The sequence below is a fragment of the Hevea brasiliensis genome, chromosome 15, assembly GCF_030052815.1.
Source record: "Hevea brasiliensis isolate MT/VB/25A 57/8 chromosome 15, ASM3005281v1, whole genome shotgun sequence".
Taxonomy (NCBI): Eukaryota; Viridiplantae; Streptophyta; class Magnoliopsida; order Malpighiales; family Euphorbiaceae; genus Hevea; species Hevea brasiliensis.
Window position 1 is genome coordinate 53,596,439 of NC_079507.1, and position 72,089 is coordinate 53,668,527.

The 72,089-nt window shown below is 35.7% G+C and overlaps 4 protein-coding genes and 1 pseudogene across 10 annotated transcripts; 2 read left to right on the plus strand and 3 right to left on the minus strand.

The window, feature by feature from the left end:
* Positions 1-17,938: 17,938 nt before the first annotated feature.
* LOC110646913 (30S ribosomal protein S21, chloroplastic) lies at positions 17,939-19,882 on the plus strand. Its single transcript, XM_021800531.2, has 2 exons — positions 17,939-18,408; positions 19,661-19,882. Exons 1-2 carry the CDS (start codon positions 17,987-17,989, stop codon positions 19,770-19,772), a joined length of 534 nt encoding a protein of 177 aa, XP_021656223.2. The 5' UTR covers positions 17,939-17,986; the 3' UTR covers positions 19,773-19,882.
* A 3,930-nt stretch (positions 19,883-23,812) lies between these two features.
* LOC110646917 (chloride channel protein CLC-b) lies at positions 23,813-27,577 on the plus strand. Its single transcript, XM_058136170.1, has 7 exons — positions 23,813-24,072; positions 24,160-24,358; positions 24,485-24,685; positions 24,792-24,969; positions 25,417-25,949; positions 26,144-27,293; positions 27,438-27,577. The coding sequence occupies exons 2-7, from the start codon at positions 24,168-24,170 to the stop codon at positions 27,543-27,545; spliced, it is 2,361 nt and encodes a 786-aa protein (XP_057992153.1). The 5' UTR covers positions 23,813-24,072; positions 24,160-24,167; the 3' UTR covers positions 27,546-27,577.
* LOC110646919 (uncharacterized) lies at positions 27,577-43,986 on the minus strand. Of its 6 annotated transcripts, XR_009144133.1 has the most exons (17): positions 43,668-43,986; positions 43,450-43,564; positions 43,236-43,347; positions 43,073-43,117; positions 42,891-42,958; positions 42,743-42,797; positions 42,551-42,630; positions 42,385-42,468; positions 41,812-41,925; positions 41,116-41,234; positions 40,902-41,019; positions 40,577-40,710; positions 40,281-40,434; positions 40,097-40,176; positions 38,685-38,997; positions 38,328-38,557; positions 27,577-27,996 (listed from the first exon to the last, which is right to left on the minus strand). XR_009144133.1 is itself a non-coding variant. In XM_058136172.1 (15 exons), exons 1-15 carry the CDS (start codon positions 43,967-43,969, stop codon positions 27,912-27,914), a joined length of 1,662 nt encoding a protein of 553 aa, XP_057992155.1. In that variant the 5' UTR covers positions 43,970-43,984; the 3' UTR covers positions 27,577-27,911. The 6 variants fall into 6 exon arrangements, 4 of the variants coding, with proteins under 4 accessions (XP_057992155.1, XP_057992154.1, XP_057992156.1 ...); XR_009144132.1 differs by having other exon boundaries at positions 38,328-38,997; XM_058136172.1 differs by lacking the exons at positions 38,328-38,557; positions 38,685-38,997 and having other exon boundaries at positions 40,281-40,431; positions 43,668-43,984.
* A 2,155-nt stretch (positions 43,987-46,141) lies between these two features.
* LOC110646910 (uridine/cytidine kinase UKL1, chloroplastic) lies at positions 46,142-53,116 on the minus strand. Of its 2 annotated transcripts, XM_021800526.2 has the most exons (14): positions 52,810-53,115; positions 52,387-52,478; positions 52,203-52,272; positions 51,927-52,045; positions 51,293-51,389; positions 50,581-50,660; positions 49,277-49,471; positions 48,597-48,680; positions 48,442-48,502; positions 48,094-48,154; positions 47,773-47,866; positions 47,586-47,658; positions 46,630-46,712; positions 46,142-46,546 (listed from the first exon to the last, which is right to left on the minus strand). In XM_021800526.2, exons 1-14 carry the CDS (start codon positions 52,994-52,996, stop codon positions 46,400-46,402), a joined length of 1,443 nt encoding a protein of 480 aa, XP_021656218.1. In that variant the 5' UTR covers positions 52,997-53,115; the 3' UTR covers positions 46,142-46,399. The 2 variants fall into 2 exon arrangements, with proteins under 2 accessions (XP_021656218.1, XP_021656221.1); XM_021800529.2 differs by lacking the exon at positions 48,597-48,680 and having other exon boundaries at positions 52,810-53,116.
* Positions 53,117-66,966: 13,850 nt separating this feature from the next.
* Positions 66,967-70,748, minus strand: LOC110646923 (triacylglycerol lipase 2-like; annotated as a pseudogene).
* Positions 70,749-72,089: the final 1,341 nt, after the last annotated feature.

Here is a 72,089-nt window from a genome sequence, read left to right on the forward strand (position 1 = left end):
CTAGGGCTCAACTTACCTTTTCTTCCAAGTCTCAATACCTTCTTCCACGGTGACACCTTGAGGAACACTTTGTCACCAACCACATATTCTATTTCTTTTCTCTTCAGGTCGGCATAAGATTTCTGTCTGTCTGAGGCAACTTTCAGATTGGCTTTGATTAGTCTCACTTTCTCCTTAGTCTGTTTCACCAGGTCTGGCCCCACCAGTTTGTCTTCGCCCAATTCAGTCCAGCACACAGGAGTTCTACATTTTCTCCTATACAGTGCTTCATACGGGGCCATTTGGATGCTAGCTTGGTAGCTATTGTTGTATGCAAATTCTACCAGTGGGAGGTATCTATCCCAACTTCCCTCAAATTCAATGACACAACTCCTCAGCATATCCTCAAGGACCTGATATATATTTCATGTTATTATTACCATTTTAATTTAATATTTGTATCAATTCCATTGGTTTCAATTGTTTACCTGGATTACTCTTTCTGATTGCCCATCCGTCTGAGGATGGAAAGCTGTGCTGAAATGGAGTTGTGTACCCAAGGATTCATGCAACTTCTTCCAAAATCTCGATGTAAACCTTGGGTCTCGATCAGATATGATGGAAAGTGGAATTCCATGCAGTCTAACTATCTCAGCGATATACATTACGCTAACTTCTCCAGTGAGTAGTCAGTCCTAACTGGCAGAAAGTGTGCTGACTTCGTCAATCTATCTACTATCACCCATACTGCATCATATTTCTTCTGGGTGAGAGGTAGACCACTTACAAAATCCATGGTGACCCGATCCCATTTCCATTCAGGTATGCGTATAGGCTGTAGCAAACCTGATGGAACTTGATGTTCTGCCTTGACTTGCTGACATGTCAAGCATTTAGTCACATAGTCAGCTATGTCCTTCTTCATACTGTGCCACCACAATCAAGCTTGGATCATGATACATTTTTGTACTTCCTGGGTGCATAGCATATACACTGGTGTGTGCCTCTTTTAGAATACTAGCCTTCAATTCCCCATCATCTGGTACACACAGTCTTCCTTTGTAATATAGACACCCATCTGCTTTCACCCCATAGTCCGTTGCTTTTCCCTCTGAGATCTTGCTCATAATAGCCATTAACTTTTCATCTACCTTTTGCCCATCTAAAATCTGCTGTAGTAGGTTTGGCCTCACTTGCAACTCAGCCAAAATAGTTCCATCTCGAACCAAAGATAGACGGGCGTTCAATGATCTCAAAGCTGTGATGGATTTTCTGCTCAAAGCATCAGCAACTACATTTGCCTTCCCAGGATGGTAGTCAATTACACAATCATAGTCCTTCAGGAACTCAATCAATCGCCTCTGTCTAAGGTTGAGCTCCTTCTGGGTTGGCAAGTATTTCAGGCTTTTGTGGTCCGTGTAAATGTAACACTTTTCACCATACAAGTAATGCCTCTATATCTTCAGTGCGAAGATAATTGCTGCAAGCTCTAGATCATGGGTAGGGTAATTCTGTTCATGTGGCCTTAGCTGCCTGGAAGCATAGGCGACCACCTTCCCCTCTTGCATCAATACACACCCTAACCCATTATGAGAGGCATCACTGTAGACCACAAAGTCCTTTCCTGACACTGGCTGTGTTAACACTGGTGCCTCTGTCAACATAGCCTTCAACTTCTCAAAACTGGTCTGACACTTGTCATTCCAGTCAAATCTGACATTCTTGTGTAACAACTTGGTCATTGGAGCAGCTATTAAGGAAAATCCCTTCACAAATCTTCTGTAATACCCAGCTAGCCCCAAGAAGCTTCTGACCTCAGTTGTATTCCTGGGAGGCTTCCATTCCATCACTGCTTCTATTTTCTTGGGATCCACCCTAATCCCATCAGCTGACACTATGTGTCCAAGGAATGCAATCTCATTCAACCAAAAGTCACACTTGGACAACTTAGCATACAGCTTCTTTTCTCTCAGGGTTTGCAGAACAATCCTCAAATGCTCATCATGTTCTTCCCTGGTCTTGGAATACACCAAAATATCATCAATAAAGACCACTACGAACCGATCTAAGTGTGGATGGAAGATACGGTTCATAAGGTCCATGAATGCCGCTGGTGCATTTGTTAGGCCAAAGGGCATCACTAGAAACTCATAATGCCCATATCGGGTCCTGAATGCAGTCTTTGGCACATCTGCATCCTTCACCCTCAACTGATGATACCCTGATCTGATATCAATCTTAGAAAATACTCGCTTCCCTTCAATCGATCAAGCAGATCATCAATTCTAGGCAACGGATATTTGTTCTTCAGTCACTTTATTCAACCGCCAAGAATCAATGCAAAGCCTCAAAGTCCCATCCTTCTTTTTCACAAACAAAGACTGAGCTCCCCATGGTGACACATCAGGGCATATGAACCCCTTATCCAAAGAACTCTTGCAATCGAGTTTTCAACTCCTCAATTCGATGGGTGCCATCCTATAAGGGGCAATGGAAATGGGTGCTGTACCCGGCAGTGTCTCAATAGCAAATTCAACTTCCCTTTCTGGTGGCAAACCAGGTAATTCTTCAGGAAATACCTCTGGGAAGTCCTTTACTGTGGGTAATCCACCACATGTGCTAGGTAGGCTTCACAGCCTTTTCTCATCATTCTTCTTGCAACTGTGGCTGAGATAACATTGGACATAAAATCTGTCCTTTCACCCACAACAATGATCTCATTATCCTCAGAAGTTTTCAGAGAAATTCTCTTCAATTTACAATCAACTATTGCCTGATGACGTGACAACCAGTCCATTCCCAAAATCACGTCAAACTCATGAAAAGGTAACTCAATTAAGTCTGCCAAGAATTCATACCCCTGAATCCTTAATGGGCAACCCTTGTATACTTTGTTCACCACTACACTGTGGCCCAATGGATTAGTGACCAGAATGTCTTGGTCACTCTCCCCTACTAGTATCCCCCTTTCTACGGGTAGGTTGATGCAGATGTATGAATGAGTGGATCCTGGATCCACCAATGCATGCACAAGTGTATTGTAGAGGGAGAACGTACCCCTGATGACATCCGGGGCATCTTGCTCCTCCTGAGCTCTAATAGCATAAGCTCTGGCAGGTGGTCCGTCGAGCCTCTCTGGGCTCGACGCAGATCCACGCCTTCAGATTTACTGCATTTCCTACCCCTTTGTGGTGCAGGAGCAGTGCATCGCTTGTGTTGGAGCAACAGTAGTGGTTCTGCGTGGGGCGGTTCTTCAACCGATGCTCTGTTGACCCACACCTTAGCGAGCACCCACTCTCCAACACTCCCCCTTGTGCCATTTCGCATGGTGGACATGCGAGAGATTGCTGGGCTGGTCCTCGAACCCCATCCACGGAGAGTTGCCCACCGATGGTGTGGGTGGCCTCTCCTAGAGGTAAGCGTGGCTGGGCCCTGAGATTGACCACGACCTTGTGGTCGACCAACTCTGTGCGGTGGACCCTTGAACTTCTTCCCAAATGCAGAGCCGAACTAGACCGACTGGGCCCTCTTATCTTGTCTCTCTCTTCTAGTCCGCTCCACCGATTCTAACCTTTTCAACCTTTATTGCAGCTTCCACTAACTTGGTGAAGTCAGTGATTCCCAAGGCAGTGATCATGATCTTTATATTGTCATTCAATCCCTCTTCAAATCTCTTGCACCTTTCAGCTTCATTAGGGACTATCTCCCTTCCATAGCGGCTCAATCTTACGAATTCCTTCTCATACTCAGCCACTGACAACTGTCTCTGCCTCAGATTAATGAATTCCCTTCTTCTCTCTTCTAGGTATACAATACCCACATATTTCTTCTTAAATTCGGAGAGGAAGAAGTCCCAAGTTATAACTTCTGGCTGCACTTCACTGGATACCGTGTCCCACCATTCATATGCATCGTCTTGCAATAGAGATATGGCAGCTTCTAGGTTTTGCTCTGGAGTGCAGTGGAGTTGTTTTAGAACTCGCTGCTCATTCAACCAATTTTCGCCGCAATGTAATCATCTTCTCTCTTGCCAAAGAAGTCCACTGCTCAAAACTTTCTTAGTCTTTCCAGGTGTGATTTCTGCTGTGGAGCTGGTGGTGGTGGTGGTGCTGCTGGCATTACCCCAGCCATTTGTCTAAAGAAATCGGCCATTTGCTGAAACATGGCCTATGGAGGCTGAGCAGGCTCTGCTTGAGCTGGCGGAGCAGGTTCTCCCATACCCCCAGTCTCAGCTGCTGCAGGTGGAGCATGACTCTCCACTTCTTCCTCAACTGCTCTCTATGATGTAGGGTCCATATCCTATTCAAAATAAGAAAGACAAACAGATCTGCATTAGTGTCACCTCGACTCTTACAAATGCAATGCATGGTATGGACTCAATCTAGGCCCAGAAACGCCTAAACCGTGCTCTGATACCACTAAATGTGACACCCCTTACCCGTGTACAGTATATCCGAGTAAGCAATGTCACACGGTGTATCGGCACACTCTATTTTTCCTTAATCAATTTTTGTCATAGTTTTGAATATAATTTATAAAATATAATTTATTTAAGCCATTTATCGAAATTATTGTTTATTTGAGGTTCCAAAAATTTTAAAGAAAATCCGGCAGAGTATCGGCTAAAAATGGAGAAAACAGTTCTTCGGAACCTGTGAAAAACACTTCCAATATTCATATCCCATCACTCTTAAACTCCAATATCAAAATCTCAACATTTTTCAATTCCATTTCTCAATCATTCATCTCATGTGATATCATGTATAAATCACAGATAAACATTCACTTTTCCATTTATAACCACAATTTTCATTATTTACATGAATATCAAAATACATTACATAAGTTCAAATACATATGAGAAAATAGAAATTAGTTACAAAATATCAAAATGAAACCTAGTGTCCTACCAATACACTGTGGATGGTGAGGTGACACGGACACTATGCAGAGCTGCAGGATGGACTCACCCAGTCTGCGGTCTACTGGGCCCATGATCAGTATCTCCAGAACCTACGCGTGGCAAAAGCAACGCGCTAAGCAATGATGCTTAGTGGTGCAATAATAAAATAAAAGAAAATAGCAGAAAATAGATATGCATTGAATGTATATGTCTTATTTGTTTTGTATTTGTATATCTATTTATTTCGTTAACTTTGTCCACTTTCATTCATTTGGTTGCCCAAGTAACCTATCTTTGAATGTTGTGGATAACGGGTAAACTGGCACTGGGTATCTAGTACCTCGGGCCGTCACACCATCGGTTACATGTGCATCTCCCGGTGTGCAACAGAACAGCTAATAAGATGTAATGACAATAGGCACAAGGCCAAATATCAACACAAAGTCAGAATGGCTAAAAGCCATAAAATCACAGAATGGCATAATGCCATGTGCAGTACTGCTAACTGGACCCTATTGGCATGCCAAACTATCCAAACCAATCTAGTTAGGTATACTAGGGCATTTGATACTTTAAAATTCTTCAATTTTTGAATTTCAAGTTTTGGTGTCACTATTCACCTCATTGGTCAACAAAAATGTTGACTTTTGGATAGAAAATAGGTATATTAGTTTTGACACTCCCAACATACCACATTTTGTATTGAAAACTTGTTGGCATTAAGCATTAATACCATTTCTAAGCTTAAACCAAGGGAAGCAGAATTTTCAATTTTTGTAACTCAACTTTACTGTTCCATTGGGCACTGTTGCAGTAGGAATTTGAGGAAATGGTAAACATGAAAGTTGTTCCTTATTTTGTCTAGTTGAATTTCCTTTTTTGAATCACTCCATTTGGAGTTTTGTAGCTCCAGATATGGTCCAAAAACCACAGCTGGCGGATTGGAAAAACTGCAGAATTACCAAATCTATAGTACAATGAACAGTGACTATGACTGCCATTTGGGTTAGGTTCTGGTCATAATTTGGGGTAGGTTTCTTCATGAAAGTTGTTTTTCTAGGTCTTAACTTGTTGTTGTAAAAATTTCAGGTCAATTGACCATTTCTACAGTGAGTTATGGCCAAATGAACAGTTACTATTCATTTGGTCATTCTGCAGAATTGGCTTGCAGGGTACCCGGATTGGGGCCAACTTTTGGTCTACTTGCTTTGGTCTTTTGGGCATAGTTTCTTCAGCAAAAATGTGCCATTATAAGTCTAGTTTCATGTCCAATTGGCCAAACACCAATTGGACCTACACAGCCAAAGTTATGGCTGTCTAAGTGGGCTGGAATCACAGTCTCATTGCTGCTGTCACTAGGCAGCCTACACATTTCACTTTGCCATGCATTAGTTCACTTCAAATTATGATTAACTTGCCTCAAATGGTCACTAATTGACCATTAGAATGTCCATTAATCATTTCATAAGCCAAGTCCAATTTTTCACTCCCAAACCCTAGTTTCCCATTATGATTCACACATACACCTTAATTTACTAATTCATTCACTAACCACATACATACATGCTTTAAACATGATCTCTAGTCCACTTTAAATCCATCAAAAACACTCCATCATTGTTCCTTCCTTAGGGTTGCCAAAATCCATGGTGGACATACACATAAATTTGGTTCATTTAATTCACAATTTCTTACCTATTTCAAGTCTCTAACATAGAAATAAAGGGTTTAAGGTATATATGTGCACTAACCTCTTGTAGGGCATAATTTTTCCAAGCTTAACTTCACTTTCTTTCTTCTTCTTGGCTGCCAAACACTTCCCCAAGAGGTATGGACAAGTTTTAATGAAAGGTGTTTAGGGTTTAGGAGTGAAACAAAGAGAGAAATGAAGCTTTGATTTGAGAATTTATGGAGGTTTGGGCTAAGCAAGGTTTCGACTGGTTTGAGAGGAAAGAGATGGCTGCTGTTGCTTTTTAATTTTTTTGGTCTCAATTATCTCTTTTATTAGTTAGTTGAATGTTTGTTTAATTGTGATTGGAGGGGGCTTTTAAATGACATCATAAAGATGTCATAATTTGCTTTATTTTGATTTTTCTTTCCTTTTCATCACTACTCATTTTCAATTTAATTTTTAGTAATGTTTATTCATATTTTATGTCATAATAATTATTTACTCAACTGGACAAGTCGGCCAAAAATCACCTCTGAAGGCGAAATGACCAAAATGCCCTCCATTTGGCTTAACGAGTCAAAATTGTCTGTACCGATTGAAAAATTTTTCTAAATATTTTCTTGGCATTCTAATGCCATAGGAACCTCAATGGCCCTTCTCTGAAGTCCCAAAAATTATTTTATGAATTTTTCCCCAGGTCTAGGGCTCCTAGTTGCGAGAACCGCAGCTTACCTCTGGTTACCCATCGCTTGGGTACCGGCTCATTTGACTTAGTTGTATTTTATTTCTAAAATTTTTACTAAATTTTTTCTTATTAATATTTGAGTTAATTTTTGGTTTCTCGCTTTAGTTTAAATATTTTTCCGAACGTTCTAACTGTCCGGACCGACACCGGTCACCGGAACAGTAGAATGTACGGAGTTGCTACCGGGAGGGTGTTACACATTCCTTTATTAAAGGAACCATCTGAAGTGTACTACATTAGGTCTACATCATGCACCTTCGCTTCTCCCATTTCCGTCCAACACAAAGGAGACCTACACTTTCTGCCATATAGCGCCTCATAGGGTGTCATCCCTATGCTGGAATGATAACTGTTGTTGTAGGTAAACTCCACTAAGGGTAGCTGGTCATCCCATTGACCTCCAAAATCCAAAACACACATGCAAAGCATGTCTTCCAGTGTTTGATTGTCCTTTCGGACTGCTCGTCTATCTAAGGGTTAAAGGCAGTACTAAAGTTTAATTACGTGCCAAGTACCTCTTGCAGCTTCCTCCAAAACCTAGAAGTGAACTGGGGTCCTCTGTCAAATATTATGGAAGCAGGAACTCCATGCAATTTGATTATTTCTCGAACATAGAGTCGAGTGTACTGTGCAACAGAATATGTGGTTTTCACAGGCAAGAAATGAGCTGATTTGGTCAGACGATCTACAATTACTCATATCGAATCATATCCTGCGTGGTACGAGGCAACCCAGTTACAAAATCCATATTGATCATTTCCCACTTCCATTCTGGGATAGGGAGCTCTTGCAGCTTCCCTAACGGCCTGTGGTGTTCAAACTTCACCTTCTGATAAGTCAAGCACTTAGACACAAAGTTTGCTATGTCTCTATAACACCCTAGGCAAATCCCACATCGACAAAACACAGGAGAGATGCTGAGTTTATAAGTTGGCGGTTCATAACTCCTAGTGACGTGTTTTAAAACCGTGAGGGCTTCGGCTCAGAGCGGATAATATCACTAGTGGGCCAGGCCGTTACTTTTGTGGTATCTGAGCGCTCCGCGTGCAACCTTGAGCGATGGTGGGGCAAACCTCAGCGAGGACGCTGAGTCCCATAAGGGGGGTGGATTGTAACACCCTAGGCAAATCCCACATCGGCAAAACACGGGAGAGATGCTGGGTTTATAAGTTGGCGATTCATAACTCCTAGTGATGCATTTTAAAACCGTGAGGGCTTCAACCCAGAGCGGACAATATCACTAGTGGGCTGGGCCATTACAATCTCTCTTCATGCCATTCCTCCAGTAACTATCTTTCACATCATGGTACATCTTGGTGGAGCCTGGGTGGATATTGTACAGTGTATAGTGTGCCTCTCACATGATTTCATTTCTGAGATTGTCCACGTCGGGCACACATATCCTGGAACCTTGCATAAGGTGCCATCATTGGCAAATCCAAACTCACCACCTTCACCCTGCTGTACTTTTTCTATAATCTTCATCAATTGCTGGTCTCTGTGTTGGAAAACTCTGACTCTATCTCGCAGGTCTGGTCTCACTGAAAAATGGGCCAACAATACCCCCTCATCAGAAAGATCTAAGATCAGACCTTAATCCATCAACTCATGTACTTCCTGAATCAACAGTCTCTTCTCCGTTGATATGTGCGCCAAGCTGCCAGAAGATTTTCTGCTAAAAGCATCTGCTACTACATTGGCCTTCCTAGGGTTACACTGGATGGTACAATCATAGTCCTTTAGAAGCTCCATCCATCTCCTCTGTCTCAAAGTTAAATCCCTCTGTTGGAAAATGTACTTCAAACTCTTATAGTCGGTGTATATATCGCACACTTCACCATACAGGTAGTGTCTCCAGATCTTTAGTGCAAAGGCTACAGCCGCTATTTTCAAATCATGGATGGGGTAGTTCTGCTCATGCCTCTTTAGCTGCCTTGAAGTATAAGCCACTACTTTTCCATTCTGCATCAAAACACACCCTAAGCCAACTCTAGAGGCATCATAGTACATGGTATATCCTTCACAACTCATCGATAACGTCAACACAAGGGCGGTGGTTAGACACTCCTTAAGCTTCTGGAAACTCTCCTCACAATCATCTGTCCAAATGAATGGAATATTCTTTCGAGTTAACTTAGTTAGGGGAGCTGCTATCCTGGAAAAATTCTGCACAAAATGCCTATAGTAGCCAGCTAAACTTCGCACCTCAGTGATTGTTGTAGGCCTAAGCCAATCAGTTACAGCCTCAATTTTCTTGGGATCCACTTGAATGCCTTCACTAGAAATCACGTGTCCCAAGAATGAGATGCTTTTTAGCCAAAATTCACATTTTGAAATTTTGGCATATAGCTGGTGCTCCCTCAAAGTCTGCAACACCATTCTCAAATGCCACACGTGTTCTTCCTCAGTCTGAGAGTATACCAAAATGTCATCTATGAATACGATGACAAAATGGTCCAGGAATGTGCATTAGTTAGTCCAAAAGACATTACCAAGAACTCATAATGACCATATCTTGTCCTAAATGCTGTTTTGGACACATCCTCATTCGTGATTCTCAACCGATGGTAGCCTGATCATAGGTTTATTTTTGGAAAAGAATCTAGCCCCTTGGAGCTGATCAAACAGATCATCGATCCGAGAAAGTGGATACTTGTTCTTCACCGTCACCTTGTTCAGCTGTCTATATCAATACACAACTTCAATGACCCATCTTTCTTTCTCACAAATAGAACAGGAGCGCCCCAGGGTGAAGTGCTCGAACATATAAAACCCTTTTCCAAAACCATGTCAAATTAATAACTCTCTTATCATATCATAGCTCTGTAAATCATCAATTCACAGTTCCAACCTTCTCTAGGTAGTAGGATTGTACTTTACACCTTGCTGATACACACCAGGTATATTATTCTCACTAAGCTTTAAGCAAAATGTCTATCATACTACAAAAACCATCCAAAATTTCATACTGAAGACTAGATGGTCTCACTCTATAGGTGTCACATTTACTTTGCAACTAATCCGAAATCTCTGGTCTGATGGCAACTCTTGATGTAACTCTAGCTCATGCTAGGGTAACCGAGTCACTGACTTTAGTTACCACCCAACTATGACCTTTCAATATTCTAACTCTAGATCCCTAACCAGAAGTTCTCAACTCCTCTGTAGATATAGAACTCTGTTCTGGCATAACTGTACCAAAACAGAAGCCATCCGCAAACACCCTAATTATGAAGCACCACGGCGATGCACGTAGCTCTACACAATAATCCCATATCTGTATTGCAATCTATAGCTTACAACACAAATATCGAGAATATTGCATAGTTACTATGGTACATCCCACATACTAGATTTTCCGAATATCTTATCTCTCTTGAACTCACTAATACTATACACTTACTTTGACGGGGTTGTCCACTGATGACTACTAGCAGTGGTATCCTCGCTCCCATCTGAAGTAACTATATTGCCAAAAATCACCTTTATGTGCTCATGTCTTACACCATATAGGCACGACACTAAAACCCATATTGATAGAAACATAACATTTCTTGGAGTACGTATCCTTATGACAAACCTTAACATGTCTGCTAACTCTATTTCACATTTCTATGTACTCCACGAAAATCAATACACTAACTGAGGCACTCTTATATTTCCCGAGGTATAACGCAGAATCTAGAAACAAAGAATTATAGAAAAAGACAAAAAAAAATCCTATACTCCGCATGTAACATCCTAACAAGACTCCTTTTACACTTCCAAGTATATTTTTTCCCTTGAATCTGGAGTTTAAGCTCTGATACCATATTTGTCACGACCCAGCCTATGGGCCAGACCGGCACTAGGACCTGGGCCAGCCTAAAATCCCCGAAACCCGTAGTAAGCCTAACTGTTGCTCAACCTAATCCTAAGGCCCATTTGGGCCCAATTTCAAGAATTTAACCAGACAGAGTCCGGCCATAAAATGGACCGTTTAACGGGGAGTTTTTGACTCGCCCGACTTGTAAACACAATATCTAATAAATTGGGGAGCTCAGCTTACCCTCCACATGCTCATAATATCAAAAGTCCAATGGGAGCTCAGCTTCCTCATCCAATCCAGTCATACATACAATTAATAATTTTACAGATCTAACATAACTTTTATAATACATGCTCAAAATAAAAATAAGTACTTTTAGCACATGCGGAGTCTAAAATTTAACTCAATTGTACAAAATATATTAAATACTATCAATGGACCTGCAGAGAAGAAGAGCAGGTTAGCTACAACAAATAATCCTCCTGTAGCCTGGAAAAATATATGAACAGGAGTGAGCGTTCGACTCAGAGAATAAAATACCAATTTTAATTATAATCTCTATAGCTATCTAAAGCTAATGCACCCTGTGGAGTAAAATGCAACATCGTCATAATTTTCATATCATAACAACAAAAAGGTAAATTTGCAGCACTCACACATCCAACACTGTCAAGCAATACATATATGGAAGCTGATCCCCTATACAGCCCTCTTAATCCAACCTCTGCTAGCGAGTGTCTCTCAAGCCAGACTTTTGCTTAATAAACCAAATAAGGGGTCCTAGCAAGTGTCTCTCAAGTCATGTCTGCCCTGAAGGACCGGGTCCCAACGAGTGTCTCTCAAGCCGCGTCTACCCGTCCTGTCCATATCCAATACCATAGCACACACACGCCAACACATGCACACTGCTCTAAATTACCACAAACAACATCCATAACACTTCATCAATTTAAAAATGCAATATAAATCATGCTTAGTATTTAACTACATAGATATATATTTATAAGTGATGCATGGGCATGCTTAAACATATAATAATATCGAAATTACAATTAAAATTAATATTTTACTTACTGACTTAATCGAAGTCACTGTGGCAGCTGGGCGAAGGAGGAAGGCTGTCCCGGCTCACCTGATAATTTTATTATAATTATTTAATACATTTGACTCAATACAAACTAAAAAAAGACCAAAGATGTCCTAAGTTGTGTCGAAAATCCGACAGAATCTCTCCTATACTTAGGACCTACCCAACCTGCAAAAGGGCTTAAAACGCACTTCTATATTCATAAACCATACACCCACAACTCAATCACATCACATAGCCCCTCCTGGACCTATCCAAACAATCAACAATCACAATATGAAAAATTATAGTTTAGTAATTATAATTAATCCTTTTGCAAAAACTACCCAAATGAGCTCTAAAAATTCTAAAACTTTACCCCGCGGTCCTTAGCATTATTACTAAGCTAATGCAAAAAGAATTATAATTTTCTAAGCTACCACGAATATTTTATAGATTTTTAATCAAATTCAAGCGCTAGATAATTAAGAAAAGTAAGGTTCGGGTTTACCTATGCCGATTCCGACCATGGGAATGCGCTTGGGATGCCTGACAACGGTGGGGTAGCTAAAATTTTCACCCAATTCTAATACTTTTTCGGTAGCCTGTTTGCCTAGCCTGAAATTTACAAACCCGGACAACCGTTGAATTTCCTCGAATTGAAGGTACCTATACGAAGCCCACAACACGAGGGTTAGTATATAATTTTTACGGAATTTTCTAAGCTCATTTAGTGCTCGAAAAAATACTATAAAGTTTCGCGGGACCCACCGAAAAACGATGTCGAAAAATTTTGAAATTGGTATTACTGCGAAGCTCTCGACAAGTGGAGCACTCCGGTACTCTCGGTTTTCTCGTGGACTTCACGGTTTGCGATAAATTTAGCCCAAAAGTCGAAATAGGCTAAAACTTCCCGGAAAAAAATTGAACAAACCGCTTGATTGATTTTGGTGTTCTTAGTGTCTATGGAAAGCTCTCGAGGTGTAGATGAGTTTTGACACAAGACCTGATCCAATCGGTGGCCGGATCGGTCGGATTTTGGCCAAGAAGGCGAAAAGGCACTCGCGTTGGGTGGGCTTCGTGCGACGTTTCTGGCGACTTTGAGGTTTGCCGGCGGTAGGGGAGAGGCGGAGGAGGTGCGTTGGAGTGTGGGGGAGGCAGGGTGGCGGCTGATCGGCGAGGGGCGGAGGGAGGAGAGAGAAAACGAGAGAGAGAGAGGAGGGGGTCGCGCGACGCGGAAGGAGAAAAGAAAAAGGGAAGGGCTGGTCCGATTCGATCGGTCCGACCCGATCCGGTTCGATTCGACTGGTTTGATTCAATATACCAAAAATTAAATTTTTACTCTGTCTTGGGACCGAAAACGAGGCCAAAAAATTTCGAAAAAATTCTAAAAAACTCAGAAAAATTCGTAGAATCCAAATATATTTTTAGTTTTGCCAGGCGGTCTTTAAATTAATTTTTAAAAATCATCAAAATTTTATATTTTTTAAAAATCGAACCCGATTTCTAAAATCTAAAAAAATTCAAATAATTTTTCAAAATTTAAATAAAACACAATATAAATAATTACCCATAAAATAATAAATTTAAAAATTAGGGATGTTACATCTTTTTTATCATTTTAATAATAAATATATTTACAAGCTATTTTTTATTAAATATATCAATTATTTATTAGTAATTTATAAGCACTTTAACTATATATATAATTACTTAAAATTTTAAATGTTTATAAACTATAAATAATGTTTATAAATACCTAGTGCTTATAAATTAATTTTAATAAGCTAAGTTAAATACTCTCTTTGTTTTTTAATGAAATTATGTGGAAGTTATGATCTTTGGGATGCTTTTGAAGAAAGCATGTATGTGTTGCAGAATAAGTGGCAGTTGGTCTATGACAATGAGCTAGCTAACCAAAATAAAAACAATTCCGAGGCCATTACATAGCATTTGTCCTATTCAGATTGTGCTAATCTAGATTATCACATAGATTCCATCCTAATTAAATAATTAGCTTAATACAACCAATTGCAGAGAATATGCCACTCCCTAAACCTAGAAAGTGGAAAGTCTATTGGATAAGTCATTCTTTTGAAGTGTTGTTTTCTAACCTTAACCAAAATTAATTAATTTTTTTCTAAGCAAAGTTTATTGGTTGGCTCTCCACTGATTAGTGGGGTAGTGGGGTGGATTTACCTTTCTTCTTTATAGATTTTATAGTAATAATCCAAGTTTCACTGTCATAATCACCTTTTTGTGTTTGTCCCAGGTGTTGATTTTTTGAGGTTTTGTTAAATTCCTAATGTCTCTTAAGCAAAACCATGGGATTGGCCACAAGACAAAGCATAGAGCTCACAGATTTGGAAAAAAAAAATCATGCTAATGAAAAACACATATACCTAAATGAAACCCACTGATCTTCCTTTAATTGGGTGTCAAATTGAAGCAGCAGTAGCATGGAGATTATTAAGGTTTTGATTTGGTTAAAAAAAATCCTTAATTGTACCACTCAAAATTAAAATTTAATTAGTCACTTTTTGGGATACTCACAAACCCATGTGATGCTTCAAAAATGGGGTTTATAGAAGAAAGACAAGTGCCTTGCCTTTTATTTATTATTATTATTTTTTTTAAATTCATGGAAGTTTGCATCTTTTTGCAATGGACCTCACACATGCTCAAGTGCACACTTTGAACGTCTCTCAAAAATTTAGAGAATTTTTTTTAGCTGAATGGATAAATTAAACTTTAATCTAATCTTTAGTCTTTATTAAAAAAAAAAATCAAATAAGCTTTTTGTACCTTAAGTAGAGGGTTAAATAAATTAAAAATTAATTTTTAGAAAATTAGTTTCTATACTTTCTAATAAGGTCAAATAAATTCACACTTAATAAATATTATTTTTTTCTATTTTAAATATTAAAAAATATTTATTAGTTTTAATTAAAATAAAAATTTTAAAAAGAAATTGAAAAACATTGTGAATAAAAATTGGTTAATATTAAAATTATTATTTTTAATATTTTATTGCTTAAGAATACAAAAAATAATATTTTATTATATGTGTATTAAATTGATCTTAATTAGAAAGTACATAAATTTATTTGATCTAAAACTTAATTTTAAACTTATTTAACCCTTAACTGAAATTACAGAACTTATTTAGTCATTTTTTCCTTAAAAAGATTTAGTGATATTTATAACTTTTAAAATGTCTCATCTTATTTATAAACATTTAGAATTTAATAAATTTAAGAAAATTAAAAATATAAATTAATCCTTGACTTTTTTTATAAAAATAAGTTTAGCAGCACTCTTTAATTAATCAAATTGCTCCTTCAGTTTTGATATTTGGTATATTAGCAATATTAATTATTTAATAGTTATCGGTTGTTAAATATAAAAATAGTAATATAATCTTTTTAATCATAGTCAAAATATTCTATCAACTTCTAAAAATTATTAAATATAATGTTTCATGAATTACTATTTCAACCTCTAAATATTAATATATAAAATATGCCATCAAATAATATTAATAAAAAATATAATACTTTGATTATGATTAAAATAATAAACATTATCTTAAAAATTATTATTGAATGGGACGGTTAAGTATGATTATAAAGTTTATTTAATTTCATTTTTTAAAAGTTGAAGTGTGAGATAGATAATGTTTTTAAAAAATTAACTCATAATTAAACTTTTTAAGTAAAAGTTAATGGATTAAAATATGCTTAATCTTTTCTTTTTTTTTTTTTTTTCATCTTATCATCACTTGAATTGAAGTAGCCACCTCTTAGGATAATGACAAGAACATTTAACAATCCACATCGGTTTGGAAATTGTTGAGGAAATGTCATTTCGGATTTGTCCTTCTAGATTTTAGTATCATCACGTTTGAAAGCAGTTGCAGAATTACATTTCCGCACAATTAAGCCAATTGATTTTATTTTTTTATTGGGTTCCGATTAAGTTTAAATTCAAAATTTTACATTTTTAATATCATAATATCTTAAATTTTAATTTTTTATATATTCTAAATTTTAATAAAAATTCTTAAATTTTCATTATGATATAAAATTTTTATTTTATTTTATTTTAAATTAATAAAATATTAATTTTGGCTCTCCCTTCATTGGCAACATTGCCCCAATCTCCATTAGGATCGGTGATATTCCATCAACGATTCCCTCGCAATGGCGAATGATGGGCGAAGTGGGGGAAAACGAAGGGAAGAGGAAAATGGCGCCACAAACTTTTAAAGACTTTTCTCGGTGATCCTAATGTTAAAACAAAATGAGGCCCCTAGTCCATATGCTTCTTTTTGGCTGAACTTGCCTTCTTCTGATGTCTCTATAATCACTGGATCGTTGTTGCCTCCTTCGAGGAGTTTTCATATTAATTGGCTAATTGGACTGACGATTTTGACACCACCATTGTGATCATCGTGTCCCCAACTTCCATTTGTTACCGACCTTGCACATTTTGAACATTGGATTGGCCAATTTCCAGCAAACGAGGAGAATTTTGGAGAAACAGACTTGACATTTATCATTGGCAGCTTCTGGGCTTTTGAAAGGTGCCTTTTGATCGGTAAAGCTCTATCGGTTATTTATGAATCGAAACTTTGATTCGATTCCGATTTTTAGATAAACTTTAAATTAAAATCGAAACTGAATATCCCTAAATACCATATGAAAATGTAAATTAAACATTTTTTTTTCTATGTAATCGAAAATCTTTAATGGAGAACTCATTCATTATGAATTTGATATTGTGAAGTTTATTAATAATTAAAATATAAGAAAATAGCTAAATGCATGGAATGGGACGGCAGTGGCGGTGCGCGCATACAATTAGTGGCTTACTGTCCACTTCCATCTTCCTCTGTGTTTCCTTATTCAACCGTCAACGGTCCCTATCTTGCACAAATTATTAGGTATAAGAGCATATATGAGATATGACTCTCACTATAACTAAATTTTAATAAAAGAAAAGAAAAAAGATTGGAGAATTTTTTATATGAAAAGGAAACTACTTATATATACATATTCATTGTTGCTTAAGCCATGGGGCATTCATGATTACCACAAAATTAAATTAAATCCAATGACAAATAAATAAATATAATTAAAAAAAATAAAAAATCATATAATTCATCTTAATGAGTTTTAGTTAGAATCATTTTTAAAATTGTGACATTTTAAGTTTTAGTCATATTCAGAGTTAATCGTATATAAAAAAATAATTAAATTAAAACTCAATTACACTTTTATATTTATTGAAAAAGTTTAATTTAACCTATTTTTAATTTTTTATCTAATTTAATTCAAAATTTTCAATTTAAACTCAATTTTACTTAAAAATTAAAAAAACAAATCAAGAAATTGAGCTTATTAATTTTTAAACTTATATAAAAAAATTAAAAAATTTAATTCTAAAGTTAAGAAATTAAACTTCCTGATTTTTGATATAAATAAAAAAATCAAGAAATTTATCCATAAATTTTAAGTTTTGGATTAAATTAAGTTTAAATTAAAATTTTGGGGTTAAATTCGCCAAAAAGTAAAAAATGTGCTAAATTGAACTTTTCCAATAAGTATAGGGACTAAATTAAACATTTTACCAAAAAAAAACTAATGGTTGGGCTCCACTAGAACTGGGTTGGGCCTTCATATCCTGATCCAACCAAAGGAATCAAACCAAACCCAACCCAAAACGTTGATGCCAGCCACACCAGACCAGTGAAAACGAAACACAAAACTCGCATCCATCGCGTAGCCAGGATTCGATCTATCCGTCAGTCCATGGCTACCTTCCTTTCTGTCTCCAACTTCCTCTCCTTCCTCTCGCCCTCAAACCCACCTCCTAAAACCTCACCTCAACTCTCATTCTCTTCTCCACCAACTCAATTTTTATCTCAAAAGTCGAAGGATAAGTTTATTCCACTGGTGGCCCAAGAGGGTCACTCCGGTTCTTTATCCGCTGAATTGTCCTCGGTTATCTGCCCATCTCTTGCATATGCGAATATCCTTTTCTTCAAATCGGCTTACAATGTGCAGGTTATTGTGGATGATAATGAGCCTGAAGAGAGGCTGTTAAATAGGTTCAGAAGAGAGGTCATGAGGGCTGGTGTCATTCAAGAATGTAGGAGGAGGAGATTCTTTGAGAACAAACAAGACGAGAAGAAACGCAAGTCCCGTGAAGCCGCTAAGCGTAACAAGAAAAGGTATGTCTTGTTCTCCTGTTCTTTTGATTTTCTTCTTATTGTTTGTTTGGCTGCTGAGTGAATGTGAAGGAAAGTAAAGAATTATAAGATTCAACATATTACTTATGCATTGAGCTGAGTGTAATGTGAAATTGCCTGTTAGATATTGTCTGGTTGTTGAGGACTTTGACAAAGAAATTGTTTTCAGGAATATAATTAAATGTATCTCAGGCTTAGTGATTTGTAGAATTGCGCTTTTATTATTATTATTTTTATTTTTGGCGTTTGGATGCTGAGAAAATGAGGAGCTAGAAAGACATTAAAAGAAGAGGAGACTGTTTTAAGTGATATGATCTGTTGGTATCTATGAGATGAGAAATTTGTAGAATTCTAGCTTAGATTAGATAATGGCAGAGATCATTTGCGTGCTGGTAAGATTAAGGAAATGAAAAGCAAATGCTTTTGTTGGTTAGACAAAATATGGCCAAAAACTTGTTTTCTTTGGTTGTAGAGTGGGAAAATCTGAGTGAAAAGCAATATAACTTCTCTCTTGTTTTAGCACCCATAGCTTTGGATTTAATGTGGTTTCTCATTTCTATTGTTCTACCTGTGATGGATTTGTTTTATTTTCTATCTGCTAGAAATAGAGGGCGTTGGTATGTAATTAAGCTCCTTTTTCATCATTTAAATTCAATAGCAATTTCGATTTTCACAATGATTTGTGTTTGAATTGAGGTTTGCTGACTTAACCTCATTAACAATATTGTATGCTTGTACACATTGCACTCTCAATTGGGCAAATAATCAGTCATCTACCAAGTTCGTTAATCACGATTTAAAAAAAAATCTTGCGAGCATTTTGCAAGAGTATTGTTCAATTCTTTGATTATTATAGTTATGTTACAAATCTTTTGTATGGGATGAACTAGAGATGCATTTGCAGTTTGCTCTCAAGATATTGATATCTGCATTTTGTAAGTTTTCCTGCTTCGAAATATGTATTATGTTAGCTGTTATATTGCAACTTGTTATGGCTTTTCTAATGTCTTTTGCCAGGAAATTTAGTAATGCTGATACGACCATTGGCCGAGCAACAACTGAGAAGCAATTTTTTATTAGGCTTTTGTTTTTCTGAGTGGGAAACATTTGCTTCTTTATTGTGCTCTATTCCCTTCATTCTTTCTATACAACCTTTTTTTTTTCTATCAAGAAAATATTATTGTTAGGTCAGTCATGAAAGTGGATATTTGTTGCTGATTATTCTTGCTGACAGGCGCCTCCAATCAAGACCTACAATGCAAAACAAGCAGGAAATATCCGCAAGCAAGAAGGATAAAGATGACGAAGATAATTGGGAGATGCCTGTAGGAGACCTTTCTTATTAAACATTTCACCTTGTTTATGTTAATAGAATGCCCTAGAGTATATTTTGAAAGTTGTATCTTGTAAACATTTATTCCCTTTCAATGACATGTATATTTTCTTTTAATATAAATTATTTACATTTAATTAAAAATGTCCTTAAACAACTTGTTAGATGTTCAATTCTTAAGGTGTTAAGAATATGAGTGACAGAAAATTCTAATACAAGTATTATAAATTCTGGTTTACAATTTAGGATACCTCATTGGGCATGATTTATCTGGATAGATTGTCACCCTTATTTGTTCCAATGGATTAGTATGAGATACTAATGAGATGTAATTGTGAGTCTCATGTCATATGACAAATGTGGTGGACACTTGTGAGATAGGCTAAACCAATGACACAAATATGACATATACATGAAGTTTACTCTTGTCAATACATTGTCATATAGATAATAATAGTGCATATAATCCCTTAACAGGATATAACACGGTTATCTTGTATATAGGTGGTTTGAGTTTGATACTGCTCTCATGCTTATACTAGGTATAAGTCTATGGGCATGTGTTGGCTTCGACTATGAGTCTATGGGCATGTGTTGGCTTCGACTAGTTATATAGGAAGATAGACATTTAGTCAAGATGGGATCCGTTACTCTAAGTAAATAAGGATAAAATACTATATTCATTTAAATTGTTCTTCATAAGTCAAATTCCTAATAAGGATAGATAAACTTAGTCAGAAAAGAGTTTCTCATTAGAAATTCTTATTAATTAAGAATTAGAATTAAAATGAAGATATATGATTCTAAGCAATAAGAGTTTGACATAAACCATGACTCTAACTAGAATCGGAATTTTGTAACGGAGAGATTTTAGTGTATAATATGTATGATCAAAGTTCGTGAGTTAGGAATTAATTCATAAATAATTGGGTAGTTATGGTACATTATGCTAGATGTCAACCATGATTTATGAGAATTAAAAATGAAAAGGAAATTTCATTTCAAGTATGGAATAGTTTCAATAATATTAAAGAGTTAATATTATTCTCATTACCAATTAGTAATGAATCCAGAAAGTCATACACATAAGAACAATATGATCAAAGCAAAATTAATTTAATTAATTGATTCAATGGTTTAGTTAATTAATCAAAATTAATATTTTAATTTGCAATTAGATTGCAAAGTCTCTAGTATAACTTGAAACTAAATTTATTTATAGAAGTAATCAAGCTAATATTTAAAATATTTAAATATAAACTTGATTAATTTTCATAAGGTAAAAAATTAAATTTGATTAATTTGATTTAATTTGATTTTAGTCAAAGGAGAAAGAAAGTGGTAGATTAATTAGTATTTTTCCATATACTAATTAATTTAAAATTTTAATTTTCTGATTATCTTAACTCGACGAGTGTACTCATAAGAATTAGAAAACACATTTGATTATGGAATTAAATATGGATTCTTGTCAAATTAATTATAATTAGGGAAATTAAAATATTTAAAAGTAAGAGAAAAAAATTGAATTAATCTTCTTCTTCTTCCTTTGGTTGCCGTCCACTCTCTCTCTCCACAATCAAATTTTCTTCTTCCTTTATGCTTAATTTAAGAGAAATTAGAAGTTTTAACTCTTGAATTAAAGGTTAAAAAAGTGTTTCTCTTTACTTTCATAAAGATAAAACCTAGAAAAACTTAAACTTCTTGCTTGTGCAATTTGGCCGAATCAAAGGGGAAGCACAAAAGGATTTTTGGTTCATTCAATGAAACATTGATCACCTTGTTTGTGTGGACAAGTTAAAGGATCAATACTTTATTGTCTTCTCTACCCGGATTAGGTGTTGAAATTTGATTCTGCGCCTTAGGGGTAAAGTCTTAAACTTTAACTTTTTAATTTTTTAGTGTTTTTGTTTCTTAATGACAATTAGGTATGTTAGCAATTGATATATATGTTCTTATGACCAAAATATCTGTTTTTGCAATAGAATAAATAGTTTATGTATTGCATGAAATCCTACGTATGAGAAATTTTAAAATTGCTAATTTTACACCCTTTGGTGCATTTTTCTTTCAGCTTATTGACTGTAGAATTTTTCACATTTGATTGTGAGAGAATTGTTTTTTCCATCGAAGTTGCTCTACTACATCATGTCCTTTGACCGACTCTTTGCATTTTCATTTTGTTACCTTCGTAATTATATCTCATTCTTGAATCAATTTGAGGGCACTTAATGTAATTGTGTTACACGTTCTGAATCAGTTCTTGGATAGCAATCCACTTCAGAAACAGATAAACACAACTAGTGTTTTTTACCCATGAATTTCATTCACTGAAAAGCATAAGCGTTTTGGTGTATTTGGGTGATTTGCAGAGAGAGGAGCAATAACTTGAAAATGCAGGAGGCAAAAGAACCAGAAAAGAGTGTTGAAGAGGCATTTGAACCCATCATTCATGGTTAAGAGAAGGTTAGACCATTAGAGGGGCTAGCAATTTTTATGTTTCATAGAGTCTGGCAGACGGAGACTGTCATCTCCAACATATATTATCTAATGTTGATGGGTTTTCCAATATAGAATGAAACAATCAGGAGGGTCAAGGGTTCAAGCCTTCAAGGCAAGGCATGGACTGTAAGAGTAGCTTTAATTTAGATTGGAAGGCAGAGATTGGGCCTTAAACACATGAATTGCATTTATAATATCTCCACATTTCTGTATTTTATTTTAATAAAATAATTATTTTATAATATATATAGTCAACCAACATTACCTAAATCCAAAGGCTCAGGAGTCAGATCATCCACATTCCACAGGATCTGGTAACATGGACACATTCCACAGATAGGCTTAATAGGCTTAGTTGTCCGTTAGATGTCTGCCACGTGACTCTTTGAATCTGCACATGTCACGCCCTGTTAGTTCTGTTCTTTTTCGTAAGTGGGACCTTAACTGCCACGATTGATCTTCGTTAGGTTCCCTTTTCTGTCAGCCTCATCTTGTTTTTTTTTTTTTTTTAACTAATTATTCTCTCCAAATTTAGTATTAATTAATAAATAAATGGATAAGAGTAGCCTTTCGATCACCTGAAGGGTTGCTTAATTTCGCACCGTAGATTCTTCTCTTCTAGCCATTAAGATGTTTACACGTGTCACCAGTTGGATATGAGCAGGTTTATGCTTATCTGTCGATAGAGAACTATGAAAGAGAGAAGAGAAGGCCTGAGAGCAGAAACCTTTTTCCATACTCTTATATATCATATTTATTATTGATAATTAAGTTTACTCTTTATTTTAATTATTGATTATGATTTAATTAAAATTAACATTTAAAAGCTCATAATTTTAATATAAAAATAAAAAATTTATTAATATTATTATAATTTTAATAGCGATCACTAATTTATATGTATATGTTTCAGTATCTTTCACTAGATAAATTACACATTGACAAAATGAATGAATAACCTTTTATTTTATGGTTTAGTTGGCCCTATTTTTCTCAATCAACAACAATATTTTGAAGATAATTGAAGATTTAGGGTGGCTGCGTATGTGTAACCTGCCTTGACTCATATATTATATTTCACTATGAAAGATAATAAATAAATAAAAAAAAAGCACTAGCAGTTTCAAAAATGCATCCAAAGAAAAAGATAAAAGAAAGTGTTTGGCTGAAGGGAACAATTTAATGATGAATCATATGCTTATCATGGCTATTATTTATGTTCTAATTAAAATTAAAATTAGTTTTAATTTCTTTTAAGAAAAATTTTGTTGATTATTTACGAATTTAATGAAAAAGCAACTTCCAAGGATACAGGAAAATTTCGTGAAAAGTACTAACAACAAAATTTTATGAAGTTATCTATTTTTTTTTTATTCAATATCGGAGAAGATTCGAATTTGAGATTTTCTTTCTCTATCCCTTTAGGGCACAAAAAGACTAATCATCCTACTAACTAATTAGTAAAAGCTATTTATTTTGCTTAAAATGATATATAATCAAGATTACTGTTATTATTATTATTATATCTTCAAGATTTCTTGGTGTCAATGTATATTTTTTAATTTTATTGTTCAATATTTTTTCAGTTTGGATATAATAATAATAGTAATAGTAAGAGAGATTGTTTCTTTTTATTGCAGAGGGGATTGAATTTTTCAAGTTGAACCCCATTTGCTAGAATGAAATTTGTCTAGAAAACCAACTTAAATTCAGTGGCCTGCCTCTGTGTTGTCATCATGTTCACTTCTAAACAGGATTTTATGAATAATTTTAAGTACAGAATAAGACAGAAAATGAAAAAGGATACAAGGGTGTAATATAAAAGCCTCTCCATTTCTTAAATTCCAACATTACGAAAGCCTGCTTAGAAATTTTAAGCTTCTGCAACTTTTTTGCAGTTTCAAAAATGGAGGAAAATTCAAGCCAATTGGCAGAAGCAATAGCATCACCCCAAACCATGGAAGCTGGTGAAGAAGAAAGAGACCCAGAAACCACTTCTCTCCAACAGCCACTCCTCAAGAGAAATAGAACTCTATCTTCCAATCCATTAGCCTTGGTTGGAGCTAAAGTCTCTCACATAGAGAGCTTGGATTATGAGTAATTAACTTAATTGAGTACCCTTCTTCTTCTTCTTCTTCTTCTTCTTCTTCTTCTTCTTCTTCTCTCTTTGCATTTCTTGTTCTTTCCTTCAAGAATGTTATGATGTGGGCTTCATCTATGCAGGATCAATGAGAATGATCTTTTCAAGCATGATTGGAGAAGCAGATCCAAAGTTCAAGTTCTGCAATATATTTTCCTGAAATGGACCCTCGCCTTTCTTGTTGGACTTCTCACTGGCTTAATTGCCACCTTAATCAATCTTGCAGTTGAGAACATCGCTGGCTACAAGCTTCTTGCTGTCGTTCAATTCATAGAGAATGAAAGGTTCTGTAACATCCATGAGTTTCTGGATATCAGTTCTTTCAATCTTGATAATGGCTGGTGATGGTCCTGATGGATTGGTTTTTGTCGTCATCTCTATGTGGTGCAGGTATTTAACAGGGTTGGCCTATTTCACTGGGGCTAATCTTATTTTAACAGCGTTTGCTGCTGTTTTGTGTGTGTGTTTTGCACCCACAGCTGCAGGGCCAGGCATACCTGAAATTAAAGCTTATCTCAATGGAATAGATACTCCCAACATGTTTGGAGCCACAACATTGATTGTTAAGGTGGGTTAGATTTTGAATTCAATCTTCAATACTGGTTTATAGTCAGACTTGGAGGAACACTCCAAGAAGCAAGTTTCTTTCATCCCAAGGGAACATGTTTTTTGGGAAGGAATAGATTCTGAAGGCTATTTGATGGCTCCCTGGAAGTGAAACCTTAATAACAGAGCAACTGGTTTTATGAGCTAAGATCAGATCTGGAAATAGGCCAGTAATGCCTTTGCAGATCACAGATCAGCATAGATCACACTTTATTTTCTTCTTTTTGGGCTTTTTTTAAAAAAAAAAAAAAAAAATCCAAATAGCATTTACTGTCTTTAAAACTAGAAGTTGAAAAATCCAAAGGACTTGGAAGTGGCAGAGTGCACAAGTCCAAATTCTAATCAGAGACAAATGTTTGAATCGATTGCCGGTTCATCTAAACAGCTTGAAATCTTTTTAATATTGTAGATATTTGGAAGCATTGGAGCCGTCGCTGCTGGCCTAGATTTAGGAAAAGAAGGACCTTTGGTACATATCGGCAGCTGTATTGCTTCCTTGCTAGGCCAAGGGGGACCAGATAATTACCGTCTCAAGTGGCGCTGGCTTCGCTACTTCAACAATGACAGAGATCGCCGAGACATCATCACCTGCGGTGCTTCTTCAGGTGTTTGTGCAGCCTTCCGAGCTCCAGTGGGCGGTGTCCTGTTTGCTCTTGAAGAGGTAGCAACATGGTGGAGGAGTGCACTTCTCTGGAGAACATTCTTCAGCACAGCTGTAGTGGTGGTGGTGCTCAGGGCATTTATAGAAATCTGCAATTCAGGGAAGTGTGGGCTATTTGGAAGAGGAGGGTTGATCATGTTTGATGTGAGTGATGTTACTGTGAGTTACCATGCTATCGATATTATCCCAGTAATCATAATTGGCATACTTGGAGGTGTTTTGGGAAGCCTTTACAACTACCTTCTTCACAAGGTCCTCAGACTCTATAATCTCATCAACCAGTAAGCAATCTGATCTGACTTTTACCTTACAATGCATTGCATGCTATAAATAACATTCATGAACTGATAAAATAAGGATACAAGTGAGTGGGTGCCTGCCATTAGTATAAAACTATAAATGGCTTGACGTTCAAACTTTAGTTCAATTTTGTGTTTTGAATATGCTGATGATAATAGCTCACGTTTCATTACAGGAAAGGAAGAATGCACAAGCTACTACTCAGTCTAACACTTTCACTCTTTACCTCGGTTTGCCTATTTTGTCTCCCATTTCTTGCCAAATGCCAACCTTGTGATCTCTCCACAACAGAGGCATGCCCTACCAATGGGCGATCAGGCAACTTCAAACAATTCAATTGTCCAAAGGGCTACTATAATGACCTTGCTACACTCCTCCTTACCACAAATGATGATGCTGTCCGAAACATCTTCTCCTCCAACACTCCCAAAGAACTTCAGCCTGCATCCCTGCTCATTTTCTTTGCACTCTATTGTGTTTTAGGACTATTTACTTTTGGCATTGCTGTGCCCTCAGGTCTCTTCCTCCCTATAATACTTATGGGGTCAGCTTATGGCCGTCTGCTCGGTGTCGTCATGGGATCCTATACCAATATCGACCAGGGGCTTTATGCAGTTCTTGGTGCAGCCTCACTAATGGCTGGCTCGATGAGGATGACAGTTTCACTGTGTGTAATTTTCCTTGAACTCACCAACAACCTCTTATTACTTCCCATAACAATGATAGTCCTCCTAATAGCCAAAACAGTGGGAGATAGCTTCAATCCAAGTATCTATGAAATTATACTGCACTTAAAAGGCCTACCTTTCTTGGATGCAAATCCTGAGCCATGGATGAGAAATCTCACTGTCGGTGAGCTTGCTGATGCCAAATCACCAGTGGTTACTCTTTGTGGAGTGGAAAAGGTTTCCCGGATTGTAGATGTCCTCAAAAATACCACATACAATGGGTTCCCTGTTGTAGATGAGGACGTGGTATCACCTGTGGGACAGGCCACAGTGGCAACTGAACTTCACGGATTGATACTGAGAGCTCACCTTGTTCAGGTGCTCAAGAAGAAGTGGTTCCTGCAAGAGAGAAGAAGAACAGAAGAGTGGGAAGTAAGAGAGAAGTTTACGTGGGTTGAGCTGGCTGAGAGGGAAGGGAAGATTGAAGAGGTGGCAGTAACAAGGGATGAAATGGAAATGTATGTTGATCTGCATCCTCTCACCAATACAACCCCTTACACGGTCGTAGAGAGCATGTCAGTGGCAAAAGCCATGGTGCTCTTCAGGCAAGTAGGGCTTCGCCACTTGCTCATTGTTCCCAAGTATCAGGCAGCAGGGGTAAGTTTATTACAAATTTCATACTGACTTCAAATAGATGCACACACGAGAGCTTACGAGATACCTGAGATGGTTAATAATCTGAGAACCTAGGAATTTAGAGGCAAAAATATCACTAATCCGATTGCCTGCTTCATTTTGTAGGTATCTCCGGTGGTTGGAATCTTGACTAGGCAAAATTTAAGGGCATACAACATCTTGACTGCCTTCCCTCATTTGGCCGGATCCAATTGCAGAGAAAAGAGGAACTAAATTTATCAGTCAAATAAATGATAATACAAGCTTTGCTTGAAGCAACAAATTTCGGTGTTCCTTTCGTTTTTGCCATGAATTTTCCATTCTTTCATCACACTCCACATGAGATTGGTGAGATACAAAATTGACATAAAATGCTATTCATTTGTAAGCCTTTTTGCCCCCATGTGAATCCCATTTGCCTTGCACTATAACAGAGAATACAACAGACTTGTCTGATAATTAATAAATTTTCCATTATAGCCATTCTTGGGGCGTTCCTCGTCACATGTCATTTGCTTTTTCCGGTTTTTCTTCTTCATCTTCATCTTCTATGTGCAATTTATAATCCTTCTGGGGATCACAGAAACTCCATGCTGATCCTCATGATCGTTTTTTCTTCTTTCCTGATTTCTTCTTTTCGAGGCCTGCCCCTTGGCCCCTCTTGAATACAGCCAGAATCTCAATGCTGCAACCATAACCCAAAATCATTTCTAATCAAGAATCACCAAATAGATAAATAAAGAAATGTCCAATCTGTACAAATATATGACATTAGCTTTGTTACGGTATATGATGAAGTTCTTTAATGATAGTGACATTTTGTGCCTTTATTAGAACTAACCAGCTCCAAAATTATGGTTTGGTATCAAAGGACATTCCACCATGTCGCAAGGGTATTGCAGTTGCCACACGATTCTCACCGAAGCGGGAAAGTGAGGAGTCGCCACTTTAATTTTAAGGGAAATTAAAGGAAACCATTTATAAAAATTCATAAAACCACTTTTAAAATAGAGATTCTAGGTTCGGGGTCTATATACGTGTGGAAAAAGTGTTAAGCACCCCACATCGTCCCTCAATGAGGGCAAGTAGATTTAACGATGTGCTCTTTATAATTTAAGACTGATAATTTTGATGTTAAAATTACGATGTTGATTCCCGTTATTTATTAAAGGAACATTTGATATTTTACCATTCCGGGCTTCCCAAGAACGCGAGTATTTGGGATGACCTTAAAGTGAGTTGATATTGTGTTTGTTTAATTGGTTATATATTTATTAAATTCCTCCCTCCCCAAATTAGACTCTAATTCCTAAGAGGTATTATTTGGTTCTTAGAGATTCATGATGAGTGATGAGGAATCTCGGCTCACACATCATGCACCTAATCATTGGCATTCAAATATTTGAGGGTGCGATGTGCGTTGTGAATATACATGAACCAATATGGGTATAAATTTTCATTCATTTTAATTAGAATTCTAATTCAAAAGGGATGTGTTAATTAAAACATAGAGAGTTCCCTTCATTAATGAGGACTCTCAGTTAATGAAGGAAGGTCTCATTATCGTCATAATTATCCATAAAACCTTTACCCATATCGCTTCATATTATGTTTTACAACGATGGTATTTTATTTAACTAAGTCGAACTGAAGGGAGAACTTCCTTAACAATGTAAGCATGTGGACTCCAAGAACTCTCTATTGGGTCCAAATATAAAGTTCGGAGTTCTTAGAAGGACTCTCCCGCGAACCGAACATTGAAATGTGTTCGATAAATTTGTTAAAGAGTGAAGAATTCCGTAAAAATAAGCGTCGAGGTTATTAAGGAAAAGACTCTCTCTCGATCTCCCCTATTTTGTATCGAATAATTTTATAAAACGTAAAATTAACGGAATTTAAGGAAATGACTCTCTCCCGAACTCCCATACCTATAAAAGCGAGTCTCATAAAGGCGTAAAACTTCGAAGGTTCATGGAAAAGGCTTTCTCCCGAACTCCCATATTTGTAAAGGATGAGTTTTATAATATAAACATAGAACTACAGGGATTTGAGGACTCTCTCGAACTCCTGCTAAAGGACAAGAATATTCGAAAAAGAACGTAAAGACATAAACGATTTTATATGCATATACAAAGCGTCTAATTTGCGTGTTATTTTCTGATCTCTATTACTATCCGGCTCTTTTCACTCTCTTTATTTCTGATCTCTTATTGGTTACCCGAACTCTCCATTTTACCCGAAATTATATCTTTCTCGACCTTATTATTCCCGACCTCTTTAATTGGATCCGAACTCTCTGAGCCGAACTCATTGTATTGAACTACCTCACTTCCATTATTTCCGGTCTCCCTAATCAAATTTGGACTCTCTGTCAACATCCGCGTATTTACTCTTCCTATGCGAATTCTTTACTACTCTTCCGAACCTCGAGCAAACTTTTATTCGTACTCCTAAAAGTAAAGAGAAACGCACTTTTGGAATGACGTATGTGTTGCTATAACTAGTTAAAAGTGATATTTGTAAAATACGTCAATCTGACTCCAATATACTCTAGAAGTTCGGCATAATTATTCTAATAGTTCAGACTCTAGCTTATGTAGCAAATATAATCCTAAAGTACCCAATCAGAGGAAAGACTGTCAAGGCATTACCTGTAAAGAAATGTGAAGGTGACGGGAGAACTAAGGCTGATGTCCCACGTCCAGATAAGGTTGCTAAGGAGGGGCCAACCAAGAGCGCTTCTTATGATGGCGAAAGTGAATGAGGCAGGATCCCACTGATGAATCAAGACTGGACCACCGAGGTATCAGGCGAATCTACTGAAGATTTGGGCCGGAGTATTGTGACTTTGGTGAAGATTCTTTAGAAAACAAGTTCCTAAAGCCTCTTTTGCACCAATAATTCTATATTTCAAAGATTGAAAATGTGAAAATAGATAATTGAAATATGAGGGAAAGCCTAAAGATCGAGAACTCTCGTTCAAAAGCCCGAGGTTCTTAAACCAAAAGACCAAGATTTTAAGCCAAGACCCCGATTCCTCCAAAATCAACAACCAAGACCAGGACCTTTTCTACAATGAAACATTCAAGTATTTATAGGAAGCGGAGGTCTTCCAATGAACGACCATGATTTTGGATAGCAAGATCGAAGGGTGTGGATTTAAAAGGACTGAATCCGGAGATCAGAAATTAAAGAGACCAAAAATTAAAGGTTGAGATTTAGCTCGAGATTCTCTTGTCCTTCTCTATCTAATCCAACGGCTAGGGGCTTTGCCTTACAAAATAGATCCAAAGACTGAGAACAAAAGGTGCTAAATTTGTTATTTACTTTAATCCAACGGCCCAAAATCTGTCCTTACAAGTGAGATCAATGGTGTAGATTAAGGCGTACTAGAATGCTTTAACCGCCTTAGATCTAATGGTTCGAGTTTGTCCTTCCAGATGGGGTAGATGGTGAAGATTGAATCGTACCCCAAATGCTTTAACTTACTTTGATCTGACGGTGGGGGAATTGATCTTACAAATCAAGGGTCGTGACTGAAAGTAGCTCCTGCACTCCTGATTTTCAGACCTTCCGGTCTTTATTGGCTATCTCTCGACCTACCCGATCTCTATATCTTATTTCCTTTCCAATCTCATTATGGTTGGCAACTTTGAAAACTTCTCATTCGACCTCTTATACCAACCTTTTCCATGTCCGATCTCTTTTCTATCCGTCTCTTGTATCTAGTCCATGTCGGTGATCATCGAATAACGTGGAAGCATTAAATTATCCATTTACCGATGTGCCGCTACGAGTTCTACAAGTATTAAATGCCTAGGCCTATATATACTAGAGGGTAGCGGGCTGCCATTCTCACATTTCCACCTTTCCTTCTCTAATCAATTTCCGACGTGTTCTTCTCTATGCTTTAAATTTTCGGCGCCGATTTTTATCATGATAACCGTCTTAATCTTTTTCCAATAACTTCCTTTGCTTATCACTTGAAAATGGACGACACTAACGGTCAGAGAATTATGAGAACATCATTTGATGATGGCGAGAAAACCGGACTAAACGGCTAACTAGGGTCCAAAATGACTATCGGTCTGGCCTTTGATAAGCCTATCGGTCCAAGCCAAAGGTCGATCTCGAGCAAGGGGATTGCTGATTTCAATTTTAATATCGGTGATCGCATCTTGAAGTTCATTTGGCTCCTAACCATCTCAAGGGTCCTGGTTGAAGTTCGGTTCTGGTCGATGACATCGACGATGACAACAAACTTTTCGTAGTCTTTACCATAGTTGACAAGAGCTACCTTCCCGATCTCCACGTATCTCTTAAATGGCATCTTAAGATTGAGAGGTGTCCGAACTGTGGAGGCAAGATGGGTAGAATGTAGGGTAGAGTGTAGGTTCATCTGTAATTAATGATCGGGTTGAAGAAGACAGCCCAATGATATAATCTGATCTTTTAGAAATAAAAGGGACTTTTATCTAAAATTGACTCTATTTCATTTTATTTATTTATTTTGTTTTTATTTTATTGATTATGTTCATAATTTGCATTGCACTGATCGTCCTCCCGATCTCTCTCTTGTCTAGTACCCCCTTCAACCAATCCAATCTCTAGTCACGATCTTATTAAAATTATTTGATCTTTAGTCATACCCTTGTCCAATCGATCTCTTAATAAAACCATTCCAACCGTCCTCACATATCCGATGTCCTTCTTCTGGAAGCTTCTCCTAGTGTGCATCGAGAATCAAGAGACAATTAAACTTTGCACTGACCGATGCGCCGCCTAGGGTCTTGCGAGCATTTATAGCTCAAACGAGTATAAATAGTAGGCGAGTTCAGTCATTCTCACACTTTTCTTTCTCCGTTTATCTCAAACCTCTCAAAGACTTCTCTCAAGTTCTCAACTTTTTCGGTGCCGATTTGCAATCAGGTAATAGCTTTGATCTTTTTCTGGTTATTTTCACCTCCGTTTCCTGAAAAATGAGTAGTACCGACGATCAGAGAGTTGCGAGCCCACCTTCTGTTCATGTTTCTTGGTCTTCCGATGAAGGTGATGAGGCCAGACCAAGTAGGCGACCCGAAACTATTGGGGCTATCGTTTCAGCCACTGATTAGCCTACAGGGCCAAGCCAACAACAGGCTCCGATCATAAGGAGAGAGCCTCTAATGGTAGATGAACTCGCCTCAATCTTGGGGATGCTCGATTTCGAGCTGATAAGTCAGGAGTTTAACCTTCCACTTGACTCCTTCGAACTCATTCAGTGTCATGGGGATTTTCGAGCCAATCACTACTTTGATGAGGTCGATCTGATTATAGTATATAAAGAACAGTTGAAAGCTAGGTAACGATTCCCTCTGTAGCCATTTTAGAAAGACGTCCTGAAATACAACCTGGTTAGTGTCGCCTAAGTGCATCTAAACTCCTGGCGAACTTCGGTGGCTTTCAAAGGATTATGTCGAGCCAAAGAACTCGAGCCTATAGTAAAGGTCTTTGCCAAATTGCACAGACTTGCTCTACGAAAAGACGACGAATTTTGGTTCTTTCAGGAAAAACCGCGCTATGTGCTGCTCACCGATCTCCCGTCTTCATTCAAAAATTGGAAAGATCAATTCTTCATCCTTCGAAGCAAAGATCCCTGTGGCTTTGAGGGGATCCCACAAAGTTTTAATTACTTGGCTGAGAGGCCGAAGAGAAGGATTGCACTAACTGATGTTGAAAGCGCTATGGTGAAGGAGCTTAAGAGCCAAGCGAACTCTTGCAAATATTCATGCTTGGATGTAATCATGGCCGAACTCAAGTAGTGGTTGATGAGGGTGATCGCCTGGGAGAACATCCAGCTGCAACTCTCTAATCTGGGTCCGGGGACGGGTAAAACCTGAACCTTTAATCTCTTAGTCCTTGGTGATCTCACTAATCTTGTTTTTCTGTGCAGATATGGTTGGAGGTGAGACAGCGAAAGAAGCTCGGAGGCTGAATAGGGAGATCAGCAGGAAGGTACTTGAAATTAAACGTGCTAAGGCCTGGAAGAGAGCCCGAATTGAAGAGACAAACCCTGAGGCTCAAATCCAAAGAGAAATGATCCCAGAAGTGCAGATCCTCAGTACAAAACCTCCCCGATCAGAACCTCCTCAACCCCCAATTTCTTCGGCTACAGAGGGCGAATCCTCAGGGCAAGGAGCCTCATCTGGGTGACCTCTCTCGCAAGATGCTAAAATACTACTCCAATCACTGGAGAAAAACAATTCAGTACAGGGCAATCTCAACTTAGCGAAAGTATTGAGCGCTACGATCTGCTTTCCTGAGGACCGGATCGGAATGGGCCTTGAGAGAGTTTATCTTATGAAGAGGGAGATGTCGAAGATGGCCCAAAATGCGGCAGTAGCGCAGAACCAACTCTCTGTTGCAAATGCTCGGATCGTCGAACTGGAACAGCAAGCAAAGTCCCATGAAGAGAGGGCAGCTCAGCTAGAGAAGAAACTCAACGATGTTCCGGTTAAGTTCTTCGAGGAGATCCAAGCGAAGGAGGAGGAGGCTCTGATGAAGGAAGTAGGGGCTTATGTGAAAGCCCACAGTGATCTCCTTGCCGAGCTCATCAAACGCTATCCCAACGAGGACTTCACCTGGCTCGAGGAACTTGCCCCAGGTGTCGAGGCAAAGAGTGAAGGCGAACAAGAAAGAGAGGGAGTGAATGTTGAAAATGTACTTGAAGAGTGGACCCTCCTACTGAATGACTTTGTACTATCTTTTGAAATGAATAAATTCCTTTATGATCAATTCTTGATGAGATCGGAAAAAGGGCAAACCAAATTGCATGCGTGAGTAGTGAATAAAATTAACTCTTAATCAATTGAATAGAGTTGAACATAGAACTAGATGATCCTAAAATCGGTTATCAATTTAAAAAGATTGTGAAATGAATATTTTCTGTGTATTTTGTTGAATGAGATACAAGGTATTTATATACAAAGGATCCTATAATTAAGTATTCTGAATCCTATAATTAAGTATTCTAATTGGGGTGATATCCCACTAATTATGCTAACTAATTAAGAAAGAATATTATTCACACAATTATAGGATTGACTTCCTATAACACTCCCCCTCAAGTTGGAGCATAAATATTAATTATGCCCAACTTGTTACAAATGTAGTCAACCCGAGCCCTATTCAAAGCCTTTATGAAGATATCTCCTAACTGCTCCCCGGTTTTGACATGCCCTGTTAAGATGAACTTCTGTTAAATCTTTTCTTGAAGGAAGTGACAATCAATTTCAATATGCTTAGTACGCTCATGAAACACTAGATTTGAGGCGATATGGAGAGCAGCTTGATTGTCACACCATAGTTTGGCAGGAGATGAGGTCTCAAAACAAACTTCTTCCAATAACTGACGTGTCCACATTACTTCACACACAGCTTGGGTCATAGCTTGATATTCTGATTGAGAACTCGAACGAGAAACTACAATCTGTTTCTTACTTCTCCAAGATACTAAGTTTCCTCCAACAAAGACACAATATCCTGTAATGGATCTCCTATCAATCTTTGAACCAGCCCAATCTGCATCTGAAAAACACTCAATATTGAAATGTCCATGATTGCTATATAAGAGACCACGACCTGGAGCACCCTTCAAGCAACATAAAATTGCCCCAAAGCTTCCAAATGGTTAATAGTAGGAGAGGACATAAATTGACTTACAACACTAACTGAATATGCAATATCCGGACGAGTCACTGTAAGATAATTAAGCTTGCCAACCAATCTCCTATACATCTCAGGGTCCTCAAATAGTTCACCATCTCCTGCTGTGAGTTGAGGATTTGGAGTCATTGGTACACTGCATGGTTTGGCACATATTTTTCTTGTTTTCGCCAATAAATCAAGGACATACTTCCTCTGAGATAAGAATATGCCTTTCTTACACATTGAAACTTCAATGCCTAAGAAATATTTCAACAAACCCAAATCTTTCGTTTGAAACTGAGTCTGAAGGAATGATTTAAGTAATGAAATGCCTGCAGAGTCATTTCCAGTAATAGTAATATCATCAACATATACTATAAGTAACATTAGTCCAGCTTTAGAGTGTCTATAAAACACCGAATGATCGGACTTGCTCTTCTTCACACGAAACTGCTGAACTACCTCACTGAATTTGCCAAACCAAGCTCGAGGACTCTATTTCAAGCCATAAAGGGATTTTCGGAGCCTGCAAACTTTGCCTAACTCCTCCTGAGCAACAAAACTAGGTGGTTGCTCCATATAAACTTCTCCTGGAGATCACCATGAAGGAAATCATTTATGATAACTAACTGATGTAAAGGCCAATCATATCTAGTTGCCAAAGAAACAAATAAGCGAACAGAAGCTATTTTAGCAACAGGAGAGAAAGTGTTAGAGTAATCAGTGCCATAAGTCTAAGCATATCATTTAGCAACAAGGCGAGCCTTAAGACAAGCCACAGTACCATCGGGATTCACTTTGACTGTAAAAACCCATTTACATCCAATAACTTTCTTATCCAGGGGCAGATGTACCAATTTCCAAGTACCATTAGTATCTAAAGCCATCATTTTCTCTTCCGTTGCAACACGCCAACCAGGATGGGACAATGCCTCAGCAACAGTTTTAGGAATAGAAATAGTATCTAGAGAACTGATATAACAACGAGATGATGGAGACAAGTGATCATAACATACAAAGGAAGAGATAGGATAAGTACATTGACATTTACCTTTGCGAAGAGCAATGGGAAGATCTAAGTCAGATTGAGGAGCAATGGATAGAACTAAATATTCTGACAAAGAAGCTGGTGGAGGATCTGAGTCAAAAGTCTCCAATCTCCTAGAATAAACATGAACAACAGGCGGGCGAGGGGGTTGAGCCGGTGTTGATGCAGGAGAATTCTGAGGAACTGGGTGAGGACTTGACACTGGACGGACAGAATAGACTAAGAGATCATCTTCCTCCCTTGGACTCTCATAAATAGGTGAGAGAGGAAAGAATGGAGCAAATTCAAAAAAGGTAACATCAACAGACACAATATAACGATTAAGGGTTGGAAAAAAACATCTGTACCCTTTTTTAAGTCGAGAATATCCAAGGAAGAGGCACCTAAGAGACTTGGGATCCAGTTTAGTAACCTGTAGACGAACATCTCGCACAAAACAAGTACTACCAAAGATACGAGGTTCAATAGGAAACGAAGATTTAGAAGAAAACAAAATGGTATAAGGAATGTCACCGTTAAGGACAGATGATGGCATACGATTAATCAGGAAACAAGCTGTAGAAACTGCATCAGCCCAAAACTGTTTAGGAACCTTCATTTTAAAAAGAAGTACCCGTGCTACCTCAAGGAGATGTCTATTTTTCCTTTCAGCAACCCCATTCTGGGATGAAGTATCAACACAAGATGTCTGATGAAAAATGCCTTTTTGTGACATATAGGTTTGAAATTTGCCAGAAAGATATTCCTTAGCATTATCGCTTCTCAATATATGCACAGAAGTATTAAATTGATTTTGAATCTCAGCACAAAAGGCACAAAAAATAGAAAACAATTCTGAATGATTCTTCATTAAAAATAACTAAGTAACACGGGAATAATCATCAATAAATATAACAAAATACTTGAATCCAGAGTTTAAAATAACAGGACATGGACCCCATACATCAGAATGAACTAACTCAAAAGGGGAAGAAGCCCGTTTATTGACTCGAGATACTTTAGGCAAACAATGATGTTTAGTAAACTGACAGGACTCACAATCTAAAACCGACAAAGACTGAAACTGTTGACATAACTTCTTCAAAACAGATAAAGAGGGATGTCCCAACCGACAATGGACTTTAATAGGAGTTAAAATACTGGAACACACAAGGGATCTTGGCACCTGTTTGTCAAGGACGTAGAGGCCTCCAAACTCATATCCTTTACCAATAATCTACTTCGTCGTAAGATCCTGGAATAAACAATGATTAGGAAAAAATGAGACACTACAATTTAAGACTCGAGTAAGTTTACTGACAGAGAGTAAATTAAAAGCGAATTTGGGTAGACACAAAACAGATGATACAGAAATGGATGGTGTGAGATTTGCAATGCCAAAACCAATGACACAAGATTGGACCCATCGGCCAAAACAACAGAGGATGAAGGATGATGAGATTGAAATATAGACAAAAGGTTAGAATTACCTGTCATGTGGTCTATAGCACCAGAATCAATGACCCATTTGGAGTAGACAACGCATGTAGTAGATTTACCTGACTCAACTATTACAGTGACTGGGAAACTAGAGGACTTTAGAGAGGCCTGATACTGTGAGAACTGTACATATTCTTCAGCGGATACTAAAATTGCTTTCTCTAAAGGAGCTACTGAAGAGTCATCAACTACCATATTGGCCATCCGAGATCGTGGGTTCTTATTCTGAAGTTTCGGACAATACCTTTTTGTATGACCTGGCTCATAGTAATAGTAACATTCAATTCCTCCTAAGTCAGGAGTAGGGGCAACCTCCCCACTACACTGGTTACCCCTATTGCCGCTACACCCTCCTTACTGCCTCCTTTATGACTTTGCCTGCCACTGTCAGTGCGACTAACAAGAGCACTATTAATAGATTAGGAGAATTGGGGAGCTTCAGTACGAAGTACTCTTGAGAAAGTATCATGCAGAGATGAAATTTCAGAATCAGAAAGAATTTGAGATTTAGTAGTCTCAAACTCAGGGGGAAGACCTGCCAAAAAACTCATGACAGCCATTTGTTCTCGTTGGGTTTGTTGAACTTTCGCATTAAGATTAAACAGCATTAAAACATTAAGTTCTTCATAGATCCTTTTAAAATCCATAAAATATTCTGTGAGGGACCTATCTTGTTTCTCTGCACGATAAAATGCCTTACATATCTCATAAGTACGATAGATATTTTCTTTACCCAAATATAAGAATTCTAAAAAATCCATCAATTCTTTAACAAACTCACAGTGATTAATTAAGCTAATTACCTCACTGTTAATGGAATTGCGAATTTTCAAGAACAAACAAGCATCCTCCCTCATCCAAGTTTGTTTTGCATCATCAGTAGGTGGATCTTAGGTGAGATGATCATCCTTGTCGATACTCCGCAAATAAACCCGAACCATCTTACTCCAATCTAGATAATTAGAACCATTTAGTTTGTATTCCGTAATTTTAGTTATCACAGGAATCACATCAGCTATTACACTTTTACTTTCTGCCATTAAAAAATTTCACAACAGCAAATCACAGAAATCTCCTTTCCCAAACCAATAAACACAGAGCAAACACACCTCAAGACACAATTTTAAAGCAGTTCAGTGTAACAAAAGCCAGAAACATACCCAACAATAGGTGAACCAAGACAAATCACCTCCACAAAGACACCCTATGGCAAAACAACTAACAGGGATGCAATATACACCCAAGGCGACGCCGGCGAGAGCAATCGGAGCGGCAGAGGACGTTAGACACGCCTCCACTCGTGGGCGAGTGGGACGGGAACAAGAGCTTGTATCGGCGCGTAAGCCTCACTCGCCGGTCTTCTGGTGACCGAATTTTCTGGGTGAGGTCGCCGGCAAGGGACCTTCCTTCTTGGGTGGGCGGTGAGACTTAAATGTCACCTTGAGATGGTGACCTAACTCCACAATGACGCTTCTGATGGGAAAAAAAAAAATTCTTATCTAACAAAGCTCTAATATCCTGAAATGAATATCTTCTGTGTATTTTGTTGAATGAGATACAATGTATTTATATACAAAGGATCCTATAATTAAGTATTATGAATCCTATAATTAAGTATTCTAATAGTGATGATATCCCACTAATTATGCTAACTAATTAAGAAAGAATATTATTTACACAATTATAGGATTGACTTCCTATAACAAATCGGAAAACCATTGCACCCGAATATGAGAACTGGTAACCCTAAGATCAAATATCGAAGCTTTGGAAAGATGGCTTGAGATCGGATCATAATTGAGATAACTTATTAGGATCGGAACAATTATTTAGAGATCAGATAAAACATTAACTTTGTTAAGAAGTGTTTGAACAATTCAAGCAAGATACATGATCGTAAAACTAACCGCAATTTGGAATTTTGACGTATTTGAACACAGTGAGATCAAAAAACAACAGAATGTAAGATCGGATGATCCGAAGATCGGATATCGATCAAAACAAATCGAATAAAGACGAAGAGATCGGAAAACAACCTAACTTGAACATGCATGAGGTCGAATAATCTTGAAATTTGTTATTTATTTGGAAAATAACTTAGACTATTACCAGTTCAGAGAAATGACCTATGGTCAGGTAATTAGTTGAGATCGGATAACATTAAGATAGAAAATCCATTCAAGAAAATAATATTTGAAATTAAAACTACATTACAACTTTAAAAGAAAATTGTATATTAATTACACAAGTTATGCATTTGATGGTCGACCAAAATATGGTGTCTACACACCAATATAATAACTTCTACTTTCCAAACAGTTAATGCATATCCCACAGCTAGTAATTTAATTCAAAGCTTCCCTGGTTCCTAATTGCTACTCGGTCAAGGGACCTGGAATTCTCCGGATTTTAAAGAGATTGCAGACAATTTAAAGCTAGTTCTCAAAACAGATGCAGGTAAAGTACTGATAACAATTATTTTGGAAGTCAACTGGCAATTGAATTAAATACAGAAAAGTAAATAAAAAATAAATTTAAAATAAGTTATCAAGAAAGTAAAAGAAACTGTTACCTTTGGGTACCAGGAAAGAAATTGAAACCATGAGCCTTTTCCAAACGCCATTCTTTGCTAGACAACAATAATGTGCAATCCTGTTAGATAATAGCTGCATAATTAGCTTGAGAAGATAGCTTCTAACCAGAGCAGAAAGTTATCAATTCCATGGCATTTTATAGCAGGCACTCCATTGCAGTACCTCTTTGAAGCTTTCCCATCCACAGCTTATATAAATAAGAGTTCGAGGTAGTGATTGAGGGTCCTTCAAAGTAGCTTTCCCTCTGATTTCCACCAAGGCTTCCCTTGCACGTAAAATCCATGGTCTTTTTTCATCCTTGATATTTGAGTTACTGCTGAAATTGACAATATAATAAATCAAAACCAGCAAGCATAAAAAGCTGCACTGGTGAGGAGGGAAATAGAAAGCTTTTATGTAGATTGTAGACCATCACTGAGTTTTTGGACATCAACGACCAGAATGTTAGACAGTCTCACCATTCAGATGATGACTTGGCTTTATGTTCTAACGATGAAATAGTCCGTAACACATCAACAAGAGACGAGTCCAGTCCCTTTCTAGGAGGATCCACAACAACTACTTCAGAGCCCATGATCCAAGAAAGAGGTTCCTATTCAACAGGAGAACAAAATCATATAATTAATTTTAAATTACTTGACCGCAATATCAGAGGCTCTCTCCTCATCTTTTAAAGCAAAACTGCAAACAAACAGTTGCTAGAGTACATAATATATGAAATTCTGAAATAAAGTTTATCACAAATGATATGATAGATTTAAAATTGAGAAGCTAGACACTAACAACTGACGCGTCTGCATGATGCCAACTGATGCTGGTATCTATGGACTTTGGGAGGCGTTCAACTGTCCTCTCAAAAGATAGTTTTGACTCTTTGTTAACCTCAATGCATTTAACAGATCTGAAAAGCAATAAATCCAAACACTGAAATTAACTTTGTATTACTTCAACATTGAAATTGAGACAACAGGACATTTAGAATAAACATAAATCTTGCCTGCATTTCCTAGTGGCAGCCAATGATAACCCAATCACACCAGCCCCTGCATATAAATCAGCAACAGATGCTCCAAGAGATACATATTTTTGTAATTTTCGCAGCAAAGCATCAAAAGCCTGAAATGGAGTATTGGTTAAGGACTAAATAAAGTCTGACATGTGAAGCAATATCACAAAATGGACAACAGTTATTACAAATGAAAGAAAAGAACTCAACTCAACTAAGTCTTTATCCCAAAAATTTGTGGTCGGCTATATAGATTCTTTTTCTCCACTCTAAACGATTTTTGATTAAATCCTCGGAAATATGTAATGCTTCTAGGTCATGTTATACTACTCTCGTCCAAGTCAATTTAGGTCTAAACCTTCTTTTCTTTCTATCCTCTGATCTAATGTGTTCTACTTGTCTAACTGAAGCCTCCGTATGTCTACGCTTCACATGACAAAAAAACCTCAATCTCCCTTCTCTCAACCTATTCTCAATTGGCACCACTCCTACCTTTTCTCTAATACTCTCATTATGGATTTTATCTAATCTAGTATGGCCACTCATCCACCAAATGAAAGAAAGGAACAAAAAAAAAAAAAAAAAAAGACACAATGCTTCATTTATATTTCTATTACTTTTGAGGGGCAATTTTATACGTAGGACATTTCAATCCCAAATTAAAAGAAAAAGAAACATTTATTTCACCCGTGTATTTGCTTGTCCAAAACTGGATGGGGCCAAGGATATATCAATTCCTCCGAGATGTTCCCAGAAGTCTCTGTCTCCAAAAAGGTGCCTCCACCTATTCCCAAAAATAATCTGGATCATCATAGCAAATTCTAAGTTTCACATAAAGAAAGCTTTAATATGAGAGAACAACTTCACTCTTTCTCAATAAAAAAAAAAAAAAAAGTGAGAGAGTGAGAGAGAGAGAGAGAGAGAGAGAGCTTGTTATATGTTCACTGCTGTATATAGTTGATAACCCTAGAATTGATACTCATTTCCATTTCCACACTTATTCCTGTCCAAAACAACACAACAGAGTATCTTCTTTTTTTTTTCTTAATTTTTTAATTAGAAACATTTTTCATGAATAATATGGTTGTTTTAACTGTGAAGCCATAACCTTCTATAAGTGGCTTCGTACAATCAGAAAATAGAGAAATAGATACTATGCTTCTATCATTTATTTTAAATTAATAACCACTTCCCATTCAAGAATGCCACTGCTGATGTTGTTACATGTTCGATTTAGCCACAAAAAAATTCATAACTCACGTTGTTAGTAGATGTCTGAAAGTTTGCCCATACAGAGTGAATGAAATATACATCACTCCTTCGTCCGCCATTTCTCCACAAGTACTGCAAAACAAAATATGCAATCAATATGTTACATAAGTAGAACAAAAGTGACAAGATAATAACACAGAGAATGTGAGCTCACATTAGCCAAGGCATTTAATTTGTCAAAATTAGGAGAGTTCTCATTTCTTGAATTCCAAACTAAAGCAACTTGTACCTTACCTGGAATAGAATTTTAAGAAAGTTGAGAATTTAATAATGACAATTTCGACAGTTCAAAACCAAAAATTCTTTAAAACAACTCAGAAATAATATCACAAGCTAAGAAAGTAACCATTTTTGTATCTTTCTGAGGCAGGAAGAGAAGTGTTGTAAGTTGTGACAGCCATCTGCAAGACAAATCATTCCAGAAATCAACAACAATAAAAAAATTACACAGAATTTTGAATCAACGATATTATCATGATATTTGCATTAATCACCTGGACATATCGTAAATCACCTGTCCCCTGATCTTCATCATATGGCTCAACATTCAATTCAGTAAGACCTGAAAAACAACCAAAGAAGAACACTAAAAATTCAATAATTCAAGATCCACTTCCAATCAAATAAGCAATTTTATACATATATACAAAAATAAATACTAAAATGAGAAACAGACCTTGTCTCAGTAATTGAACAGCAAGATTAATACTTGGGTGGTGAGCTGAAAAAACAATGCATCAGAAAAAAAAAAAAAGCCCCTTAAACACAGAAATTTAAACAAATCAAGAATTAACACTAATTTAGTTGCAATTTAAGAAGCGTAAAACTGCAGTATCGACCTTTGCAATGGGGAATGTCTACTACATTATGAGTGCCCTCCTCATAGAGTCCAATCAGAGGGTTCTTTGAGGAACCGCGAACAGCCAGTTTTGCGCGACACCTCCATCCCCACTAGCATAGAATTAAAATCTTTAACAAAACCAGGAGAAAAAAAAAACAATTGGAACAAATTAAAGGAGAAAATTGATCAAGGAATGATTCGAGAGCAGATACCAATCTAGAGCTATCAAAAGTGAAGTCCGAAATACCAAGGCTCTTAAAAAACTCAGCAGCCTCGTCAACGATGACTGGACGGTGGAGATTGAACTCTTGCGTGCACCCAGAGCACCTGAAAAATGCAAAAAAAAAAAAATTAAATAAAAAAAAGGGTAAATAACTTTATAGTATGTGTAAACGCGCGACAAAAGAGTATTAGTGGATGGGCTACGCACGATTGGAAGTGAACGCACTGGAGGGCGCACGTTAGCGCGGGAACGGTGGTTGTGTTGAGGCTCGCTAGCGGAGCGGGTGGTGGAAGAACAGGAGGAGGAGGAGGAGGAGGAGGAGGAGAGGCGCGCGGTACGCCTGGAGATACGCGGCAGGTAATGAGCGAAACCGGCGGTACCGGCCGGTAGAAGGGGCTGCACGGGCTCGGAAGCATTACTGGAGGTCTGGAACCGCCGATGAATGAATGGGCGCTGCTATCCTTGGCGCGAAATGGATAATATCCGCCAAAAAAAAGAATCTCAACCATATGACGTCGAACCAAACCCGTTTGATACTGAATACTGACCCGAACCCGGCTACTGCAAAGTTCAATTCCCCAGGAATAATATTTAAAATAATAATAAATTTCTTATAATTAAAAAAAATTATATTTATAGTTATTAAATAATATTTACTATATCTTTTTAATTTACATAACTAAATAAAAATGAAAATTAAAAAATATAATATACTCTATTTAAAATTAAATTATATCTTAATGAAAATTAAGATAATTAAAAATATAAATACTAATAGTTATGGTAAGCATTCAGTGCAAGAGTTTGAACTTAATTAAGATAATTCTGAACTAAAGATTTATAATGCATTAAAAAAAAAAAGGGAAAAGGAGACTAAAAATGACAGGATTGAAGAGTTTGCAATTGTACATTCACGTTTGCAGTTCTCAGTCTTCACATTGGGTCCTTGTGACTGCCAAGAATTTTTCTAGCAGACGAGCCACAATCACCGAGGAGATTGCAAGAATTGCGTCCTTCTTTTCATCAATGAAGCATATATTTATGTCAATTCTTTTGTCGAGTCCTTAAGTCAGTTTGCATAGTTATGGACTTTACCTGGACCTTGTCAAATATTGAGTTCGAAGTTTTTCACTCGATTTGCATATTTTATGGACCTCATCTTGACCCTGTTGAATATTGAGTTTCGAGTTTTTCACTTAGTTATTGTCAAATATCAAGTGTGGAATCTTTCACTGCTCTAGTCATTCATTCAGTTTGTATATTTATAGTATAGACCTCACCCAAGTCCTATCAAACAGAGTCTTTCACTGCTCGAGTCATCACTTTTGCTACAATCCGGAGCCGTTCCTCGTGTCTATCTGTATTATTTCTTTGAGCCCAATTTTCACGCCGCTCAAGTTCCCTCTACATGGAGGAATTGCTGACAATTTATCATGTGAAAGGTCTAATATGTGTGAAGGTTAGAAAGGCTACATGAAATTGCGGCTAAAGAAGTTGGAACTTAGGCTTAAAATCAACAATGATTTCATGCTTTCTCCTATCCAAGCTGGAAGTTTTCCAGAGAATTTGTTGTCACCCAAATCAAGACTGTCTAGGAAAGAGCAGTTTTTCATGGAAGAAGGGAGTTGGCTTGAAAGATTATTGTTCCATAGGATCAAGAATCTAAGGTTACTAAGAGAACCTATTGACTGGGCCATTATTCAAGGAAGACTATTGTTGGACACATCTAGGATGTAAAAGAGAGGCCTGAGAGATTTCACCAGACAAGTTACTTTTTAAGATAACCAAGGTTGTCAGAATCTTAAGATTACCAATGGTCAACAGAACGCTACCATTTAGATAGTTCCCAGAGGCACCTGAATCTGTCAAAAAGGGCATTACCATTGGAGATAATAGAATTATTATCATGTATATCTCATATCACGTATATCCCATAGTCCTGTAATTCTATCACGATTCTATCATGCTGTAAATATCCCTGTCATTATCAAACACAAACTCTTATGTACTATTTATATGAGATTCAGTCAATACAAACAGAAATTCATTCTGGTGCCTATCATTCTACAATTACTTCAACCATGTCATGACTCATACAAATACTCGAAAGTAAAGCATGGTCATGTTAGATGGCCAAAGTGGGAGAGTACCATCAAAGTGGTTTGAGCTCAAATCAGTAACAGATGCAGAGAGGAAGCCTAAGGCGTTTGGTTTTCTGCCGCTTAATTTATTGTAAGCGATGTCTAGGTCATCCACATAGAAACCCAACTGCCAAAGCCAATCTGTCATCTTGTTTGAAAATTTTGCATTATTGAGTATCAAAGCCATAATCTCATTTTGAATTCTAAGCCATGCAGGAAATTTTGGAACCAGTTGGCATCATCTAATGTTGAGGTGATCGAGTTTTAAAGGACGAATCCAATCAAAGCTAATGTTGAAATACAAGGAAATATTAGAACAATATTTCCCATAAATATCCCCAAGATGTATTCTTAAAATTTAACACATTTGTTCACATTTTTTTTTATATTTTTTTCATCTCTCCATATACTGTATCCTGATTATTTATTATATTAACAATGACTACCATATAATTTTAACTATAGTTGCAAGAATCTGCATGAGTTATTCTATCACCAAAGATCTTGGCTTTATTGCACTATATTTTCGCACATGCTAAATTACAGCTGCAAGCAAAATTCTTTAATTTGAAGCCAATAAGTATAAACATTTGAAATTGCAATTAACATAATAACGCGACATCTTATAGTTTTACATAATAACAGTTTAATAATTAAAAAACCGGAGCCTTGTGCGGGCAAATGTCTAGCATAAGATAAGCTGAATAACTTATCTCTTCATTTTCTCAGACAAGAAGCTAGTTCAATACACTCGCACATTAATTAATTGGTCATTATTTCTGTTTGCCTTATAACCGATTAGTCATCGGTGCCAAAGTACCGATCACCAAACTCGCCCATACCTGGTATGACTCTAAACTCTTCATTTAAAGCAGCATCAATCTCTGAGGTGACAATTTTCAAGGATGGGAACCTTTTGCAAACGCAATGGATACCCTCAGGAGCCTAAATTTCCAAAACAGCATATCAGTAAATTTACACAATCTCAACATCATCAAGATACGGCATATGTATGATGAATAACTCACAGAGATTAGGTTTAGGAATATAATGTGTGATTCTGGAACTCCTTTCTGTATGAGTAGTTCTATTGCTTGGTTGGCAGAGTTACCTACAAGGACATCAATCATGGCATTGCTCATCAAAAACCATGCCTAATAGTAAACAGGTAAAGAAAGCCCAAAATTTGTCTGAACGTTGACTATGAATTGCAGTAATAACACTCCCAATCTATAACAGTACGTTTTATCAATCATTTCACTAGGAAGCATTCCATTTTCGGCTGGCATTTCCAGGATCCCATAGAACAACAATCCAAAAATAAATATTGAGCTTGTTACAATACAATGTATGGATGGAAAAGCATCTATCCACATTTAAAAGAAAAAAAAATAATAATAATTGATTCAATGAATACTTAGCAACAGCCATTGAACAAGTTAAGAGCTCTATAGATTCTTTGAACAGTAGTAGGGACAGAAAGAAATGGAAATTTGCAGCAAGAGATCACCACCAAGTGGAGCAACTAATAAAATGATAACTCATAAACAAAGTAAGAAGCAATAATGTACTTGATTAGAAAGGAAGCAATAATGTACTTGATTAGAAAGGAAGCAATAATGTACTTGATTAGAAAGAAAGCAATAAATTATCATCTATAAATGATTGAAAAGTGGAACTTATACTCCAGGGAACCTGAATAAAGCAGCATTTTCAACTATTAATAGTCTAGAAGGTGATGGCCAAATCATGGAACTTTGGAACAAAAATCCCCCACCTATTAAGTAAAAGCACTTTCAAAAAACCAAAGAGCAACTGCAATTGATGACAACTACCATTTCCTTCCATTGTGTAAGTCCCTATTTTCAGTAGTTCACTCTTCCTATAAAAAGAGCAACTAACTGCCCCAAATTAATCATTCATCTCAAAATTGAGGCACAGAAGGTAAAACATAAAAACTTCAAGTAAAAAGAAAAGCGATTACCTGTAGCAAGAACAGGATCTAGAAGTAGGACATGTCTTTCTGGAATATCCTTGGGAAGCTTCTCATATATAAGCTACGTAGGTTGGAGACAGCATTTAATTGTTATGACTAAATATGCATGGACCTTAAAATTAGAAAGGCAAAGCTAGCGGAATATTTTGTTGTGCCAAGTAAATCAAATATTCACCTGTTTCCCATTGTCTCCATCACGATGAATAAGAATTTTTCCAATTTTTATTCCTTTGCAACATGCACGCAGTGCATTTTCCATGCTTTCTCCACTGAAAATGACAGACAAGTAAACCTCATTAGAACTAAGAGATACAATATCAAGGCTCAGAATGACCCTAGCATCTAGAATCAGGAATCACGAGCTGGCAAAGAGGATCTGAAACTTATTGTAGTTTCAGTGTAAAATGAACTGGCAGTGAATTGCATTCCAAATAAGATGTTATTGCCAGTGCCAGATGACTGGACTGCAGAAATCAATACCCGATTTAAAGCTCACCTACGAACAATGGAAATCCCACATAGTTTCTTGCAAAAGTCAACCCCAGTGTACACAGATCCTGGAGCAGAGTAAACAAAAACTCAACATTATGCAACAATTTCAACCACTGCACAATTCTACCACTACATGGCTAACATTGCAGCAACTCGAACTACAGCACACATATGGCATGCAATTCTCCAGGGCCTTGAAAATGAAACAATTTCTTCCCACACAACTTATCCTAATATTGCCATTTCTAGAGGCAAATCTTTAATTAAATCATATGGAATGAAAGAAAGAGAGAGAGAGAGAGAGAGAGAAACAAAAGATTGAAACACCTTATCGCTATTCAAGCTCACACACCTGTTGGCGTAATTACTTGCTTCTCTGTGAATGGCAAATGTCCAAGACCATGCTCCACAACCTGAACATGAGAATCAAAACAGTGACCTCCAAACAACACATGTATTCAATATTGATTCATCAACACATTTCTGCCAAGCTACATAGAAGAGTACCAAACGGATAAGCCGATCCGAATAAAATACAAAATCATGCTTTGATATATCCTTGTCTCGAATCAATGTATGCATACCTCTTATCTGCAACACAAATTACACCCAAAAGCAAATCCAAACTAAGACTATTCACAGAGAAAATAGATAATACTCCATACACACAGTCACACGTGCAAGCACACACATAATAGTAGAGGCTTACGAAGAACTTCGAGCAACACAAGCCTTAATCATTGATACACCCATGTTCACATGGATTTTGATTGTTAAAACACAACAGTATTTTTCCTCCTTTCTTCTTTTTCTGCTTAATCAAATATGCATACAGATAAAGAAGAGGACCAAGTAGAAGCCTAACTCACACTCAACATATCAAAAGAGTGCCAAATTTTGTCTACTAACCATATAGATGTCCAATTCCCAGAAAAATATGCCACAATCCAATACAAACTCATAGAGCGCTGCAATTTGCATTCTATACAAAACAACAGTCTTTTCTATTTGGCTGCTCTAGTGGTTTGTGAAATATCAAACACGTGGCACTAATAGAGTACACATTATTTGCCCACTTTAGAAGCAAAAAGATTGCAAGAATTCAAATTCTTCACATAATAAAATTAAGTTGTAAGGATTAAGCCAAAAAAAGAAACAAGACACAGAAAACCAAGCAGAAGGCATACCTGAAATGTTGACTGAATAACATAAACATTTGGATATATTTTGCAAAGATCATGTTGACCAAGTTTTGTGCGGATATGTTGTACTATCAAATCAATGGCAACATGATTATCACCTCCCCGGGGTATGATCACATCTGCGTACTTCTTTGATGGCAACACAAAATCATCAAAAGCCGGCTTCACAAATTTTGCATACTGCAACATCAACATTACACCATAAAAATGTATAAGAAGTTTAAAGAGATTATATCTCAAAACTCCCACTCATGACTCATCAAATGTGCTTTACAGGTTTACAAAATAAACAACATTATATACCAAAAGTAATATGAGAATGAAACTTTGTTCTTGCTAAAATTTGGATAAACCAATTGCTCATCCTTCATTTTATCAAGTGATCCATGAGTCGACTAGTTATTTTCAAGTAACAGGCAGCACAGCAGAATTGTTTTCTAATTCCTGCTAAACAGACAAAGACGTATTATAAATTTTTGTAAAAGCTCAGAACCCTCTTATATGAATATATTTCCTAAAAGCAACCTTTTTGTCATAGGAAAAATGCACCACTATTAGTTGAATGCTTGCAATATACTAAATTATGAAAAACCATTAGATTTTCTTTTTACTATAAATAACTTTTGATTAACAACAATTGAAATAAAGTTCCAATAGGATTTAAGACACATCTAACCTTTTTGAATCCTACACTTACATTATGCAAGTATGTAAATTTTCTGCTGCAATTTAATTTAGCTGGGGCTTATGCAGAACAATTTTCTAGCAGAACGAAATCTATGTCGCTCCTGTGCTCCAACTCACTGAGTCTTTAACTTTATTTTCCCTTTTTTGGACCATTGATGCAAGTTCAAGATTATTCACAAAATCAGTGCTTCCTCCTAATACAATGATGCATGTATTGGAAGTTGCAACACATCCTAGAAAATTGGTCAGAATTTGAATTCAAGAAGATAAATAACTAAACACTATGCCATATCTAATTGTATGCAAAACAATTATCCTCCAAGAGAAGCTAGTGCATTCATTAAAACACGAAAGCCCACCACAGAAGTGCTTTACATGAGCTTACGAATGACATGCTCAACTCAATTCAACTAAATCTTTATCCCAAAAATTTATTGGGGTCGGCTATATGGATTCTCTTCTCCACTCTAAACGATTTTGGGTTAAATCCTCGATATGGATTCTTATGAATGACATGCATTACGGAAAATTTTATTTAAGCTTATATATATATATATATATATATATATATATATATATATATCGAGAAAAGGGCATCTCACCTGCTCAAGAACAGAGTTTATGTCCCTACCCCTCTCAACTGTGTCACGCCTTATTCTCCGAGCAAGCCTTACATCCGCATCTAGAAAGTAGAAACTATTCATTACCAGTAACAAGAAAACTAATACACATGAAAAAAATACAGGAACAACAAAATTTAGTACTATTAAGTATTAACCCTGTGTTTTTCTGTTTTATAGGAAAAATCAACCCTCCAGGGTTTTTACATAGATATTCTCATGTCAACACGAGAATTACCCAGAGTTAAGGATGATAATTTCGGAAACTATGTAATGGACTCTCTTTCACTTTGTCTAGCCAGACATTAACAGCAGCGATATTACAATATTTAGTCAACAAAAAAAGATTTATGGCTTTAAAATGGCAAAAAAATTCATGACATCGCAAGGCCAAAATTGCAATTGCCATTTGATAGTGAATTAAGGAGCACAGTACAAGTAGGCCCAATAGGGAGGAGACAGATGTACTGCATCTTAAGGCTTAAGTATTGCTGTGCTGATTAGAACACATCAAACTTTGAAATCAGCAATTAACTTACCAATTAGCAAACCAAGGTTCCTAAGCAGTGTGAGTTTTCTGGCACACACATGCAAACGCTACATTCGAAAGCTATGAAATGCAGATACTGGTGATGATGGAAAACATGCATCAGTGCTGATGACCAACCAGGAAAAAAGAGTTCAAACTTCAAACCTGTGTCAACAAAAATCTTCATATTCATCAGGTTGCGGACACGCTGGTCATGGAAAACCAGAATTCCTTCCAAGATAATTACATCAGAAGCATTTACCTGACAAATTAATATGGCAAAAAGAGTACAAAGAATTCAAAAAATGGCACTGAGGGTCAAAAAAAAAGGGAACAAACAGCAGCAGGACCATTTCAAATGCTCTAGTACTAAACCTAATCATGAATGTAAAAAAATTAGAAATGTAATGTGTATTCTATTCCTATGTTCGGTTGCAAAAAAGAAAATTAATGCAATGTTTAAAACTCCAATATTTGATTTATTTGGTGGTGGCCATGATGGCAATTGCAAGGTGACAGTGGCAGCAAGTTGGTGATGGTGGAAGTGAAAGCAGTAGCGAAAATAAAGTTCATGATAACATACATTTTTTTTGAATATATAATGACTGCTATATTAGTTAAAGACATAAAATTTTATGTGCAATGGGCATCACTTCACATTAGATTTTGTTTGTGAAACCAACCACAATAATGAAGTTTGTAATTTAATAGCTCCTACATTATGATTTAATTATGTCCTATCAAACATGATATAAAGGAAACAGGTCATTTTCGATTAAACAGATTGTGAAGTTATTACCTGCCTAAAACTATCTGAACAACGACGATGACTTTTAAAATCATAAATTGGAACTTGATAAGGTTGTCCACTTCTGAGCTTTTGAATGCAGTCTACAAGCTGGTCAGTGTCAAATGCATCTACAAGAAAGACCAACAATAGATCATCAAGCCAAAAAAAAAAATTAAAATAAAAAATGAAGATATTGTTTAAAAGTTGATTTGCCACCAAAAACACTAGTAAACCAGATATCAGCAAAACTGAATTAAGTCAGTTCTAGTCAAGTATCTGAATTACCAGGATGGTCAAAATTATACTCATGGACACGTTCCAATTCTGCAGGTGTCAAACCACGGTAAAATGAATCCTGCATGATACTCATAATTTGGTAAGCCATTCTGCCAAGCATCAGGGTAAATTCTATTTTACGGGAAAAAAAATGAAAATGGAAGTGGCGTAAGAGTAACTCATATCAGCAAACCTGATTGACAAGCACAACCCGGTGATCGTGAAGCTGTTGAATGATCATGTCACATACTGTAGTCTTACCCGAAGCAGTACCTCCAGATACTCCTATTCAATTTCATCAAAACCCCAACCCCAACATTCAAATATAATCAAAGGAAAGTCAGCAAATATAACAAGAATCTGAAAAAACAGAACCCTAAGAAATTGTTCAATTAGCAGCCAGAGAGCAGAAGTAGTACACAATTCTAACATTTCATTGAATATAAATAATAAAGCAAGCTTAATAAAGTTGTAGCTTAAACCTGAAAACAACAAAATCAGTTTGCATTTCCAAAAGAAAGCGAAAATAAAGTAAGAGAGAGAGAGAGAGAGAGAGAGAGAGAGAGTAATAGGATAGAAAGGAAATCAGGAGACAGAAAGAAGCAGAGGAAATCACCGATGACAAAGGGCTGTTTAGGAGCAAGAGGAGAAGCAGAAACAGAAGCGGAAGAAGTGCGGTGAGCTGGTGTATTAGTAGCGGAGGAAGGCCGAGATGAGAGGAGGCCGTCAAGCCGTAGGCCGGAGAAGTGAGGGCCCGATGCCTTCTCCATGACGTAGTCTATGGAATTGGTCTCCTCCGGCATCTTTTCTGCGTTTTGCAATACTAGCAATAGCTGCAGAGTACGAAACCGGAAAGAAGTCCAATAAAGGCAAGTTTTGTTCCTGTGATTTTTACTTTCGCGTGATTGCAAGTTCTGCCACGGAAGTTATTCATTTGGCTTAAAATCACAAAAAAATTAGTATTCAAATTAATTTATGAATTAAGAAAATTATTTATAATATATTAAAATTTATAATTTATTTATTTATTTTAAAATAATTTTTACAAAATAAAAGTTAATAACTTTTAAAAATATAATTATTATCTTTTACTTTGATTTAATTCAATAACTAAAAGCATATCATTTATTTTATAAATTTTAAATTCGAAGCATCACTATTTTAATACACTTATTAAACCAAAAAAAGTTAATTACATTTTTTTTATTATTTTAATAAATTGTGTTATTAATAAATATTTTTAATTAAATATTTAAATTATTTTACGTTAATTTTAAATAAATTTATAATTAATTACTTAATTTTAATTAATTTATAAATTAAAATATATTTTAAATAAAAATTAAAAGTTAATAATGAAAAGCTAAGCACACTTGTGAGATAGGCAACACACCTCTTTCTTCCTCATCAAGAATTTTTACAGTAACATCCCTAATTTTTAAATAATTATTTTATATATATATATATATATATATATATATATATATATATATATATATATTTTATTCTAACATTGGTATTGTGGACTTTGCGTATATACTTTCATTTCGTGAAAATTTGATCATCGCCCAGATCTGCAATTTCGGGCCAAGCAAATAAGCTGCTGGAACCATTTCAGAACCGGGTCAAGATTATAGGCTACCCCATCGTTTTCAGACGTTCTGGACGCATTCCAGTTGTCAGATTTGGCATAAGTAAACTCGAACTCTACATTACTCAATTTTTATTTTATACTGGGTTAGAATAAAATTTATAAAATATTCGTTGATGAAAAGAAAATTACGATTCCTATTACAATAGCCTTATAATGTTGTTAAGGATCGCGGGGCAGGTTTATAGAATTTTTAAAGTTAGTTTGGATAGTTTTTGAAAAATATTAGTTTTGAAGTCTTATAATTAAGTTGTCTGATGTTGTGATTATTGCTTGGTTTAGAGGGCTCAGGATGGGCCATATAATGATGATGAGATATGGATTGAGTTTAGAAGTATTATTTGAACCATTTTACAGGTTGGGTAGGTCATAGGTATAGGGGAGACTCTGCCGGATTTTCGGCACGACTCAGGACATCTTTGATTTTTCTTAGTTTGTATTGAGTCAAATGTATTAAATAATTGTAATAAAATTGTCAGATGAGCCGGAACAGCCTTCCTCCTCCGCCCAGCTGCCACAGTGACTTCGGTTAAGTCTGTGAGTAAAATATTAATTTTAATTGTAATTTCGATATTATTATATGTTCAAGCATACCCACGCATCACTTATAAATATGTATCTATGTAGTTAAATACTAGAAAAGTTTTATATTGCATTCATAATTATTGAAGTACCATGGACGTTGTTTGTGGTCATTTGGAGCAGTGTGTGTGCATGACGTGCGTGTGGTATGGTATTGGATATGGACAGGATGGGTAGACACGGCTTGAGAGACACTCGTTGGGACCCAGTCCTTCGGGGTAGACACTGCTTAAGAGACATTCGCTGGGACCCCGCATTTGGTTTATTAAGCGAAAGTCCAGCTTGAGAGACACTCGCTGGCAGAGGTTGGATTAAGAGGGCTGTATAGGGGATCAGCTCCCATATATGTATTGTTTGACAGTGTTGGTGTGTGAGTGCTCCAAATTGTCTTTTTGCTGTTATGATATGAAAATTATGATGATGTTGCATTTCACTCCACATGGTGCATTAACTTTAGATAGTTATAGAGATTATGGTTAAAATTGATATTTTACTCCTTGAGTCGAACGCTCACTCCTGTTCATCTATTTTTTCAAGCTATAGAAGAATTATTTGTTGTGGCTAACCTGCTATTCTTCTTCGCAGATCCATTTATAGTATTTAATGTATTTTGTACAATTGAGTTAAATTTTAGACTCCGCATGTGTTAGAAGCACTTATTTTTATTTTGGGCCTGTATTATAAAAGTTATGTTGGACGTGTAAAATTATTAACTGTATGAATGATGGAATTGGACGAGGGAGCTGAGCTCCCATTTGAGTTATGACATTTTGATTATGTAGACGGTGAGCTGAGCTCTCCAATTTATTATATATTGTGTTTATAGGTCAGGCGAGTCAAAAACTCCACGTTAAATGGTCCATTTTATGGCCGGACTCTGTCCGGTTGAATTCTTGAATTTGGGCCCAAATGGGCCTTAGAGTTGGGTTGAGGAATAGTTAAGTTTACTACGGGCCTCGGGGGCTTTAGGCTAGCCCGGGTCCTAGTGTCGGTCCGGCCCATAGGTTGGGTTATGACAAAAGTGGTATCAGAGCTTAGGCTTTAGATTCATGGGAAAGTGTGCACCTAGAGTTGTCACATGCGGAGTATAGGATTCTGTTTCGTCTTTTTTCTGTAATTCTTCGTTTCTAGATTCTGCGTTATTCCTCGGTTAATATAAGAGTGCTTCAGTTTAGCACCTCAGTTTTGTGAAGTACATAGAAGTGTGAAATAGAGTTAGCAGACATGTTGAGGTCTGCCATGGAAATACGTTCTCCAAGAAATACTATATTTCTATCAGTATGGGTCTAAGTGTTGTGCCTATCTGGTGCTAGGCACGAGTACATAAAGGTGAGTTTTGATAGTATAATTGCACTAGATAAGGGTGAGGATACCACTGCTGGCAGTCGTCAGTGGATGACCCAGTCAGAGTAAGTTTATGATAATAGTAGATTCAAGAGAGATAAGAGATTAGGAGACCTAGTCTGTCAGGACGTATCGTAGTAACTATACAATATTCTCGATGTCTGCTCTGTAAGTTGTAGATTATAGTACCGACATGAGATTATTGTGTAGAGTTGCGTGCATCCCCGTGGTGCTCCATAATGAGGGTGTTTGCGGATGGCCTCTGTTTGGTGCAATTATGCCAGAACAAAGTTCTATATCTGCAGAGGAGTTAGGAACTCCTGGTTAGGGATTTAGAGCTAGAATATCGAAAGGTCACAGTTGGGTGATAACTATAGTCAGTAACTCGGTTACCCTAACATGAGCTCGAGTTACATCAAGAGTTGCCATCAGACCAGAGGTTGCGAATTAGTTGCAAAGTAAAGGTGACATCTATAGAGTGAGACCATCTGGTCTTCGGTATGGAATTTTGGATGGTTTTTGCAGTACGACAGATGTTTTGCTTAGAGCTTAGTGAGAATAGTATACCTTGTGTGTATCAGCAAGGTGTAAAGTACAATCCTACTACCTAGGGAAGGTCGGAACTATGAATTGATGATTTACAGAGCTATGATATGATAAGAGAGTCATTAATTTGACATGGTTTTGACAAGGTGGTAAATGTAGTACCTTTGTTGCAGTAAGTTAGGGTATAGTCCTATCTTTTCATAAGGGATCGAAGGTTATTACTGATTATGATGACTTATGGAGTAGTGTCTCAGATGGGATTGTAGTGTGAGATAGAGAGTTGTTAGCTCAGGTGTTCTGGAGAGGGTACAAGTTCCATGTAGGAATTATAAGATGTAAGATCAAGATGTATGTAAGCCTTTAAATTGAATGACGGGTTTGGATACCTAGTATTTTAAGTTTAAGCTAATTAAATGGATATGAAAAATTAGAGTTGCTAGAGATCCCCTCCTTAAGGTAGTAGGGGTAGTATGTAGTCCAAAAGGGTAAGAATAGAGATCACGCAGGAGAAGTATGACTACTATTACCTAAGTTCATCCTTAGCTTCTTAATGCTTAAGACTAAAGTATACTCCAAATAAAGTAAAAGAAAAAGGACAAAAGTTAGTATCGATAAATAATAGAATATGTATGTATATATATATATAGATGGAGTGCGATTCAAATGCAGTAGGATAGATAGCTTGAATGCCAGTAGAAGTCTAGCTAGGGTAGTTAGAGGATCAATTCTGAGTAACATTGAGGTATATATGACGTGGTAGGGATAGTGGAAAGGTATAAGTTTTTGATATGACAATCAGGTCAAAAAGAAAATAGAGCTAAAGGATGGAAGAGTGAAAGTTCGGATTTGGGTAAGATAAAAAGAGTTGGCTAAAGAATAAACTGGAAAAATATATTAGGATAAGATTAGGAAGAATAGAGCCAAAATACCGAGGAGGTGAATGTGGTTATAGGAAGGGTAAACGAGATAAACAAAAAAAAAAAAAAGGATAGAGCGTAGAAAATGATGGCATTAGGAAGAACATTGTTAAGTTATGGAACCCAGAAGTACAAGACGTAGAGCAGGTCATAATTGATGTAGTGTTAGGAGCCTGAGCCTAGAGCTTAGAGTTACAGGATCTGGATTAGACCTTATCTATTTTCTACCCCCAAGGTAGGATAATGGGGCAATGACATAAGAACCCTTTTGGTTGTTGACAGTATAATGGAAATTAGGTGAGGTGTGCGACCAAAGTAGGTAGTAACTGTTGAGCGTGTTGTGGTAACTTGAATTGTATTATAAGATAAAGAAGCAAGATCAGTAGGAGTAAGTTGGATAAAAGTCAATATAAGGAATATAAATATGCAAGATGAGGGATAATGTCACAGAGGCTTGATATTAAAATTTAGAGTGGTGAGACCTAAAGTCAAAAATTGGAGTTAGACATATATTTTTAGTGTGATCGATAGAATAATTATGTAAAAAAAAAAGAGTAATAATAAATAAATAAATAATAGTATGATAATATGTAGCAGAACGCTAATAACGGTCAGAATAGGACAAGATAGGTATAGGTATAATTATAAGATATTGAGAAGTACATGGATTAAAGGAGTGATTGTTGGTAAGATTGGAGTAGATCTGAAAGAATCTGTGAGTGCTTTTATCTTCTAGAATATAACTAAGTGTAAGGAGCATTGGACAAATAATTATAAGTATGAAAGATAAATAGAGAGTAAAAAGGAAATAGTAAATTCTAAGATGATATATCAGGCAGGACAACAGTATAACAAATGGTAGATACAACTGATATCTTGTAATAACGTACAATAATTACAAAGAAATAATGAAACTAAAAAGGGAGACTAAGAGGTATGAGCTAAATCTTATTTATCAAACAATGGTATACCATAAATGGTGGGAGAATATTTCTCCTTCTTTTCAAATTGGCTCGTGTTTTGATTCTAGGAGATTATGTTAAGAAGAGAGGTCGTGTCAAAGTGACCTAATTAATTGAAATTTTGATGGGCGTTAGTACATATCCAATCTTTTGAGGCGACAATGACAATAATGGTGTACCTAATGTTAAGTATGAAAGAATGATCAGAGAGGTGACAGGAGTTAAATCGAGCTAGTTACTAGGGCTTACAACCCTTTTAAACTATAAGCTGAGGGAAGTGCTATTTGCTAATGAGTTACAGCGAATGCAATTGTTGCTAATGGGAAAAGTTGAGGTTGAAGTTTGGAAAGCTATGGGCAATATATGTAATTATATTAAGGAGAATGAACACGTGAAGTATCTTGTTCAGAATTATGGCACGGCGCATATTTCCCACAGCCGTGTTAGTTCATATGGAACTTATAATTTCTAGGGCTCCTATCAATCCAAGATGAGCAATTTCCTACTAAGGCTGGTAGGAAATGATAATGTTCTGATAGGTAAGTTGGGAAAGGGAATACAAAAAGAATTTTTTATGGTTAATTACAAGTGTTACATAATGTGAAGAATGTGCTGGTAGGAGTCAATTGTAAAGTTAGAATTCTCAAAGTAATGGAACTAGTAATCAAGACAAGACTAAGAAATAAAAAAAAAAAAAAGAAAGTTAAAGTTGATGATGGGATGGACATCCTTGAAGGAAAAGGTGTAAGGGTGAGATAGGACTAAGATTAAGGAATAAGTACAGCATGTTGAAAAGATATCAATGATAGCAGAAATAGGAAAAGAAAGTGGATAAGATCCAAAGGACAGGAAGAAAGCTCAGTAGAGCTAGTTATAATGATGAGGATAAGAAGGAATAGGTATGCTAGGAACACACTAAGAGATGTTTGAAACAAGTTATTATGAGATGATAGATTAAAGGAGTAGTAGAGGCTCTATCTAAGTGCCAATGTGTCAGAAGCAGGCCACATACTAAGAAGCTTTAGGAAGAAGTCTAAATATTTCCATTCTAGAGAAGGAGTGGTAAACGATAAAGTTGTATTAACTGGGTTATCAAGGAATACAAATACATTTGTCCTGTAAGAGAAGAGACCCAGTTCACTTTCCAATATTGATAAGTGGTGTAGGGTACGCTTAACACTTTGATGGAGCTCTACATAACTAGTTACATAAGATGGACAGGAGCTGGTCTAAGGACCTTAGTAATGACACAAAAGAGATTGAAAATTTAAAGTATCATGGGAGTAAGAAGATTTATAGGTATTGACCATTGAGGTCATAGGACAAGTAAAGATTTCGAACGAGATGTATATGATAGGTGCTACAGGAAAGCATTTCATAGGATACTATAGGGTAAGGAACCTAAGTCATGTTTTTGGGGAACAGAGATTATTGAAACAAAGGAATGAGGACTGAAGTCACCAAGAGACACGTTAGGGCGTAATAAAAGTGAGGTAAGCGCCAAAGTTGATTAAAGTTATCAGATATCAAGCCGAGAGTAGTGGAGTTATAATGAGTACTAGAGATGACAAAAAAAAAAGAGAGGGGTAAACGAGTAGTCAGATGTGATGGTTTAGATTCAGAGGAGGATGGTAGCTGGCATACTACGACAGGGGCAGATAAACATAAAAATTTTTAACCATCCATGCAGATCCAAAGCAGAAAGATGCAAAATTTGCAATGGGTGACCTTGTTCTTGAAGGTTTCTCCTATGAAAAGGCTTATGAGATTTGGAAAGAAAAGGAAAATTGGCACTCCGTTATATAGAACCTTTTAAGATCATGGACAGAGTGGGAGCAGTTGCCTATCAGTTAGAGTTGCCACCACACCTTTCTCATGTCCACCCAGCATTCCACATTTTCATGAATAGAAAGTATGTTCTCGATCCTTCTCATGTGCTGCGACCAGACACAGTAGAGTTAAATGAGAATTTGATCTTTGAAGAGCAATTAGTAGCCATAGTAGACTATCAGATGAGACAACTTTGGTCAAGGCAAATCTCTATGGTTAGTCTTGTGGATGAGTTAATCTATGGAGGAATGCACTTGGAAGTTATAGCTGGATATGCGCAGCAAGTACTCATAAGTTTAATATGTAACTATGTGTTATTGTTCTGCCTTGTGTAAAATTTGAGGACGAATTTTTTATAAGGGGAGAAGAATGTAACATCCCTAATTTTCAAATAATTATTTTATATATATATTTTTTATTCTAACACTGGTATTGTGGACTTCGCATATGTACTTTCATTTCGTGGAAATTAAATCATTGTCCAGATCTGCAATTTCGGATCGAGCAGATAAGCTGCTGGAACCATTTCAGAATCGGGTCAAGATTATAGGCTACCCCATCGTTTTCAGACGTTCTGGACGCGTTCCAGTTGTCAAATTTGGCATAGGTAAACTCGAACTCTACATTACTCAATTTTTGTCTTGTACTAGGTTAGAATAAAATTTACAAAATATTAGTGGATGATAAGAAAATTATGATTCCTATTGAATAGCCTTATAATGTTGTTAAGGACCACGGAGCAAGTTTATAGAATTTTTAAAGTTAGTTTGAATAGTTTTTGAAAAATATTAGTTTTGAAGTCTTATAATTGAGTTGTCTGATGTTGTGATTATTGCTTGGTTTGGAGGGCCCAGGAGGAGCCATATAATGATAATGAGATATGGGTTGAGTTTAGAAGTGTTATTTGAACCATTTTGCAGGTTGGGTAGGTCATAAGTATAGGGGAGACTCTGCCGGATTTTTGGCACGACTTATGACATCTTTGGTCTTTTCTTAGTTTGTATTGAGTCAAATACATTAAATAATTGTAATGAAATTATCAGGTGAGCCAGGACAGCCTTCTTCCTCCGCCCAGCCGTCACAGTGACTTCGGTTAAGTCTGTGAGTAAAATATTAATTTTAATTGTAATTTCGATATTATTATATGTTCAAGCATGCCCTCGCATCACTTATAAATATGTATCTATGTAGTTAAACACTAGACAAGTTTTATATTGCATTCATAATTATTGAAGTACCATGGATGTTGTTTGTGGTAATTTGAAGCAGTGTGTGTGCATGACGTGCATGTGGTATGGTATTGGATATGGACAGGACGGGTAGATACGGCTTGAGAGACACTTGCTGGGACCCGGTCCTTCGGGGTAGACACGGCTTGAGAGACACTCGCTGGAACCCCGCATTTGGTTTATTAAGCGAAAGTCCGGCTTGAGAGACACTCGCTGGCAGAGGTTGGATTAAGAGGGCTGTATAGGGGATCAGCTCCCATATATGTATTGTTTGACAGTGTTGGGTGTGTGAGTGCTCCAAAGTGTCTTTTTGCTGTTATAATATGAAAATTATGACGATGTTGTATTTCACTCCACAGGGTGTATTAACTCTAAATAGCTATAGAGATTATGGTTAAAATTGATATTTTACTCTCTGAGTCGAACGCTCACTCCTATTCATCTATTTTTCCAGGCTACAGAAGGATTATTTGTTGTGGCTAACTTACTCTTCTTCTTCGCAGGTCCATTGATAGTATTTAATGTATTTTGTACAATTGAGTTAAATTTTAGACTCCGTATGTGTTAGAAGCACTTATTTTTATTTTGGGCCTCTAAAATTATTAACTGTATGCATGATGAGATTGGATGAGGGAGCTGAGCTTCCATTTGAGTTATGACATTTTGATTATGTGGAGGGTGAGCTGAGCTCCCCAATTTATTATATATTGTGTTTACAGGTTGGGCGAGTCAAAAACTCAACGTTAAATGGTCCATTTTATGGCCGGACTCTGTCCAGTTGAATTCTTGAAATTGGGCTCAAACGGGCCTTAGAGTTGGGTTGAGGAATAGTGAGGCTTACTATGGGCTTCAGGGGCTTTAGGCTGGCCCACGTCCTAGTGTCGGTCCGGCCCATTGGTTGGGTCGTGACATTCACATAATCACATTAATTTTTGAAAAATTTTTGTAGTTAATTAGCCTTTAACTTATATTTTTACTTTATTTAGATAGTGCCACTAACTATGGTTAATTTATGAGTGTTAATAATATATTATAAAAGTTGAGAATAAAGCAGAAATTATTAAATATTAGTTTATATATATATATATATATATATATAAACTAATATTTAATAATTTCTGCTTTATTCTCAACTTTTATAATATTATAAATAAATTATTATTTAAGTTTCTTTTAAATTATTGTCATGTGTTTATTAAATATTAGTTTATATATATATATATAAACTAATATTTAATAATTTCTGATTTATTCTCAACTTTTATAATATTATAAATAAATTATTATTTAAGTTTCTTTTAAATTATTGTCATGTGTTTATTAAATATTAGTTTATATTGAGAATATATATATATATATATATATATATATATATATATATATATATATATATATATATATATATATATATATAAACTAATATTTAATAATTTCTACTTTATTCTCAACTTTTATAATATTATAAATAAATTATTATTTAAGTTTCTTTTAAATTATTGTCATGTGTTTATTAAATATTAGTTTATATATATATATAAACTAATATTTAATAATTTCTGATTTATTCTCAACTTTTATAATATTATAAATAAATTATTATTTAAGTTTCTTTTAAATTATTGTCATGTGTTTATTAAATATTAGTTTATATATATATATAAATTAATATTTAATAATTTCTGATTTATTCTCAACTTTTGTAATATTAAAAATAAATTATTATTTAAGTTTCTTTTAAATTAATGTCATGTGTTTATTCCACATATATATATATATATATATATATATATATATATATATATATATATATGGAATAAACACATGACATTAATTTAAAAGAAACTTAAATAATAATTTATTTTTAATATTATAGAAATTGAGAATAAAGCAGAAATTATTAAATATTAGTTCTCATTAGACTATTAAATGTGTGTGGAGTAAAAATTTTATATTATTTAAATATCTGACATCAACCTGACTTATATATTAATTGAACACTTCTAATTCACAAATTGATTTTGGGGTTAGGCCAAAAAGCTCAAATTGCATCAAAGCTTAGGTCTTTTTGGGGGAAGGGTGAAGAATATGTAGAGCAAAATTTTCACATCACTTGAATATTTGATACCAATCTGACTTATATACTAACTGAATACTTCTAATTAAATATTTCTAACTCACAAATCGACTTTTGAGCTAGACCCAAAGGTTTAAGTGATATCAGAGCCTGATTTTTTGGAGGAGAGAGTGAAGAGCTTGTGAAGCAAAAATCTCACATTATTTATAGAGAAAAATCTATAGATGGAATCAAATTTTTTGGATATTTTATTAATTATTTTTAAAATAGAGAGTGAGTAATAAAAATTAAGAATAAAATAATAATTTATTGAAAAATTAACTTATTTTGTTTATTTGATAGGAAATATTATTTATTTATTAATTTTAGTTTTTGGCTTATTGGGCAGCGGGTATTTGGATGAGGAAGGGAGAATATGCTGTTTTGGGAGGCCCCGTTTCTGTTATTGACAGACCTTCATTCAGCTAATGACCACGGGCACAAGCGCAGGTGTTATTTATTATTTAAAAATAAAAATTATAAATAATTTTTGTATGGAGGAAAGTTTTTAAATATTGATTATTATATTTTGTGTAATTCAAAAAGACTTGCGTTGCGGAGTCAAGCTGAGGAATGGTTTGGTTAAGGGTGAATATTCGATTCAAATCGATTCGAATTAAATTATAAAAATTAAATTATATATTTTTAAAATTAAATTAAAATAAATAAAAAATTAAATTGAACTTAATTATTTTATTTTGGTTAGGTTTGGTTCAAATCGATTAGTTTTGATTTTTGATTGATTTTTTAATTTATATTTAATTTTTAAGTTATTTGATTTAATTTTGACTTTAGTTTGAACCTAATAACTATTAATAAATAAAATTAAACAATATATATAAAAAATTAAATATAATTCATAAATTTTTCATAAAAATAAATCAATTTAAAAATTAATTCGGTTCGATTTGATTCGATTTGAATATATAAAATTACTATTTAATTCGGTTCGGTTTAATTGATTTTTTCTCTTCAAAATCCAATCGAATCGAAATACTCAAAATTTTTATAATATAAAACTGAACCGAACTGATTGAATTTTAAAACAGAACCGATTGAACCGAATTAATTCGGTTCAATTTAATTTTTGAGTTTGAACCGAAATCTGCTCACCCCTATGTTTGGTCTCTTAATAAACGACCACATGTGGCTAACGTATCTTCACTTTTTTTTTTTTTCATTTACAAAAATACAAAATCATTAATAATATCAAAACTTTAAACATTATAAATAATTACAAGAAGGATAAAACCCAAATCTTTTATATATTATTATTACGTATTTTCATTTATTTAAGTATTTTCGTGATAAATAAATATATGTATAGAGTTTGATTGGCCAAAATTCACGTAATTTTCTTTTATGGACTCCTTAATGATAATGACAATAGATGGATAGCTTTTGGTAGTGTTTTAGAGCCAAGTAATTAAAACATTCGGTCCATGTTGCATAGCAAGTGTTGGTTCTATTTCGTCGCCACCAAATTATTCCTCTTTGCTTAGCTAGCCATTGATCATGAACAGTGAAAAAAACAAGTTGGTGGCCATTTGGGTTTCATCAAATCAATTCAAATGGATTAATTTTGGTTAGGACTAAGCATTTGATTCAAATCAAATTGAATCGAATCAAACCATCAAAAGTGAATTAATCGAATTACCATATTTTAAAAACTAAACTAAACCGAAATGAATGAAAAATTGAATAGAATCAAACTTCTCTATTTCGGTTCGGTTTGGTTTGGATCGATCGATTTTGAGTTTTGATAGGTTTTTTAATTTAGATTTGATTTTTAATTTATTTGATATGGTTTTGACCTTAATTTAAACCTAATAACTATTAATTAATGAAATTAAACAATTTATATATATATATAATTACATATAATTCATAAAATTTCTATAAAAATAAATCAATTTAAAAATTAATAAAGCAATTAAGTTCGGTTCGGTTCAACTGATTTTTTCTCTCCAAAATTAAACCGAACCGAACCAAAATAACTGAAATTTTTAATCTTCAAAATCAAACCGAATCGAATTATCTTAAAAATTAAATTGAATTACCGAATTAAGGCTGTTCGATTCTATTTATGGGGTTCAAATCGAATAATGCTCACCCCTAATTTTGATTATTTGGGTCATCATATAAACCCTTAATTTTACAGGTTATTAGAGCTAAGATCATTTTGAATTTTGTATGAATTACCGGTTATCATAATGCAATGTACTATATTGTCCTAAAGAAAGGGTTGTCGGTTATGAGGCATTTGTGTAATTGTGAAACAAATTAAACCAAGAGCAAAGTTTATGGAATTCAAAGTACATGTTTAATTAGTTGAACTGCCTTAAAGCAAAACCAGATGGCACAGAAGCTTAACGTTCAAACTAAGCTAGCAATCATGGTTGATGTCATAGTCATAGTCAGTGAGAATGAGTTAGTGTAGAAGCTCAAATCATATATATTTTTTTTAATATCAAGTCTTAAGCAGACAAAGAGAACAATACAAAATTGATTTGCCCAAAAGAATTACAACAAAAAGAGTCATTATAGAGTATTTATTCAGCAATAGAATGAGCAGCTCTATTACATTCTCTGTGAACAAAATGAAACAACAAAGATTGTGGCCGTTCACTGTCCCTTTCGGACAAGGGATGGCTTTCCTCTCTGAGGTGGGTTTCTTCTCTTTTTTTCACCTTTGGTGGGGCTGTAAATAGTTTTTTGGGTCCACGATTGTTGGATTTCACCGCTACCATGGCCTTGCTCCCTCTCTGCTTTCTGGGCCATAGGTCATGACGTTGGTTACTTTGGTTAAGGATGTGTTATGAATCAATTCCAGAGATCAAGAAAACAGAGGAAGAATCACGGAAACATTGAGAACTTAAGAGTGAGAAGAAACACATTTAATTCATAGCATTCAAGAATGGGAGTTTTTGCTGACATTCGCAACTCACATAACTTGCCTACCGAAACTAACAAATTTGTAACTCCCTTCCCACACGCTAAGCCCTACGCATGTCTCTCTCACATAATTTCTTAACAACTCAGCTAGAGATCGCATACCCACAAGTCCACTAAAACACATCATATTAATTCCTTAAGCTGCTGCACATCTGGTTCATATCAGGGGGGCGTTTTCCTGTATTGCATGGCCGGCGGCGTTTCTTGCTTGAACTACGTTGATAATGGAGATATTGGCTTGTGCTTTGGGCTTTTCATCTGAAACTAGACTAGGGCCTTCATGTTGGGTCAAACTAGGGCCTTCATATTGGGTCATAGACCTTGCTTTAAGTTTATTCTAAGAATACTTGGTCTTAAATAAGATTATGTTTGATGTAAGGGCCTTAGGCCCATTAAGTACTCAAGCTTTTATCAATGAATTCCTATTTCTGACAGAAAAAAAAAAGGACTTCATGTGGGTGTTATAAAGAAAAAAAAAAAGAAAAATCTTGAGCTCTTGATCTGTTGCGCATTACAAGTAAACGTTCGATTACTGGCTATTAACTCAAAAGAAAAACACCAAACACACAAGGATGAATTTTAAAGTGGACTGCATGTCCTTTATATATATATATGTGTAACTTATAAGAACAGCTCCAATAGTCTTGCGTACATCATTTGCTGCTGCTAGCTAGCTAATTGCACGAGGATAAAATGATGATAATAATTTATTATCAAGTAAACATTGGTTTAAATTCAAAAGTTTCAGAAATGATGATTCATGAAAAATTTATAAACTTGACTGTACACGATATCCGTAGCATTGACCCCAGAAACGAAATCAGCATGTGCATAGTCCTTGACGAACTGAACTGTGAGCTTGAGGACATCATGGAACTTGAGATCGTCAAGTAATTGCGCAACATCTTCAGTATCAGAAAGAGCATCTTGTCCTCCATAGCTGATGAAGAGAGGAAGATTCTGAGGGATGTTTTATAGGTTATAAATTGGAGGTTTGATGTCTCCATAATGCATCAAATTGCTGCTGCAATTCCCATAGTTGTATTTTGCTACAGCCCCATCTCGAACGGCTGCATCGAAGTTCATAATGTTCTATATTAACCCCAAAAAAAAGAAATTCATGAGTTCGGAATTGAAGTGGCAAAGCTTACTTTGAGCCAGGTGCACCATGTTCTTGGTTGCTGTGGATTGAAGTTCATTCTTCAAGAAGAAATCCACAGCGGAAGCATTGAGGCAGCAGTTCTTCCCTTTAACAGAGAGTCAATATGATTGCTTCATATATAGTAGTAATTAATATGAACAAACTGTATCGATGTTAGTTTAGGCATATAGAGATAATACCAGTAATTGCACGTAACAAATTAAAGCAGTTGACTCCTGGCTTAGCACACACAATTTTAAGAAATCTTTGTCCTGCCTCCCTGAGAAGAAGTTAATAAATTAATTAATGGTCAAAAAATAAGGTAACCCTTAATTTGTAGCATTTTGATGCTTATATATGAACATATGCTTAATTTTTAGTTAGAAAATTTGGATTTTTGCCCTAAAGGATTGATCTCTGCCATGCCGAAGAATGCAGTAGCCTGTAAGAATAGCAGACGATTTTAATTTTTAGACTAAACCGATTCTCAATATAACAGAAGCTTCCATACCTCAGCAGCAAAGGCTTTAGCAGCAGCGTTATCAAATGCAGTTTTCATGTGGCTCAAGAAAGCAATGGGACTTAACAAGGCAGCTGACTTCACCTGGTTCACCAGCAATCCTTCTGTGAAAGATGCCAAAGCTAACAAAGTTCCCTGCCAAAAATACAATCAGACAGATAAATTTATTGGATTGGACCCAAGAATTCAGCATTTCTCTAGCAAGTTCTGCTGCTGCTGCTTGCTTGCATGAATGTATGATTCTTACCAGGGAATGACCCACGTAATGTAGCTTCTGCCCTGTCTGGTTGTGCACATAGTCAAAAACTGCTGGTAGATCGTACGCAATCAAATCATCCCATGGCCAATTCCAGAATTCCTGCCATATACCATAAAATCAATTAATAAATCTCCCAGTGGATTAAAATTTCAGTTGTACAATGGTAACAAAATACACGGAAACAACCTCTCTGCAAAACAGAAATAAGATTGCGTACATTAACCCCATCTAAAACCTGGCATATTTCTTATTCTGAGTCACCTTTTAATAGTGGTAAGAGAATCGATGTGGAAACTACTGAAATTTACATTTACAGCTTTACAATTTTGAAGACAATTTTAATATTACTGAATTACAATACCAAATGAAAAAAAATACTATTTGATAATGTTAATAGTGAGAGAGAGCAAACCGATTGATTGGGTTGGAGATAGGTGTGTCGCCTGCTAAATCTGGTCCCTCTCGTGTTAGCAATCCAAACATCAAACCCTTTATCAGCTAAAATCATAGGTAAATTTTGTTCTGGTGCATTCATAAGCCATACCATTCCATCCTGCACCATGTAAAAAATGAACAAATATTGCATGAAGGGAATCGTTTTATAAAATTTGTATATTTTATGACTTCATCAAAAGATAATTCAAATATAAAATTCAATAGTACTATACAATTTTACTGAAGCATAAGAAATCCATTAAGGAAATGATGGGTTGGGTTGGCATCTTCACCTCAAGAAAGAAACGACATCAAGAAATTAATGGTGCTTATTTATAAGACATTAAAATTCTTGATACCCAATTAAGGATATAAGCAAAATAATTACGTTTGATGCAAATAATTAAAGGGCACATATGAAAATTAATAATCAAGACTTTACTGTCTCGAGTTCAAATATCAATCGAAAGATGTAAAAATTAAGCCTACCATTTTGATATGCAGTATCATTTGATTTGATGAAAGCTTAATAGACTGTGATAATAACAATATAGGGTGATAAATTTCAGTATAGCTTCTCAAACTCGAAACCAACTTTCGTAGTGAACTTTTTAAAATTATTAATAGAATAAAATAGTATCTAAATTGAGAAAAAAATATTAAAATATAAAAAAAATTCTTAAATTTAATAACATATTTTGTAAATATTTATGATCATTCTTGTTCATCATTTTCATGTACTTTTTTTACTATAACTTTCAAAATTTGATGATAGAGGTTTACAATAGTTAAAATTTATATAGGCTTTTTTCTATTAAAATTGGGTAGAATTGATTTTTTAATAGTAATTTTATGTGGTATTCATTAATAATCATGTACTTGTGACTGTGGGTCTTTATATGCTACTGTTATGTTGATAATTATTTTTTATTTTACTTATCATTAACCTAATTATTTTTTAATTATTGCTCAGTTTTATATTATGGTCTTATTTATAACATCGTTTTGTAATACTTATAACCTAATTATTTTTCTATCAAAATTCAGTTTTATGATGTGGTCTTATTTATAACATAGTTTTATAATATTTATATAGATATAAATTTATATAAATGTTATGTTAAGAATTAAGAAATTGAAAAGTCACACTAATAAGTGATAAGTAATAATAATATAATTATAAATTTATTGAAACTAGTAAATTTTATTTAATACATACATATTAATTATTAATAATTAATGATAAAATATGACTAAAAAAATAATATGACTATAAATTTAGTAAGATTAATAAAATTTATTTAATATATATATATATATATATATATATATATATATATATATTAATTAGTTATTACAATTAATGAAAAAATATAGTTAAAAAAAAGATAGAAATAAGATGCAATAAAATTATGGACAATTATTTTGTTATTTGATTGTATTTTTAATTATTTATATATACTTAAGATTAATATATTTTATTTAATATATACATATTAATTATTATTAATGATAAAAATACACAAATTTCAGTTTCTTTCTATTCTTCTCAAGAAGAACTATAAGCTAGCTTAATGAAACATACATTAATAACTTAGCCAAAAGAGAAAAAAAAATGGTAAAAATAGAGGTACACACCACAAGAACTCCATGCTGTAGTAGAACTGGGGGCTTGTTAGCAGAATCTCCACCGGCACTACGCCCTTCTGGTATTCTTTGCAAGCCAAGGATGTAACCATCTTGGGTTGTCACCTGAAAGCACAAATTCCCATATTGCTTAAGTTAGTCAATATTGATCCATTTTTATATAATTTTCTTGTTAGCTACGTGAGCTCTTATTGAATTAGAGTTCTTGGAGGCTTAGCCTGTTACTTGAAACTCATTGCATTTGTAACCATGAATTCTCACAGAAGAATCACATAAACCAATGGCTGGGGGATCGTTTTGGCCATAGACATGATGGGGCAGAGGCATCAGGAAAAGATTAAGAACAAAGAAAGCAAAGCCAGCAAATAGCATCGGCAAGCCATGGAGAGCCATGATATTATTATATGAATTTCGTTTTTCAGGTCGGAGGTGTTGGTAGTGGTGGTGTGAGTTTGAGAAGAGAAGTTCCCTTATATAGAGAGAGAGAGAGGGAAAAGAAACTAAAAAGATCTGTTTCCATTCTCTTTTCTTGTGCTTAACTCACTAATGAGATTTCTGGATTTCAAGTGGGGAAGCTTTATCAGATTGTAGATAATCCAGTTGAGAAGGGAATGGTGTGCGGGTCCCAGATTAAGTCTTTTGCAGTTTCTTTCTCACTCAGCTAACTTTGAAAGGCTGAAAGCTAAAACAGATTGGAGAGTGGTGGATTGTGGACTTTATAGTCCTGATGAGGAGCTGAACAAGAATTTGCCTAAATTAGAAATCATATAACTAGTTAGAGAGAGAAGTTTGCTCTCTCTAACTTCAACCGCACTGTGTAGCCCTGAAGTGTACTGGAAAACTGTTCATAAATTAAGATATTATATTAGTAAATAGTTTGCCAATAATTTAAATTGATCTAGTAATCCAATATAGTCGAGCAGTAGGAAAGCGTATTTCATGTATGTATCTGAAGAGAAGAAACTTATTACCAAGTTGATCCGCAATCTTAAATTTTTTACTAGAAGCCCATGAATTAAAATCTGCAGATTCCTCCCAACCTTGGCTTCCTCCAACAATGTGTTGAGCTGCCAAGGCTTCTTTTGCAGTCAAAGCTACAAAACTAGCATCAAGAGATCCCTGTACTCCATTGTCACTCTCCACTTCCTCTAGTTCTTGTTTGAATCATTCCTTATGACTGGTGTATGTAAAACACATACCCAATATCTGCCTCTATCATTTTTTTACAATAATCTCTAATCCTTTATATTGATGACCCATGATAATTTCACAACACGGAACATGTCAAGAATTCTGCAAGGTATACTATATTGTCCTGAAGCAAGAGCTGTGAACTGTTGCAAGGCATTTGTGTAATTGTGAAACAAATTAAACCAAGAGCAAGGTTTATGGAATTCAAAGCATATGTTGGTTAGTTGGACTGTCTTAAAGCAAAATCTAGATGGTTAAAGGTCACACAGAGAGAAGCTTAACGTTGAAACTGAGCTAGCTAGAATCATGGTTGATACTTGATATCATGGATCATGGTCAGTGATGGGCTTCTCAAGAGGCTCAGTTCTTGTATATAGAATATATCTACATATAAATATTTGGTACTTGCAGCCCTTTATACCAGCAAGGAAGGTTGGTAAATCATTGGCAAAATCATTTCCACATAAGATTAAATGGACCTATAACTAGGACCTCATGTGGGGTTTTTTTCTTTTCTTTTTTTTTTTTAAAAAAAATCTTGAACTCTTGATCTGTTGCCTTACAAGCAAACATT

Coding starts and splice junctions, on each gene's coding strand:
- LOC110646913 (XM_021800531.2), top strand. CDS start 17,987: ATGGCTACCTTCCTTTCTGTCTCCAACTTCCTCTCCTTCCTCTCGCCC. Junction 18,409..19,660: donor GCTAAGCGTAACAAGAAAAG/GTATGTCTTGTT, acceptor TCTTGCTGACAG/GCGCCTCCAATCAAGACCTA.
- LOC110646917 (XM_058136170.1), top strand. CDS start 24,168: ATGGAGGAAAATTCAAGCCAATTGGCAGAAGCAATAGCATCACCCCAA. Junction 24,686..24,791: donor CAATTCATAGAGAATGAAAG/GTTCTGTAACAT, acceptor TATGTGGTGCAG/GTATTTAACAGGGTTGGCCT. Junction 25,950..26,143: donor CTCTATAATCTCATCAACCA/GTAAGCAATCTG, acceptor GTTTCATTACAG/GAAAGGAAGAATGCACAAGC.
- LOC110646919 (XM_058136171.1), bottom strand. CDS start 43,969: ATGGTTGAGATTCTTTTTTTTGGCGGATATTATCCATTTCGCGCCAAG. Junction 43,565..43,667: donor CAGTGCGTTCACTTCCAATC/GTGCGTAGCCCA, acceptor TGCATTTTTCAG/GTGCTCTGGGTGCACGCAAG. Junction 40,177..40,280: donor GATGGGAAAGCTTCAAAGAG/GTACTGCAATGG, acceptor ATTATCTAACAG/GATTGCACATTATTGTTGTC.
- LOC110646910 (XM_021800526.2), bottom strand. CDS start 52,996: ATGCCGGAGGAGACCAATTCCATAGACTACGTCATGGAGAAGGCATCG. Junction 52,273..52,386: donor GGGTTGTGCTTGTCAATCAG/GTTTGCTGATAT, acceptor AGTATCATGCAG/GATTCATTTTACCGTGGTTT. Junction 52,046..52,202: donor GTATAATTTTGACCATCCTG/GTAATTCAGATA, acceptor TCTTTCTTGTAG/ATGCATTTGACACTGACCAG.